Source organism: Desmodus rotundus, chromosome 1 (assembly GCF_022682495.2).
Source record: "Desmodus rotundus isolate HL8 chromosome 1, HLdesRot8A.1, whole genome shotgun sequence".
Classification (NCBI taxonomy): Eukaryota; Metazoa; Chordata; class Mammalia; order Chiroptera; family Phyllostomidae; genus Desmodus; species Desmodus rotundus.
The window spans coordinates 122,207,075-122,279,163 of NC_071387.1; the positions used below are offsets into that span (position 1 = coordinate 122,207,075).

General features: G+C 43.5%; 1 protein-coding gene across 3 annotated transcripts; it reads right to left on the minus strand.

Moving 5' to 3' along the window:
• Window positions 1-4,007: 4,007 nt before the first annotated feature.
• ZSCAN21 (zinc finger and SCAN domain containing 21) lies at window positions 4,008-48,745 on the minus strand. 3 transcript variants are annotated; one of them, XM_024571357.4, is made up of 7 exons: window positions 48,612-48,745; window positions 36,165-36,670; window positions 34,979-35,129; window positions 32,733-32,824; window positions 32,324-32,450; window positions 29,126-29,944; window positions 4,008-5,028 (listed from the first exon to the last, which is right to left on the minus strand). In XM_024571357.4, the coding sequence occupies exons 2-7, from the start codon at window positions 36,588-36,590 to the stop codon at window positions 4,421-4,423; spliced, it is 2,223 nt and encodes a 740-aa protein (XP_024427125.1). In that variant the 5' UTR covers window positions 36,591-36,670; window positions 48,612-48,745; the 3' UTR covers window positions 4,008-4,420. The 3 variants fall into 3 exon arrangements, with proteins under 3 accessions (XP_024427125.1, XP_024427123.2, XP_024427124.2); XM_024571355.4 differs by lacking the exons at window positions 29,126-29,944; window positions 32,324-32,450; window positions 32,733-32,824; ... (1 more) ...; window positions 36,165-36,670; window positions 48,612-48,745 and adding exons at window positions 6,707-6,899; window positions 7,190-7,680; window positions 15,277-15,381 and having other exon boundaries at window positions 4,008-5,259; XM_024571356.4 differs by lacking the exons at window positions 29,126-29,944; window positions 32,324-32,450; window positions 32,733-32,824; ... (1 more) ...; window positions 36,165-36,670; window positions 48,612-48,745 and adding exons at window positions 6,707-6,899; window positions 7,190-7,680; window positions 15,144-15,278 and having other exon boundaries at window positions 4,008-5,259.
• Window positions 48,746-72,089: the final 23,344 nt, after the last annotated feature.

Genomic DNA, 72,089 nt, shown 5'->3' on the forward strand with positions numbered 1-72,089 from the left:
TTGATGTCTGGCCGAAACTTTTCCCACAGTGAATCTCTGTGTGAGGTTTCTGCCCAGTGTGCACCCTTTGACGTGTGATCAGACGTGATTTCTGATGGTTTTCCCATGCTTGTTGCATTGATGAGGTTTCTCTCCAGTGTGGGACCTCTGATATTTGCTGAGATCTGTGCTAAAAGGTTTTCTCACACCATAGACAGGAATATGGTTTCTTTCCAGTTTGTTTCTTATGTCGAGAAGGCCACGAGCAATTCCTGAAGGCTTCTCCACACTCAGAACATTTACTGGCATATGGTTTCTCTCTAGAAGGAATTCTCTGATGTATGATGAGGTAAGAGTTCTGCCTTAAGGGTTTTCCACAGTTACTGCACTGAAATGGCTTCTCCCCAGCATGGATTTTACAATTCTGAGTAAGGGCGGCGCTCCCAGTGCGTGCGTTCCCCCGTTCGTCACACACGGATTTTTCTCTCAAATGCATTACAAGGTGGCACTTCTGATGGCAGCTTTTCTCCCAGTCACTACACTCGTAAGATTTCTTTACTCTGGGGACTTTCTGATGACTACCACTGGCTGAGCAACCCAAGATCTTACATTTTCTTGTAAGACAGATCTTATAAGATCTGTCTTCTTGTAGAAAGTTGACAGAAATGTCAACATAAGCTATAGGCTTTTTCCCCAATGCGGGGGTGGGGTGGGGGTTTGGGGGGTGACTGCTGCCCTGCTAGACAGAACCTGCAAGATGGGATACCTTTTCTTTCTTATGAAACTTTGCTGCATTTTTTCTTAACAGCTCCTAGATTTGTAAGACTCATCAAATCTTCCAGTCATGTCTGCTGCTTCGCAGTCACCCCACTGTGGGACACTCAGCTCGTTTTGGGTGTCCACTTTTGGTCTAAGACAATAAATAGAAAAGGCAAATATTCATCTCTGTGGTCAAGAGAAGAAATATTCTACAAAATGTCTAGAATATGATCTACACAACTCTTAGGTAGATGAGCAGGCAGCCTGGGTGTTGGAGGCAGGCAGAGCTTCAGTGAGAATTCTAGTCCCACCACTTAATTGCTGGGGGGTCCTGAGTCTGTTTCCTCATATTTAAAGTAGGGATATAAAAAAACAGGGATATGGTCGATTTTATGTTATATATATTTTACAATTTAAAAAATAATTGAAATGTAAGAATATATTGGTTCTGATATTACTTGAAATGTAACATTAGGAGTCAAATTGGTTCATTCATCTAGAATCTTTGGAATCATATATTGAACTATATTTTAGGTAATTGTGAATAGACTGTGAATTTAAGCCATTATATAGAACTGAGACAGCTGTTTGAATTCTTTATCATCTCAAGATAGGTCAGACCCTTCTCTCCGAGAAGCTGACAATCTCCACCAGAAAGAATTCTGGAGGTGGGCTGCAAGGAAACAGCTCCTGCCCTCCTTAGCTCACATTTCCGGGCTAGCACTTTGAGGTTAATCTAGAACTTATGAAGTCACGATGTATTTCCTGAGATGCACAAAGCTGCCACCTCATCAGCAACTACACATTTTACTGGAGTAACTGAGTTTCCTCAATTTATCAGATAGCCACGTTTGTTTCCAAAGGAGTGGGGGTACTGCTGCCCACTCATGTTGGGGGTGGGACTGCCAGATAAGGTACAGGATGCCCAGTTAAATTTGCATTTCAGATAAACATTGAATAATTATCTGGAATCCAAATGTAAGTCTTGTGCTCTACTTACTAAGCCTGGCTGCCCTAGCCAAGGTACAGTGTACATGTGTGTGTGAACATGTGTGTCTGTATGTTATATGTGGGGGATGCTCAGTCATCTTCAGACCAAGCCAACCTCAAAGCTCCCTGGGGACAATGTCATTTCCAGTCCACCAGGGATCCTCATTCAGTCTCTTGGAGCCAAGCAGGCACTGGCTTCCTAACCATGGAAGGTGGGATTGGAGCGGCGCTTGGTGTACCACTTGCCCCACTTGTTACATTTCTCTGAAGGTCCCCAACAGAACTGAGCACTAGTTGCCTACAGAAGTCACTAGTTCAATAATGCACCGTTATTGCCTTTCCCTCCTCCTCCTCTCCCCCAGTTCTCCCTCACTCCTGCTTCAAGTCACCTCCCTAAATAAACTATCTGCCCCCATGCCCTTGTCCCAGGCTATTTTGGGGGAAATCCAAGCCATGACAGTTGGTATTGGATGTGGCCCTAGAAATCCAGCTTTCAGGATCAGATTCTGGAACAGGTCATTGGCAGGCCAGATTTAGAAAGGAGCCTGGTAATAGGTGCAGTGATAACTTCTGGCTTGCTGTAGTATGGCAATTACTAAGCTTCTCACTAGTTATGGCAAGAGATGAAGCACACAGAAAGGGAAGCATCAGCTTACTCAATAATGGTTATGTAACTTGACCACCACTGAACTTCGCAGTATCTGTGCTCTCATTAGTACCCCTTATTGTCCAGAAGTCACAGGTTATGTAAGCTCACACTCCTGTCACCTGCCTTTGCTGAGCTGACACCTCTCTCAGCTCGTACCATGGACCCATGGAAGGCTCCCTTAGACTTGTTGGTGGGAGAAACTGCAGTGTTTTGCAGAGGTCAGCTAATGTTAGTGCAAATCAAGAAGGCATTGCTGATTTGTTGTCTTTCCTCAGGAATGGCCCTAGGGCCAGTGTGAGAATGCCAGTGGGCAGAGCTGCAAGCTGTTTCTGGCACCAACTTTGTATGGAGGGAGAAGTGGCCTGAAGTAAAGATTTCATGGTCTCCTAGGCTGTGGCAAACAGCTTAGGTGAGGGGCCTGCAAAGAATGAGGTTGAGTCTGAAGACAAGATCTGAGGAAGACTTCAACTTACAGAGGGACCCATGGGAGCTGAAATGAGGTATGTAGACCATTGTGTCATACATCAATGCCCCCTAGAAAGCACCCACTGCACGGGTGTCAGGAAAATGAGGGGTGGGACAGACATGGGACCCAGTCACCGCACCAAAGTAGGATGAGAAGCAGGCCTTCAGGCTTAGCGGGCTCTTCCTTCATTTCCCTCATGCGGAGCAGCTCCAGGGGCCCTACAGATACCAGCGGCTATCTACTGGTAATCAAGAAATTCTCTGTGCGCCTCCGTCATGGTTAACACATAAACAGGAGAGCTTACATAAAAGGTACCGAGTTAAAGTGCTGACAGGACACCCAGAAGGTCATCAGCAAGCTACTGGAACCGTAAGAATATTTCAGATTTCAAGGACAACTGATTTTTTTTTTTTTGCAGTAATGACTCCCTCCCTAATACATCTGGCTGTTGCATAAAGACCTGTCACCTGTAGTTTAATCTGATCCCAAGATGACATACAGGCAACTTCCAGAGATCAGAGCTGGAACTAGACATGACACTTTCTTGCTGCCCCTAATGCTGGTATATCAGGTCTGCCTGACCACTGTGGCTACAGCAGTAGACAAAATGGTATTTTAGTGACTACTACTGAGAGGTGAAAACAACTCAAAATACCATGATAAGCAAGTGACAGGAGGAAGGAGTGAAGCAGCTGGGTTTCTAGGTAACAGGAGGACCTACTGGCCAAAATACTTTTTTATAAGGTATAGAGAAGAATCTTAAAGAGACTGCAGTCAGAAGGAAAAGACGGGATGGACTTAAGGTAATCAAATTGTGTATTATTGACTTCTGGAGTTCAGAAGAAGGAAGCTGCTCAGGGAGTGTCAGATTTTCAGACTTTGGCAGAGAAAGAATATACGCAACCAAAATGCACAGAGGCTGACAAGATGTTCCCAATGACGACATGTTCTCAGTAGGTAGGAAAGACAGCACAACGTACTCCAAGATGCAGCTACTCTACACTCTACTGCAATTTCCTAACACACATATTCACTCACAAGTCCTAAAGGTTCTGTTTATCTCAAATCCAAATTTTCCAAAAGCTAAACCAGTAGGAACAGTTTTTTCTCTCTTGAATAGTGTTTGCTAAACATACCATTTATTGTAACAACAGTCCTGAAGCATTACAAGACATTATACATTTATTCTGAATTAGATTAGATTGTGTTCAAATGGCTCAATTCTTTACAAATCACAAATTTTGAACGCATGTTGAAACAGTTATGTTTTTCCATAATTATACTCGGTATACACCATTTTAACTATACACAAGGCAATGCTGGCATGGTTAATGGGCCCCGAAGCATGGTGAGGGGATCCTGGACCAGTTAAGCTGGCGAGTGCGGAGTCCACCACCCCCTCCAGGGCCTCCCCCCTACAGCGCCACCACCCTCACTCCTCCAGCGTCCCTTGATGTTGAGTGAAACAAAATCTACCACTGAAGTTTTTATTACAATCACTTGGCTTCTCCCTAGCATTCTTGTTCTAAAGTTAAGAAAACAAAAACAAAAAATCACCAAGAGAGCATACTTGATGGTTAAAGCACTTCTCCCTCTCCAGTGTGGACTCTCTGGTGTTTGGAAAGATTTGACTTACTACAGAAGGTTTTCCCACAATTATCACACCAATAGGGCTTTTCCCCGGTATGGATTCTATGATGTTTATTAAAATTGGAGCTGTGGTTGAAGGCTTTTCCACACTCCTTACATTTATACGGCTTCTCTCCAGTGTGGAGCCTCTGATGAGAACTAAGACCTGCATGCTGGCTAAAGCTCTTCCCACATTCGTTACACTGGTAAGGTTTCTCCCCAGTATGTATTCGATAGTGCCGAATGAGGCTGCCTTTACCACTGAAAGCTTTCCCACAATCTTTGCACTGATATGGTGCCTCCTCAGTGTGTATTCGCTGATGTTTAAGGAGATCTGAGCTCTGACCAAAGGCTTTCCCACACTTACAGTCATAGGGCCGGTCCACCAAGTGTGTTCTGTAGTGAAGGGTAAGGTTTGAGCTGTGGCTAAAGGCTTTCCCACATTTGGTGCACACGTAGGGTTTCTCCCCAGTGTGTGTCCTCCGGTGTTTAGTAAGATTTGAGCTATTACTAAAGGCTTTCCCACACTCAGCACATATGTAACGTCTCTCTCCTGGGGCAGGTTTAGTGGGCATTAGTTCTCTACCTTTCTTGGAACCTTTGCCTAGGAGAGGGGTTTTTGTTCCTCTTTCTTTCTCAAGATTCACCCACTGCCTTTCTGACCTGGCCTCACATTTATTGGCAATAACCATGGGAATAATATCCTTTTTGAATTCTTCTGCATGAGACTCTTCAGAATTTTTCTGCTTATCTGTTGATTCCTCATTCTGGGTGTTCGACTTACAATCTGAAACAATAAACAAAATAAGGATGTGAGTTTTTTCCTGTTCTGAGAAGAAACCGTTAGAAGACAAAGAGAATCATCAGGTGATATTGATGAGTCTTGAAGGGTGACCAAATACTGCTCTGAGAGGTCACAATACCACAATGATACAAATGAGCCATCATCAAATCCAGTTTACAATACCAGACTGTCACACAAGCCCCCTACTAGAAACTATTATGGCCTAAAGAGTACCTGGTTTTTTCTGCTAGGAGAAAAACTTCATATACAGAGGGCAATAAGGCAAAACCAAGCATACTGGGATAGCAGCAAAGGAAATGCGTAATGCTCAGGCAGAATGAAACAAGAAAGATTGCTGAAGGGTCAAATTTGATTAAGGAAAATAAAAAGGATAATTAAGGGAAAAGAGGCTAGTAGCAAACTCAGAAAAATTCATATGCTTCACAGAAGCTGAATACAAAAGCAATAAAAGAGAACGTTCAGTTCATTTATAATCATTCTAGTCCCGGATCCTTATTAATTTGAATGAAAGTAAGTACTTAACTCCTACCACAGTTCAACTCTTACCATTTAATCTATTATACATTGGCTATGTCTTGTAATTCTTTTCATTATAAAGTAACACTGCTGAAATCAGATCGAAGTAGTACATCTTTTCAGAGCACTTCACTAAGCAGTCACACCACTAGAACTCCATTTAACTGTTCGTGCACATGGAAAAGGGGAGTCAGAGAAGCTTCCTCTGAAAAATGGGCTCCTCTTGAACACGGTGAGCCCTCCACAGGTACAGAAGCCCCAACTGACAAAGGCACCTTCTTCGAACCCCCTCTTCTCTTACCCTTCCATCTGTCTCCACCTGACCATCTATTTCCCTCCTCTACCAGCATAACACTCAGCTGCTTCCAGGCTCGCCCCACCTCACTGTCTGCTGATGACTGTGGCAGCAGGAGCTAAAATCTTTCAGTCTCCATGATGAGCAATCACTTGGCTACTCATACAGGTTTCCCTTCAAGTTGCCATGAACTATGTGTGGGAAATAAGTAACTTAAAAGTTAAAAATTTTAAATAGTCTAACGAGGCAGAAGTTGAAAAAGACTTTACCAGGGACCATTTCCACATAATCCAAAGCTAATTATAACAGGTTCAGTAAATCATTAACAAACTAACAACACCATCTCTTAATTTATTCACTCACCCTGTCCACACCTCCTTTATAAACAGTCCCTTCATTAAACTCACTTCAGTCGAACTTATTAGACAGGGACATCTTTTCCCATGCTAGCCCCTGACTGAACGCACCTGAGGGAGGAGAGGGACCTCATTCTGCCCACTCAGCCAAACCTGTCAGCTCGATCCAGGCAATCACCTCACAATCCGTGATTAGAATTAGTCTGTTCCTTCGATCACAAAGGCCTGGGGCACTGAGGCGGACTCGACAGGCAGTTCCTACCTTGGTTCTGTCTCAGCTCTGGAGTGAATTCCTGCTCTTCACCAGTCTCTTGGATGTACAGGGGTCCCCAAGACTCATATTTGGGACTTGTCTCCACAGACCATGTGTGTGCGCTGCTCAGGGATTCCTTTGCTGTTCCTGAAGACGACATCTTCTCCCACACCTGTTTCTGTTCACTTGGAGGAGGTGAAACCTAGAGACAATTAGGAATAGCTAGGTTTATGCAAAGCTTACTTTAACTAGAATGAAAGAAAATCTAAGGAGAGCTATGTAGAATCTCTAGGAAAGAGAAAAGAAAAACACCCTCCCATTCAACTCACAAGGCTAAAGCTAGTATAGGGTAGTAGGGAAAAAAGGAGGACATGTGCTCTAACTCAGCAGAAACTTTCATTTACTTCTTTGTATTGTAGGGACAAACCCATTCCTGCCTGGAATTCTATGCTCCCAATCTCAGAGGATAAAAAAAGATTGTGCCCAGCCTACCTGCTGTCCCGGTTCATCCAGTTCTCGCTCCAGATCCTCCAGGAGACTGACGGCCTCTTCAGCGCTCTCTGGACAGTGCTCCTGCACCCAGGCCTGCAGCTCCCGGGGCAGGATGGTCAGGAACTGCTCAAGCACCAGCAGCTCCAGGATCTGCTCCTTAGTGTGGATCTCTGGCCTCAGCCACTCACAGCAGAGCACCCGGAGCTGGCTCAGGGCCTCGCGGGGTCCAGGTGTGTCATGGTACCCAAACTGCCTGAAGCGTTGACGGAACATCTCCAGGCTAGGAAAGCACTTCCCTTTCTCCTCCTCCTTGACTTTCACAATCACAGGCCCCACCTGCTCCTGTGGAGGCCTAGGGCCCACACCTGTGGCCATGCCCGGTACTTTGGTCATCATATGGACTCCGGAAATTGCTTCACTAAAGATAGGCCTCTGTGTAGCAGGAGTACTACTTCCTTTAGATTCCTGGTTCTTTAGGGCTACAGAGTCAACTTAAGAAAATGTACAAGTAAACAGACAACAAAATCAGTCTATTATAATTGGCACTCATTAAATATATTTTGAAAGAAAACTACATAAATTAGTGAATCTTATATGTTGTGACTGGGCTTCCTAACCATGTTTTCAACAAAGCTCAATTTTCACAGGTGTTTCCGTCCTGGATTTGGATATCTACAGCAGGAAAACTCCAGCCGCCTCAATAAAGGGCCAACCAGATAAAAATATAGGTGGGTGTTTGTTACATGAAATTATATTGATAATAAAGGTAGAGACCATAGAAAGGGTGTATGAAAAGCTTATTCAAGCTGAAGATGACCTCATCTTATACTTCTCTCTCTCTGCTCACTCTAACCAGCCACACTGTTCCCTAGATATGTGAGGCACCCTCCCCCCTCAGAACCTTGTCCACGCTGCTCCCACTAACACTCCCTGCAGATTACACACTTCTTCCAGATCACGCATGCCCGGCCCCCTCACCTCCTCCAGGTCTGTACTCAGATGCCACCTTCTGGCTGAGGCACCCCGACCACCGTGTCTTAAACTGCACACGGCCCTCCCTTACATGGAACTCCTTATCCTCCTACTCTGTTCCTTCAAATCACTCACCACCACACAAATACTATATATTTTATCTTTTTAAAAATTTAGCTGATCGATGTTACTCTGTCACATTGATGTTTCTACCCTCCTCTTTCCCCCTCCCTTCCTCTCTTTCTAAAAATAACAAAATCTTTGAAAAATAGGGCAGTATGAACTTATGTTCAGTGTAATACAGAGGTTGATACAGAATTAGATAAGTGTGTGAGCCCAATGTCTTGGTTTCTAAACATCATTCTCCATTAAAAGGAACCAGAGATGCAGAAATGCCTAATTCTAGGTCGGGGAATACTGAAGGTGAACCTGGAGCATCATGTAATGCCAGTAAGTGTTAAAGAAAACATCAACAACAGTGAGGCATGTCAGAGGAACAGAGGCCTGAGTTCCAAAACACGTAATGTAGTACTGGCTTGTAACCTTAAGTATAAAATAAATATCCAGAAGCCCATACTGATGTGAAAAAAGGTGACTAAATAAATAAATAGGGGAGAAAAGACAAATCCCCCACACAGAATTATTCCAAACAATTTATGTAGATAGTCCCCTCAAGAAGGTGGAGCTTAACTCTCCATTCCTTGAGTGTAGGCTATACTTACAAGCTTGCTTCCAAAGAGAGTATAGAAAGGGACTGGGGAAATCACACAGTCATACCAATAGATGCAGAAAAAGCATTTGATAAAATCCAGGACCATTTATGATAAAAACACTCAGCAAAGTGGGAATAGAGGGAGTATACCTCAAAATGATAAAGGCCATATATGAGAAACCTACTGCCAATATCATACTCAATGGGGAAAAATTAAAAGTACTTCCCTTAAGATCAGGAACAAAACAAGGGAAGGGTGTCCACTTCCACCACTTTTATTCAACATAGTACTGGAGGTCCTAGCCACAGTGATCAGAGAAGAAGAAATAAAAGGCATCCAAACTGGAAGGGAGTCGGTAAAACTGTCATTATTCGCAGGCGACATGACTGTACATGGAAGACCTATAGGCTCCACCAAAAAACTACCCGACCTAATAAATAAATTTGGCAGAGTGCCAGGACACAAAGTCAATATTCAGAAATCCATGGCATTTTTGTACACCTGCAATGAACTACCAGAAAGAGAAACTAAGAAAAACTCCCATTTACTATTACAACATCAAAAAATAAAGTACCTAAGAATAAATTTAACCAAGGAGGTAAAAGATCTGTACTCAGAAAACCAAAAGAACACTGAAGAAAGAAACTGAGAAAGATACAAATAAATGGAAGCAAATACTATGCTCATGGATTGGAAGAATTAACATCATTAAAACGTCTGTATAACCCAAAGCAATCTATGGATTCAACACAATTCCTATTAAAATACCAGTGGTATATTTTACAGATCTAGAACAAATACTCCAAAAATTTATACGGAACCAAAAAGACCCTGAATAGCCTCAGCAATCTTGAGAAAGAAGGACAAAGTTGGAGGGATCACAATACCTGATATCAAACTATACTACAAGGCCACTGTAATCAAAACACTCTGGTACTGGCATAAGACGAGACAAGACACACAGATCAATGGAACAGAATAGAGCCCAGAATAAACCCATGTCTCTATGGTCAATTAATACTTGACAAAGGGGGCACAAGCATACAATGGAGTAAAGACAGTCTCTTCAATAACTGGTGTTGGGAGATCTGAACTGGTACATGCAAAATAATGAAACTAGAACACCAACTTATACCACACATCAGAATAAACTCAAAATGGATAAAAGACTTAAATATTAACTTGTGATACCATAGAAATTCTAGCAGAAAGCACAAGCAGTAAAATTTCACATAACTCACATAGCAGAATTTTTGTTGATACATCTCCCAGGGCAAGGGAAACAAAGGAAAAAATAAACAAAAAGGACTATATCAAATTAAAAATCTTCTGCACGGCTAATAAACCATCAGCAAAATAAAAGGGGACCTGACTATATGGGAGAACATATCTGCCAATGATACATTGGACAAGGGTTTGATCTCCAAAATATATAAAGATCTCATAGGACTCAACACCAGGAAGACACACAATCCAATTAAAAAATGGGCAAAGGACCTGAACAGACAGTTCTCCAAGGAGGACATACAGAGGGCCCATAGGCACATGAAAGAATGCTCAAAATCACTAGCGCTCTGAGAGACGCAAATTAAAACCTCAATGAGATACCACCTCAAACATGCCAAAATGGCCATCATTAATACATCAACAAACAAGTGCTGGAGAGATGTGGAGAAAAGGGAACCCTAGTGTTCTGCTGGTGGGAATGCAGACTGGTACAGCCTCTGTGGAAGACAGTATGGAATTTCCTCAAAAAATTAAAAATGGAACTGCTTTTTGTCCCAGCAATTTCACTGCTGGAAATATACCCTAATAATCCCAAAACACCAATTCAAAAGAATTTATGCACCCCTATGTCCACAGCAGCGCTATTTACAAAAGCCAAGACTTGGAAACAGCCTAAGTGCCCACCAATAGATGAGTGGATCAAAAAATGGTGGTATATTTATATAATGGAACACTGTACGGCAGAAAAAAAAGAAGGAATTCCTACCTTTTGTGACAGCATGGATGGAACTAGACATTATGCTAAGTGAAATAAGCCAGTCAATGAAAGACAAATACCATATGATCTCATTTATAAGAGGAACCTAGTGAACAAAATAAACTAATGAGCAAAACAGAACCAGAGGCAGAGAATCATGTAACGGACTGATGGCTTTAAGAGGGGAGGAGTCAGGTGGGAACTATTTGAAAGAAGGTGAAGGGATCAGTCGAAAAACATATGAAGGACCTATGGACACAGACAATGGTGTGAGGGTAGATTATGGAAGTGGGGGGTGGGCTGGGTGGAGGGGAACAAGGGAGGAAAAATTGGGACAACTATAATAGCATAATAAAACATTGAGAAATAAAAAATTTAAAAATTAAAAGGGGCTGGGGGAAGGTAACGACAGTGGAAAAACATGACAAACACCACCTCACCCACGAGATCAAACTTAACATCATTATGGAACCCACTCTGCCATAAAAGGTGAAACACTGCCATCTGCGACAACATGGTCAGTTCTTGAGGGTAAGTGAGATAGATAGGTCAGCCAGAAAAGGAAAAGAACCATGTAACTTCAGTCACAGGTGGAGTACAAAACAAAAAAAATTACAAGTGAACAAACTAAACAGAGTCATAGATGTAAGCATCATAATGGTAGTTACCAGAGGGGGAAGGGCAAGATTGGTAAAGGGGTCAAAATATATGGTGATGAATGTAACTAGATTTTTGGTGTGAGGAGCATGAAATAGAGTGTACAGATATCGAACTATAATGTCGTACACCTGAAATTTATATAATGATATTACCAATGCTACCTTAATAAAAACAATTTTTAAAAATATTTTGGTCCTTTTCAATGAACATCTGAGCAAATAATGAAACAGTGTAACAACTTCAGCTCAATGTGTTTCTGAATAATTCTATTACTGTTATTAATGCATAATAATTTTTTTTGCTGTTAAAGGGAAGAATTAGTATTTAGTATTTCATAGTTCAGAACTTAAAGGAAAGGATCTGGAAGAGACAGGTCTGCTCTATAATTTTTAGAAAAGATTAATATCATCAGTGATAAGTTATGTGTCTTGATATGGAAAGATTACTTCGCCCTGGCAGGGTAGGTCAGTCGGCTAGAGCGTCATCCCAATACACCAAGGTTGTGGGTTCAACCCCTGGGCAGGGCACGTACGAGACTCCACCAATGAGTGCATAAATAAGTGAAACAACAAATCAATGTTTCCCTCTCCCTCTCTCCCTTCCTCTCTCCAATCAATTAAAAAAAACAATCAGAGAGAAGAGCACTTCACTTCTGTGGTCTTCCTCCTCAAAACCCACAGCCCAGTCTAATCATGAGAAAAACATCAATCATTTAGGAACATTCTACAAAAATAACTAACCAGTAGTCCTCAAGTAACTGTCAACTTCACCAAAAACCAGGATAAACTGAGAAACTGTCCTGACCAAAGTACACTAAGTAGACATGAAGATTATTAATGCCATGTGGTATCCTCGATGGGATCAGGGAACAGACAAGGACATTAGGGAAAAACCAACAAAATCTGAATAAACAGTGGAGCTCAGTTAACTGTAATGTACCAATGTTGGTTCCTTAGTTGTGACAGATGTACACAGAAATGTAAGATGTTAACAAGGGAAACTGGGTGAGAAACAGGGACTCACTGTATTATCTTTGAGCTTCTCTAAAATTATTCTAAAATGTTTATTTAAATTAAAAATATAGGGTTGGGGATAAAGAGCAGCTTTAGTAAATGCTGTTCTATTATGGAAGGGTGGTAAAGAGAAATGTGACTGTTAACTTCAACACTTATGATATTGAAGTGGGCCATTCTTAGAATTCATTATACATTTTAAAAAGTTGTGAAGCCATTTTCTTTTAGCATTATTATTATTATTATTGTCCTCATTCAAGGACATTTTTTCATTGCTTTTAGAGAGAGGGGGAAGGAGAGAGGCAGAGAAACATCGATGAGAGAGAGAAGTTATCAATTGGTTTGCTTCTGTATGTGCCTGGAGCGGGGATCAAACCTGAAGCCTAGGTATGTGTCCTCACCAAGAATCAAACCTAAAACCTTTCAGTAACGGGACAATGTTCCAATCAACTCAGCCACACCAGCCAGGGCTAGGATTATTTTTTTTAAAAAGGAACGTGCCTTGTCACTAGGAACAATAGTAGTTAATTCTTGACTTTCTTCCAATAATTGTCAGAATATTGGCCTAATGAAATAGTTTCTAGCAGATCTATTTCAAACATAGCACAAAGCCTATTTTTTAATTTTATCGAATACTTTTAGCTTTGAACTACTTGGTAACAATATAATGGCCCTTTGTCCTTTGAAATCACTAGGCCATTTTCCAGTTTGGCAATTCTATCTCCACAGGCTCAAAGGCTATCTGCAGAGGTTTAAAACACAATCTGCTGGCCCTAGCTGGGTAGGTCAATTGGTTACAGTGTGGTCCTGATATGCCAAGGTTGCAGGTTCGATCCCTGGTCAGAGGACATACAAGAAGCAACCAAGAATGCATAAATAAGTGGAACAACAAATGTATGTTTCTCTCTCTCTAAAATCAATACAAATGAAAACAATTTTAAAAATATTTTAAAAAACACATAAATTTGCTCAAGTCACCTAGCTGTTGACAATTACTTAACCTTTCTGCATGGCAAACAAACCCCAATCTGGCATCCGCCTCCCTTGTCAGTCACCATTCCCTGTGCTCACTCAATGCCCAGTTCTCATAAGGCTTCTACTCACCTTTCAGACGAGATTGGCCGTGATCAGCGCGGTATGGCCGTAGACTCTACTTACCTTTCAAGTCTCAGCTCAACAATTAACCCATGCAAATATGCTCAACTTTAGTTACAATAAAAGAAATCCTCCTACTCCTCCAACTGGCAAATATTAAAAAAACAAATCTGATAATGCTCTGGGTTTTTTTTTTTTCCACCTGAAGAAGGCCAGTAATTTCACATTTGTTCACATTGAGTTTGTCTAAAGGTCCATTTAGGGGAGCCCTCCAGGTCTTGGCTTCTGAATTTTTCTTTCTTTAAAATATTTTGTTTGTTTATTTTTAGAGAGGGGAAGGGAAGGGAAGGGGAGAGGGAGAGAAACATGGATGTGTGGATCACTGATCGGTTGCCTCTTGTACGCCCCTAACGAGGACCTGCCCTGCAACCCAGGCACGTGCCCTGACCAGGAATCAAACTGGCGACCCTTCAGTCTGTAGGACAGCGCCCAACCCACTGAGCCACACCAGTCAGGGCCGAATATTTCTTAATAAAGTGCTCATAAAATCAAAAAGCATGTAGACAGAAAATGGCGGCTTCGTTACCAACTCAGATTGTCTTCAACCACTGCTACAAGGTCAGGCTAAAGACATCCACGAAGCAAAAGTTTGAGGTCCATAAAAAGAAAGCTTTTGTTCTGTTCCCAAGTTTCCCCGCCCCTCCCTTTACGCCAGTTTCCCAAAGCGTGTGTATTCTTATAAAAGTGCCCCAAATCCATTTGGAAAGAGGCATAAATAAATCAAATGATCATAGATTCTAACAATGTAATGCTAGAATGCCTTTAGTATACTCAAAGTCTGTACCTGAAAACTCCCAGGCAGGCAAATTTGATCATTTTTGAGGCCCAGAATTCTATGAGACAGTTCCAATTTTTCTTTAAATCAAATCAAATTGTGCATAATCTTTTTAACTTCTATCTTCACACTTCCTTTACACTTCAGCCCCAGACCAACACTTATTTTCTCCATAGTAACCTTATAATGCCTGAAAACAATCTTCTTAACTCTTTTCTTATCCACAGTTGTTTCAACTGTTCCTTAAATAGCACAGGTTTCCAAGTACCTCACCAGCCAGATCACCTTTCTCTGGACAAACTCTGTTAACAAATGGTTCCCAAATACCGTGTTTCCGAACCTGAGCAGATTCCTGTTAATGGCACCTTTCTAACCTAAACAAAGACCAAGGGGACTACTCATTCCCTTGGATCGGACTCTACCCCGGCCTTCTAAAAAGGTTCGGTTTCTGAGAGGAGGTCCCCAAAGCCCTCCGGCGTGTTCCATCAATTAGCCCAGCGTTCGGACTCCCACTGAGAGTCAGGGGAAAAGAAATGGCAGCCCCTGCTCGGCTCAAGAAGCGCATAAAAAAGCTGCTTTGAAACTGCGAAACAAAGTTTCATTTGTTAAAGCCCCGGGAGGAGGAAAAGGCTTTCCAAGGAGCAAGCGCCTCTGGGGCTGGGCAGGGGTACAGGGCTCCTACCTATAACTCTTCCAAGACCGGTCTGGTGGGGTCCTCGGGGTCCACAGCGGTACAGCCACTCCTTCCTCTCCCAACCTTTTCACCTAGGCTCCCTCTTCCGCCCGCCAAGCTAACCGAGGATGAGGAGGCTCACCGTGAGTCAGAGTCACTCCTGGCGCGGGGACACCAAGACGCGGACCGCGGCAGGCGCAGCCGGAAGTACGTCATAGCACCGCCCCGCACAGTAGTGCGCGGCCGCAGAGACCCCTCTAGGAATTCGGGAGATATCGGCATCTCGGTGTCTTGGTGCACGCGGGAGAGTGAGGCTTCTCCGGGGCGAACGGAGTTGCCACCGACGTAAGCCCGCACGGATCTTGTCGCCCCGCCCCTTTTAGGTTTTTACTAAGTAAGGTCCCACGTGAGGAAGGCAGCTTTGGCCAGAAATGAGCAAATCGGGAGGGGTGAGGTCTGAACACGGTGACATTGCAGCTGAGAGAATCTGGAGCATTGGTTCTTACCTTAGGTAGAAGAAGGGGAGAATGAGGGACAAAGCTGTCTTAGTTTTCTGATATGCAAAGTGTCATTTGAAAAAGTTTATGTTATAGGAACCAACGAACTGCTTTTAGAAGTACAATACAAGGAAGACTTTATCAAAGAGTTACTCAAAAATGGCCACTTCCTGCATCATCTTGTGTTGTTTTGAAGAAGTGGAAGAGCCCTAGGAATGGGAAGAATGAATTTTGGGGGGTTAGATGATCTTTAACATCTTCCTACAGCTTGCCCCAGACTCCTATTAGTTTTCCCCTTAATAGGGGGAAGGAAACTAAAAAACATTATTTTAGAGAGAAGGAAAGGGAGGTAGAAGGAGAGGGAGGGAAACATCAACATGAGAAACACAGGTCGGTTGCTTCTCACATGCACCCCAGCTGGGGACTGGGCATAACCCAAGCGGGTGCTCTAACTGGGAATCAAACCCATGAAATTTTGCTTTGTGGAATCACGCCCAACTGCCTGGGCCATGGCAGCTAGGGCAAGGAGGAAGAAACTTTTTACAACACTTTCACCATTACCACTCCCTCTGCACACCTCCCTTGAGTACTTACTATGGGCCAGGTACTGTGTTAAGTGCTTGGTTTCAGTTCTTTATTGCTGCAGGAAACACCACCCCCAAACTTAGTGCCTTAACACAACGATTATCGTTTCTCACGTGACCTCACAAATCTGTGGATTGGCTGGCTTGTTCTGCTTCCTGTGGTATCAGCCAAGGAGCTGGGATGGCTGGTAGTTGGTGTTGGCCCACAGACCGAAGTTCAGCTGCGATGTTGGCCTGGGGCCTCCGTGCCCTTCCATGTGTGTCCATCAGCATGGTTGCCAGGGCTGTCGCCACATTATGACTGGGTTCCCCAAGAGAAGCATTTGAAGAGGTCAAGGTGGAACTTGTAGATGTGTAGGGCCCAACCTTGGAAGTTATATAGCATCATTTTCACCACATTCTGTTGTTAAAATAGGGCTCTGGGCCAGATTCAAGTGGAAGAAAAACATTTTATCTTTTAGTCACATTGCAAAAGAGTATGTGGGCTGGGAGATGATGTTTCTGTCTTTGGAAACAATCTACTACACACATTTATCTTCATTATATCAATCCTATGAAATATTATAATCCTGAGGATACTTTCCCCAGTGAAATAGTGAAATCTTTATTTTATAGATCAGGAAACAGCTCAGAAAAGAAAGTAATTTTTCCAGTGTCATACAACTGGTAAGTGAGAAAGTTAAGATTCAAACTTGACTTTCATTCTCCAAAGCCTATGCTTTTAAGCTCTGTATTTCTTCTGCATAGGCTGGAGAAAGACTAAATGGTTAAAGGGAACAGAATCACTAGGACTGAGGGAGGAAACCAGGAAACCTGCATCTGTTCAATTAGCCACACATGTGTTGATGCTTTGGCGCTGCTCTATCCAGCCACTTAGTCAAAGGATCTTTGATCTTCATCTAGTCGTGCAGCCAGTGAGTTGTGGTGCTGGGCCTTAAGGAATCCTTCCAATTCTGAGCAGAGGGACATAGCCGCATAATACTAGTGCCAAGAGAAGCCTAAGGACAATCTGGGTAAGCTCTTGTTTTTAGATGAAGAAACCAATGCCTGGAGAAGTCAACACAGGCACACTAGTAGCAGAGCTTAGGGCTGAATCTAAATTTTTGAATTCAATCCTGTGTCATTACTAGGTCTCAACAGATTCTAAAAGATATCATTAGAGATACCAAGATGCTGTCCATCCAAATCATATGGTATTAAAGCAAGTTAACTTAGGGTGATATATTATTTTCTGCCATTAATATAACCACGGCCATATGACAAGAGCACAACAAAACAGACCAAGGAAAAGTCAGCCAGTGTGCTGGTGACTCACTGTGCGTATCACCAGAATTTCCTTTTCAGAACAGTTTTGGTTTCTAGGGACCTCATACACTCTTCCAATGAATTCATTCACCAAGAACCTACAATGTGCCAGGCATTGTGTTAAGGCACCAGGGAAAGTGAAAAATACATGCAGTTCTTAGCAGACATGTAATCAAGTAATTACAGATATGGTCAACAATAGAGATGAGACCAGTAAGTGGTGACTGAATGAATGTATCGTCTTCGGGATCTGTAGTCTAACCCATTATAACATGAAAACTTCCTTTTTGGGACAGTCCTGTTTTTTTTTGTTGTTTGTTTTTGTTTTATCCTCACCTGAGGACATTTTTTCATTGCTTTCAGAGAAAGAGAGAGAGGAAGAAAGAGAGAGAGAGGGAGAGAGAAATATTGATACAAGAGAGGAACATCAATCGGTTGCTTCCTGTACGTGCCCTGACCGGGGATCAAACCCACGACCTTTCAGTGTAGGGAATGAAGCTCCAATCAACCAAACCACACTGGCCAGGACAGTCCTGTTTCTAATCATTTCCGTCGCAGGGAGCTTACTACTTTAGAGGACAGTTCCTTCTTTCAGGAGAGTTCTAATTGGTAAAAATTCTTTAAATTAAAGCAAAAATCTGCATTCCCATAATTTCAACTCATTGATCCTAGTCTTGATAAATCCTTTTCCTCACTAAATGCATGTAGATGTTCTTCTTATCCCTTTAAATTATCACACATGATTGTCCCAAAGATCACCTATAGCAGTTCCACAATCGTGTCTGAGTTGCTTCTGAATCTTGGAATGTCAAATGTCTGAACTGCCCTTGGGCAATCTGAGGGTCCACAGTCCCTCTTTCTCATTTAAACGACCTCCATACTCTCCCACTTTTACATTACTTGACTCTCTTTTGTCTTGAAAAATTATTTGGCTTGAAAAAGAAAAAGGATTCCTCTCCACTTTGTAGCAGAAATCTGGAAGGGAAAAAGCTACCAGTGTAGGCCTGGCTTCCTCCCTCCTTTTCCCTCAGGGTAGCCATAGTTCTCTCTAAAACCGTTGCTGTCTGGATCTTCCCTGCATCTGCCGTTACCTGTTTTTGCTGCCATCGCTGTCCTTGGCCGGCAGAGGGTGATGAAACCTTGATTTCTCTTAGAACAAGGCCGGGGCAGTTTCTTGTCCATTACAGCTCTGTAAACTTTCCTGTTTTATTTCCGGAAGGAGTCTGCACATACAGCATGTTGGGAAGCAGTGAATGAAAAATGAGAAAATGAGAATAGAAATGGAGTGGTATAGTTAGACAACCCCGCGGCTTAGCACTGAAGGTCTGCTGCTAATGAGCTTTGGGAGATTTGGATATGTGACCTGATTATCTGAAAATGGTATAATATCATCTGCTCTGACAACTTTGAAGTGTTTGGACCATGTGAGAGTGAACTAGCTCTGCAACTAGCTATACCAATAGTAAGGGATTTTTAATCTTCAAAACTCGGAATAGTATTATTTCTGATCTCCTCTTTGTTTTAATGTCTGCCCCCACCAAGGGATAGATATGGCTCCACCTATCACAGATCTTTTCTTCCATCCTGTCCACTCTGGGGGTTGGGCCACCTACTTTCTCGTTAGTGAGAGAGGGTAGTTTCCTGCCAAGACGTTCACAAGAGCACATTGCTGGCTTGTTCCCTGAGGGTTTGTGGAAGAACCACCCCCCCAAATTTGCATAATCTCAGAGTAGAAGGAGATTACAAAGGGTATCTGGCCTATCTCCCCCTCCCCCCATGCAAAATCCCTTCCTGCTCAGGACCCCTGAGTATCCCCTCCTCCCCACCCTTCCTGAATGAACTGATGCAGCCACCTGCTCTGGCTGGCTCTGCAACAGGTTTCTTTCTAATCCCAGTGGCTTCTGCTAGGGTCACTCCTGGTTGTGCAACTAGTGCCCTGCACAACCTCAGGGACCCCCATTCATTTTATCAGGGGATTGTACAGTTATCTCAATTTGCCAGAAGGCAGTCAAGTTTACTGAGGAAGGGGTGCCTTTTTCTAATTTGCCCAAAATCCTGGTAGCAGCTAGGCAGAGCTGCCTTTACTTATCTGCCTTACTATTGCTGTATCTCTTTCCTTTTATTATTCCTAACACCCAGCATATGGCTTGATAGTACTATTTGTTGAAAGGGATTTAATTCTATTTCTTGGAGTCAAGTAGAACAAACTGAAATCCTCTTCTAAGATGTGGGCCAAGTTTCCAGTGAGGTTTCTCCTCATCAAAGTTGGTTGCACACAAGGTCATTTTGCTTTTGCCATCCTGCAGTTAGCCTGTCTCTCTCTTAAAATGTGGAATCCAGAAAACACGGTGCAGGGCACACGGTGACAGGTAACCCTAGAGTCGACTTGGCACATCTTTAAGAATCTGGAGTGGAAGACGTCTAAGACTTGGAGGCAGTGGTAGTAACTACTGGCAAAGGGACATGAGTAGTTTGGGACGAGAAAGGCCGCTTAAACCTGCGCAGCAATTTTCATCCTTCCAGGGGAAATTTGATTCCTCAGAGGACTTGCTTGGGACTGCAAAAGGAGTTGCATCAGCTGAAGAAGGATTGGGACACGGGAAAGAATTAAGCAAGGACTGGGGTGATTTGAGAGAATCACAGAGGCCATGTGAGACCTGCCCAGAGCCTGGGCCCTCAATTTTCACAAATATCAGATTTAAGGTTACACGTTTTAGGGACTAATGAGATAGAGTACGAGGCCAGCCTGTTTCACCTTAAAAAAGGAGACTTCAGTGAGGGGTAAATGAATATTCAAAAGAAAAGAGCTAGTGGCCCATGGAGGAAATAATAATAGCTAACGTTTCGGAATACTTAGGGTAGGCTCTGTTGTAGGTGCTTTACATGTAATGGCTTATTTAATGCTTATAACTATGCCTATTTTGCAGATGAGGAAACTAAGACAGCATGTAAGTGGTAGATAAAGAATTCATTCTTGCTTCATACATAGGTGATGTATGAAAGTGGGAGAATTGAGTTCGTAAAGAACACGGGACGATGAAGTAGTGGAAAGAACTTGGTTGCTGGAGTCCGACACACCTGGTTTTAAAATCTAGCTCTGCCACTTAATGGGTTAAGCCACTTCTATCTGTCTTCGCAGAGTTCATATGTGGATTAGAGGAAATTCACGGTTATTATTCATGAGTGCAAGAGGAGTTGAAAGACAGAGTAATACAAACTGACAGGGTTTCAAGGAAAACGGTCAAATACTGTAGAAACGTAAGAATGCAGATGAGGGAAAAAATGCCCAGTCAGAGCACTGGTGGCCACTGGAGTGGTTACGACATCAGGCACGGGGGCTTGAAGAGGGGGATAGCAGCAGTGAAGAGATGAAAACTGGTTATGGCCCAACTCGTAATTTGGGAGCTAAAAAGGGCAAGGTCAAATAAAAGATATTTAAAATTTGGTTTTGCTCCCCAAAGCTACAGGTTTGTGCTAATTTATATGAGGAACAGATTGTTGAGGGGTGAGGAGGAGCCTGGAGGCACCAGAGCGAGTCCACATCCCTTGGCAGGTGGCTAGGAAAGGGCCCCCAGGGAGCAGGGAGGACCAGAAAGTGAAGAATACACCTGATGGCCTGAGGCCCTTGGGAAAGAACACTGAGGATATCTGCTGAGAAAGGATGAGGTGAGGCTGTGGTAGGCATGGGAGTTTGGGAAGCAGTAGAAACCCAGACTCTGGATCCAAGACTAAGGCGAAGAATGATTGTCTAGCTGGGGCAACGGTGAGAACGAAGGTGGCCGTGTCTGAGTATTTTCTTCCTGCAGCTTTCCGTAACCAAGGCTCGGGAATGGAGGAAATGGAGGAAACCAGTCCAGAGCTTCAACTGGACTGGACAGAGAGAGGCTAAAAGCAGCTCTTGGTAGGTGTAAACCTGGACCATTGTGACTCCTGGGACTCTCTCGTCTACACTGGGGGCACTGTAAGGCTCTGGTCCTCTCAACACCCGGGCCTTCAAACTTGGGACCAGAATCTCTCACAGGGCCCCTTGTCCACAGCGGTGACTACATTCAATGATATACCAGATTCACTCTGGCTAGGTGGCTCAGTTGGTTGAAGTGTCGTCCCACTCACCAAAAGGTTGTGAGTTTGACCCCCAGTCAGGGTGCATGTGGGAGGCAACTGAATGATCTCTGTCTCCCCCTACCTCTCCCTAATATCAATAAACATACCCTCAGGTAAAGACTTTAAAGAGTACTGCATTTCTTCCCTTTTCTGTCCACCCTGTCCCTCTCTGTTCTCTGGAACCATTTTTCAAAATAAATCACTTGCACTGAAGTCCCCACCTCAGGGTCTGCTCTCTGGAGGCTGCAGGTGAACATAGTTAGGATAGGGTGCAGTTCACCTGAACCAGGATTTGGTTGTGAAGCTACCTGGGTAAAAATGTAGTTTATTCACATGTGTTTTATTTACTTACAAGAATCACACTCACTTGTTTCAACATATTATGCAATAACAAAACAAGATTATTAGGTTGGAGGTCAGTTTAAAAGTCTAAACCAGCAATTTTCAACCTTTTTCACCTCATGGTACACATAAACCAATTACTAAAATTCTGCAACACACCAAAAAATATTTGCTGATCTGACAAAAAATAGGTATAATTTTGACTCATTCACACAAGACGGCTACTGTTGTGTTGGCTAGTGTCATTTTTTAAAATTTGACAATCTAGGGAAAAAGATATCCATGCCCGAGTAGTCAGGTATTGCATGTTTTAAAAATTCTTGCTGCACACCATTGAAAATCACTGGCTTAAACGATCAGATTACATGCCACACTCACTATTACGATGTTCAATTTTCTTATTTTTTTTGACTGGGCTAAGTGGCTTTATTACAAAGGACTTAAGAATGCTGGTTGTACTGCTTCCACCACTTGGCCCGACCAGTCTTTTTCTGTTTGGCCACCTTGGGGGTCCGACCTCTTACTTTCCCAGCTCGGGCCAGGGAACCATGGACTTTACCTCCCAGCCTGTGGCTGGCTACTTCCAGAGTGGTCAGAACCTCCACCCCACAATGGCCCAGGGAAGCTTCATCTTCTAGGGGCGTGCCTGCCAGGAGCACCACTTGATCTTCTGCAGCGATGCCCTCCAGCGAGGCTACATGAGCCCTAATCTGGGCAACAGTCTCCTAGCCCCTCACCTCAAGGGTGTGTAGCTCCTGGGCGAGGACAAAAAGCTGCCAGTTTTCAACTGAACTGTGGCTTCCGCCAGGATGTTCCATTTTTTAAGACATGAATTAGTCAAAGGTTATTTTAATGGTTCCATCTTGTAAGAAAATTGCGTCGTCATTAAAAAGCTACTTTATTCTATGTTTTTTCATCTTGTTCCCCTTTTGAAGAACCTACCTAAAGCTCTGAGGTGGCGTTTCATAGGGAGCTCTTGTGAAAGTACTTAAAACTTCATTTGGATTGCTTGTGGGTCGCAGTTCGTTTTTAACTTAGAAAGTGTATTTCCTTTACCTCAAATATGTATGAACCAATGACGACAAAAAAGAAAACCCCCACAAACACTGTCATCCAGAGATAATTTATTGTTTTACCATGACCCAGAAGAGAAATAACATAAAGAGAATATGTATTACGAATCCCCACAATTTCCTTCCCCAACTTCACTATACTAATTTGTCAGATACCACCAGCCTCCTAAAATGGACCATTGACTACAAATGTGTATACATTTTACTTTGCTGCCATTTCTCATGATTTCAACTTCAGTAAATTAAGGCTTAAAATTATTTTCAGTGGAGTTCCCTACCTTAAAAAAAAAAAACCAAAAAACCTTTCTTCTAAGATTTCATTATTTACTGAAAGAAGTCTTTCTAGAACTGTTAATATTTTAAAAGAACAAATTCATTTCTAAAATAATTTATTGAACATCTACCAAGCATCTGAACTCTCCAGACTGCGCCAGGTTTTAACAGCAATAACTTAATTCGGCAGGTATACAGAAACAGGTGTCTCCTTTTTGTCTAATTTATTCTAAACTATAAAACCAAGGACAAAACAGGAAAGGTTTGTTCCATCCAAGAGAGTGTTTGTTCTTGTTTTAAACAAGACAATGTCTGACTTAGCTCTCTATATGGATTTAGGCTTATCATTTTGAGCTGGTTGTGATAATCTATATTTAACTAAAAGTTAATATTTTTAGAACAAGATTTTCCTGCATACTCATTATCCACTTCTTCCCACCCCACACCCCTCGTGTGTCTTCCTGTAAGAACCCCTGCCATTTGCAGAAGCATCTCTGAAGTCTAGCATGCTTTGTTCTTCCTGGGGCAGACTAAAACCTTAAACTGTTAACTAGCTGAGGTGAGGGAAGGCAAGCAAGCATTGACCTCAACCCACTCCCAGTTCTTTTCCCCTTCCACCAGGCTGCCTCATTGCTCTTCTGTAGCTCCTTCCCAGCATATCCGTCAGGAGACAAAACAATAGCAGCTGCCTAGTTCCTTCTCTGGATCAAAGGAATTTAAAACCCAAATCTGAAACCAGAATTAAATCCAAGTTTCAAAACCACCTTTCACTCACTCACAGATCGCATTCTACGTATCTTAAAACACTTGTCCTCACTGCTTAATGAGTGCTTTCTGAAGGGAGGAGAAAATATTTTATGACCAATTAACTTTGCTGATTAACTTTGTGTAATTTGAAGTCATGGTTTAGTAAATGGAGATGAGAATCCTAAGAGATTTAAAAGATTTGTTAAAGTAACAGTAGACCATTGTTTAGAAAACTTAATGCCCACTCTTTACCTTCCACTGTTTTAGGAGAAAAGAAAACCGTGAGGTTCTGGTGTCCACTAGTGTATAGAACCGGACCATCTGAAACTAAGTTCTTACGTTAAGATAGTCTGTATTATGAGATGACCGAAGTACTCCCCAAACGTTTGTTCTATCTGCAGAATCGGAGATGGCTTATCTCCCTATAACTTCAAGTTTGTTTTACAAAGCTTTGAAAACAGGTAATTTTTCAGATATAATAAAAAATTAATTTTAATAGCAAAATAAGTAACTACTTTTAATGTACAGTAGTGTGTCCATTCTAAAAATGAAACCTAAATCTATGTTAGGAAAACTTTTCAAATAATGCTTTTTATTAAATTCTCCAGTAGCAGTTGAAATAAAAAGTCTATTCTAATTTTAAGAAAAGATCTATTTATACCACTTAATTTCCTTCTCTCTGATTCTACATTTCACTTTGCAATCTGTAGACCTTCATTTAGTTTCCCAGGTGGGGAACCCCAGCCCCCCTATTTTTGAGAAGTTGCTCAGAGAGGGACACACAAAAATACGGCTCCTCTGGCAAGTATGGCTGCCACTGCTTGACGACACTGTAATAATTCCTCCAATTCACACAATGCAGCTTCCATGAGGATGGTAGGATGAACCTGGTTGGCTTTAGATGAGTACATCAGTATGACCAGACTCTGGAACAAAAAGTAATCAAATCCAGGATAAAAACTAGGAAAAAATTCTTCCACAGCTATGAATTGTCACGAGCCCTCTCCTAATAACCATAAACCAGGGAGAGTGGGAGCAGGGAAGGTACACAGCATAGCCAACAGGAACACCGCAACATGCTACCGGAAAAACTTCCTGCAGTGCCAGGAACTGGAGGCATCTGTTTTTTCCAGGAAAGAGCCCATCTTGGTGTTTTCCTATCCCAAATTTTCCAAGTATAAACATTTAAGAGTTACTGGGGGAAGAAGGACTATGGTTTATAGAATCCAGTCAACTTAAAGGGTCCTACTGGCCTTCCCAGTACTCTCCCTATTCTCAATTCACGGACAAGACCCTCTTACTTTCCCTGCTGAGCTCAGACGACCCATTCTCTTTGCTTAAAATGGTGACCTGGCAGCTAAGAAGTCAAGTTTCTGGTTTGAAAACTCCCAAGAAGCTGCAGATGTTTATAGGAATTATTCCATTTTAGCACCCGATTAACCTGTCTTTCTTAACCCATCTACTAACCTTGCCTTCTGATTTGATAAGCATCAGACTATGAGGTTTTTTTTCTCAGATTCCCCTCCTCAGTTCTGTGAACTGATTTTTTTTTTGTCTATAATCACATCAACTTTACTACTCACTCCAAAACTCTGCTCTTTTAAGTGATGTGTTCTGTCAAATAGATTAAAATAAAATACATTATCTGTTTACAGAGAATATACAGAATAGCAACAGGGGCTAAAGGTACAAAACACAGACACTGACATTAAGGTCATACAAAATATATATAGAAGTACCCAACATTGACAATTTTTGTAAGAAGTTGTACATTTTGCTATTTCCCCACATTTTTTCCCTCTGTGGATCCTCTGGAGTTGACTGAGTGTCCTTTGCAGTGTTTCTGAAATTCAGTACCATTGGAACATACTGATGGAATTTATTTTCTGTCCAAAGCAACAAGTGCTATACATGAAAGGTTTCCTCACCTATAATATTAATAAAGTTTATTTACAGTGTAAGCTTTCTGATGCTAAGGGCTGAGATGTGATTAAAGGCTTTGCCACATTATCACATTCAAGAGGTTCCCTTCTGGAATGAATTCACTGATGTACATAAGATGTAAATTGTGTCACATAACAAACATATCGACCTCTCTGTACATATTCAGCATAGTTTCACTTTTATGCCTTTAATAAAATACTAAGTGCCTTACATGTTAAGAAGACTCATAGATCTCTATTCTCAGGCCTTTGCATTGCCTGCCAGGCCAGAGTAGAAACAAATAACCCACAGCTTGAAGAACTTTGCTTCTCTTCCTGGCAAGGTTAAGGTATTGTTTTAAAAAGACCTTCAAAAATTTCCATTAGGTGGAGTAACATGCTACAGCTTAACTATTGAGTAAACTGTTAACAGACTCCAGCCAGTCAAGAACTTCTGAGTGACTATCCTGAGCACTTACTAGATGTCGGAAGCCTTTTTGACCATAACCCAATTATACTTTGCATTGAGCAGCTGATAAAAGCAATGTAAATGGTTTAAATCAACATCTGTAGCCTGTTTTTTTCCAGAAAATGTATCTTCAAGTAGCTGCTTCAAGGAGTGCACCTGCTGAAGATCTGAAGCAACTGCAGTGGCTACCCCACACGGTATGATACCCCAGAAAAATGGCAACTGAACGAGGGGGCGCAGGTTATACTTTCATTAAAAAAAAAATGGCTGAATTACGTCAGCATGTAGTTCTGGTTAAAAAAAAAAAAAAAAAAAGCCAATGTGGAACCACCGGAAGTTCCTTCCCTCCTAAGAGCAGCCAGCGCTTTGATCAGTGCCTGGAGTTAAAGCAGCTCACTGCTTTCCGTTGCTTCCCAGCAGCAAAAGTCTTTTCTCAAAAGCACCAGCAGTTTTCCCTGCAGCCATCATGTGGCTCACTCTGAAGAAAATCCTAAAAGCATTTCTTTAACTGCACTTTACTTTAACACACTACTCAGGTATACTCTTCTGGAGTATCTTTTTTATTTTTCTTAAATCGAATGGATAGAAATATTCTGGCCACCAGCTGACTGCTTAGAAACTACGGAAGCTGTGGTTGGTCCAAGTAATAGAGGCCAAAGAATGACTGCTGTGCAGTTTTAGTTTGGTCTGGAACCAAGGTCACGGTTACACCTACCTCACTGGCTCCCCACAAAGACATGCTGTCTCATGGGCTTGAGTCGTCGGTTAGCAAACAAAATGAGTATTAGTTCTGTTTCTTGATGGAAAATTTCAGTCTCTGTGCGGGGTTCTTCTGTTATGGGGATAGTCCTCAGATGTGTTCTAATCCTATGGTCTAAGTTCCCGCAGGGCTGTCCACAGTCATTTGCATGCTCTCATGAGCTGAGTCATCTCTACCCGAATCCCTTATGACTACTTATGTAGCCCCCTGATATGTGGGTCTCTTGTATGTGTATCTGAAAATTCTGTCTTAACTTCCAGACAGCCAAGTGCCGCCTCCTGCACAGATGAAAAGGATCCAAGTTTTGTAACCTCACCTCAGTCTTTAGTGATGAGAAGTCACTGTGCAGTATGACTCTGATACAACCAACCACATCTCAGCAAGTCAGTGAACTTCTCAGAGCAACTAACACATTTAGTAATGGCCAGGTAACATCAAATGCTTTAGCGAAGTTTTTGGAAAGTGTGGGGAAAAAATGCTCCCTACACTTTCCTTTTTCTGAAAAGCAACAAAAATTACATTGTCTGAACTGTATCATTTCAAGTTACAAATGATTCAGAAATTGTCCAAATCTTCACATTGTTCAGTAGCTGACTGAAGAAAATTCTGGCTAACATCTTTGCTATAGAAAGATGTCAAAAAATGGCCTTAGTATGTTTTTGTATTTTTCTTAAGAATTTTGACAATGGAGTCATTTCTGATATTTCATGGTACTCACTGATCCATGCTTAGAAAGAGTTTATGCAGGCAGCCGGTGCCTTTCTCTTATAAGTAGTGTAAGAATAGCATAAGACCCCGGAGCTTTAGCATGCCTCAGGCTCCGAATGTCCTCTTCAAAGGCTGGGTCAGGCTACCATATTTCGGGTACTCATGATTCACAGGGCTTCAGAAGTGCAAAAGTCCTGTTAGAAGTCAGGCACAACGAGTGCCTCTTACGTGTTCAGCACTGTGTCCAGTGCTGTCAGAGATATAAACATATCCCTTGTTAATCAAAGCATCTCTTTTGGGGGGTAATGATAACTTTCATATATGAAACAATGAAGGATTAAAAGACGTATACAATCAAGTGCTAACACGTGGAGAAATGGCATTTCAGAGTACGACTAGTGCTTTAGGGATTTCTTCCAGGAGGGAGAGAAATGTTTTGCATCATTGTTGCCATTTCAGTAGAACTGATCTCAGCGATGAGGATAAAACCATCTACATTTGTGGCAGTCCTTTGGAACTATAGACTGGTGCACATACCCTCTTTCAGGAAGAGATAGAAATCTTTGGTTTGATACTTATCAGCACAGTCCTAGATTTCTATAGCTTTGGTAGGCTACCAGTGATCATATATATAACTTATCTTATATATAACTAGTTTGAGCAGCATGTCCCAATGTAGTTTTTGTTTTAATTGTCTCTCTTTTTTGAGATAAGGTATAGCGAGATGTTGGCCAATCAGGGCTTGTTTGCAGCAAGCAGCTTTTAACCGCAGTATCATTTTTACAGAGCCAGTCTCAATCTTTCAATTCTATATTGTGGCTGTTGAGAATAAAACAGCACCTCAAAGATATCCTCATTACTGAAAAGCTTGACATTTTATTGTGTGTGCTTTTATCTCATATGGAAAAATGTGGCTTATCCACACGACTAGCTTTTCCCTGCAGGGGCTATGTGGAAGAATATGCCTACAGACTATGCAAAGGCAGAACACTCCTAATCTAACTATAAGGATCCTTAAATGTGATTAAAAAAAAAAAAATCTGTTGAGGATGTCTTTTCCCTTCCATGAGCACACATCGCTGAAATAATTTTAGAGACAAAAGGGGGAAATGGCTTGTTGACAAATTCTCACTTTACACACAACTTTTCAGGAATGCTCCGAATGCATCAAGGGAGGCTGGGCTGTACTCGGAGGCTCGCTCTCTGGTGTGGATTCTGTGATGCAGAGTGAGGGTAGAGCTCCGAGTGAAGGCCTTGCCGCACTTCGTGCACTTATAGGGCTTTTCTCGGGTGTGGATTCGCCGATGCAAAATAAGGTATGAGTTTCGGTTGAAAGCTTTTCCACATTCACTACATTCATAGGGTTTCTCCCCCGTGTGGATTCTCTGATGTTTTGTAAGGTCTGAGCTCTGGCTGAAGGCTTTCCCACACTCATTACATTCATAAGGTTTCTCTCCAGAGTGGATTCGCTGATGCAGAATGAGATTTGAACTATGACTGAAGGCTTTGCCACACTCATTACATTCATGAGGTTTCTCTCCCGTGTGGATTCTCTGATGCAAGACAAGGTTTGAGTTCAGACTGAAGGCTTTCCCACACTCACTACATTCATAGGGCTTTTCTCCAGTGTGAATGATTTTATGGCGGATAAGGCTTGAACTCCTTGTGAAGCATTTACCACATTCATCACATCTATGAGACTTTGTTCCTGTCGGAACTTCTTCAGGGGTGTTAAAGTTTGAACTCAGACTGAAGCTTCTTCCCAATCCTTTACCCTTCTCCCTGGGACCTCTCTCTCCTGTGTTTGTTTTTTTTTCCTTGACCACAGCTGGCCCTGAATCTTTCTTTTCTTTTCCAGTTTTCTCCTCAAGATTCCTTTGCTGCCTTTCTGCTGTTCTGCCCTGCTGTTCACGTTTTTCTCCAAAATCTTTCTGGGTTCTTCCTCTTGTCTCCCCACGTGATGCTGAGTCTTCTGCGATTTCAGCCTTGGAGGTTGACTGCTCATTCTCATTCCTGCTTTCACAACCTGACACAATAAATAGAAAATACATATGGCACCTTTTTCTTTTTAATCTATAGGTAAACTGAGTGACACTGTTTTCTAGGAAGTTCCTACACGCCTGCAAAACGACCTCACAATGTTAATCAAAGATAACATAGGAGAAAAATAAGATAAAAAAAAATAGAGTAAACAGGGAATGGAGTTGAGAAACGAGAGGGCAGGAAGAGTGCAGAGGACAACAGAAGGAGTGTGCAGAGAGGGCGGGAATGAACGGACCTACTGGGGAATGAGCAGGGGAAACGAACCAGTTGAGGAAGATGAGGAATTAAGGAAGGTAACAGGTAACAATTCACAGTTCTACTTGGTTAACTGATAATTAATTTGAAGAAACAAATATATATTAAAAAATCATGTTCTGTTTTTAATATAAGAATCTGAGCTTAAAAAGAGAACTGACAGGTCCTTCCTAGAAAATGATAAGTGATATTAACAGAAATAAAGGGATAACATTAGTAAAAGAAAAGAAAAAACTCCATTCTGTGAAATTTTTAATCAACAAGGAGATGGTTAATGGCAAAACAAGGAGCTCTGAACTTGGCAGGCTACATGGACCTTTAGACATAGGAAATAATTGCTCTTCACCAGGGAGAGCAGCATAGAGCTAACAGCGCTCAAGTAATAGAAACGAGACTGAAGAAGTTGGTTGGGGCATTAGTAAACATAATCAAAACCTTCACCGAGAGACAATTGAGAATAGAAAGAAAATGAAAACAATTCCAGAGATAGCATATTAAAACACTGGAATGTTTTTTATTGTAGAGTGATATATTCACTTTGTTTTAAGGTAAGATTAAAAACTGTTCAAGAAACATACATTATTTTACATATGTTTATCACACCTAGAACCCCACCCCCCGCAAAAATATCCCAACTCTATTCTTTATTTGGCCTTAAGAAACTTGTCCCATAATTGAACAATAAAAAAAAAAGTTAAAGAAAAAAAAAGAAACCTGTCCCAGAGGATCTGCGCTATCCCAGGCAGGCCCTCGAATGCATGTAACTCCTGAGGGAGCCGGATATTTAACCTCTGCCTTCAGTGATGAAATTGCCATAAATACTAAACCAGCTGTAAGGGAGAAGTTAGTCTACTTCTGAATTCCAAGCCAAGGTCCTTGACTATATGGGTATTTCCCAGATTGAACCCAATTTTTAAAAAAAATTTTCTTAGAGTAGGTTATACCCAGCTCATAAACATGGATCAGTTCTTTGGCTTAATCTTCAACTAATCCAAAGAGTTTAGTACCAAGCAACCATAAATCCCAGTTATCCCTATGGTCTGAAGCAAAATTTGAGGCTTCTTTAGTAACATCCATTCTTTATGAAATCTCCCTTCATTTACCCTCCCTGTCTTCCCCAGGCAGAAGCCTCACTGTGGACTTCCCTATGACAGGACTTATTTGAGAAGCTCCTTTGTAGTACTGTCTCTCAGGGGATGACACCTAGCAGAGACAAACGGGAATGTTTGTCAACTGTGTCTCTGTCTTATCTGGTTGAGGCTGCTTAGAACTTCTTTGTTCTTACTATACACCTTGGAGCCAGAGCTCTTCATAGATTACTATTAGGTCTAAAAACTGGGGATCCTAATCACAAGGCAGGTATAGGTGAAAGTTTATAGAATTATGCAAAGCTGTCATAGAGAACCACCCACAAGATGAAAGGCGACAGAAAAAGCCCATATAAGGATGTTTGCTTGCTTTGGTAGGTTTAGGAACATGGTCCCAAGTTAGGAGTAGAACCAATGATTAATTCTCACTTGCCCCTCTACACTAGGAAATACAGATACTCCTGGAATAGAGGCATCTAAATTTTAACTCATGGGGAGCAGAGCATGAATCCTCCCAGGTAACAGAGTGGTGAAGAGGTAAGGAATCAGAATATGAGAGTATTTCTGATTTCAAACAGTGAAAACTACCTAGAGGTGGTTTAAAAAAAAAAAAATCTTCCCTGGCTGATGTGACTCAGTAGATTGAGTGCCAGCCTGCAAACTGAAAGGTCACCATTTCATTTCCTGGTGAAGGCACATGCCTGGGTTGTGGGCTGGGTCCCCAGCTGGGGGCATAGGAGAGAGAACTAATCAATGCACATCGGTGTTTCTCTCTCTCTTTTTCCCTTCTCTCTCTAAAAATAAATAAGATCTTAAAAAAAGATCCACTTATAATCAGGGAGTCACAGTACCAGGCTTTTGGGAGTTAAATGAACTTAAATGTTCTCATTCTCTATTTGGTCTAAAGCAAGGGGCTCGGTCTCTAAATCCTTGTCAACACTCAATTGAACACACCAGAGACCCACAACTAACAAAAAGCAGCAAAGCGGTCTTGTAAGACAATAATCCTGCAGTCTTACCCTGGGAAAACACGTTCCCATAAGTCTCCTGCCGGTTGTCCCTATTGAGATTCCTCCGAGCCAGGTTCTGACAACCCCATTCCTCCAGGATAAGGGACACAGCCATGTCCTCGATCTTCACCATCGCCTGAAATATGAGATCCCCACATTCAGTTCCCCCAAAGCTCAGGAACAAACCCATGGCCCAAACTTGTGGAGTTAGGGACAGAGATGATTTACAAACCTACAGGGTGCTGGGGAAAAAAAAGGTAACCATGCCAGGGTCTGGTGGATCGAGGGGTGGGTGGGTGCAGCTACTCTGTGGGCAGGGACATCAAGAGTTGAGTGTCCTGGGTGGAGACTGTTAAAAGACCTCCAGGAAAAGAGGCAGATATGAGGGACTCAGGAGGCAGAGGGGCCCACAGCTCACCTGGGAATCTGCTGTGAATAGTGCAGATGCCATCGCCTGGTCTCTGGGACTCTCCTCGTGATGAGAGGCAGGAACATGGGTGGCAGGAAGAGCTGAGGGAGAAGAGAGAACTGAGTAAAATCAAGCTGCTCTTGGCCTCTCCTCTAAGAAGGGCCCAGAGGCACTCTTTTTTTCCTGTATCAGAATGTTCAATGTTCAACTATAGAATAGGTAACTAGAGAGAATTAAAAAAGAAAAAGCATGACCTCTGTTTTCTCACTATTTCTATTCTTAGGTAGGACAAGGAGTCATATAAAAGGATCCGTAAAATGACCTGATCCAACCCCTGTGTTTTAAAGAATGGGTGACTGAGGACTTAAGAGGGTAAATAACTTGTCTAAAGTTATACATTTAAGAATGGCTGAGTCACATCTAGAACCCAGGTTCTTACTCTCAGCTACATAAGCAGTAACATTCAGCCCATGATTCAAGCCTGGCTCAACATTTAATTTTCTCCAGTCTAAAGAACAAGTAATAACAGGTCATCAGAATCCCATTTAGGCTCTGGCCAGGTAGCTCAGCTGGTTAAGGCATCCCAATATGCCAAGGTTGCGGGTTTGATCCCTGGTCAGAGCACATATAAGGCTCAACTAGCTAATGCATAAATAAGTGGAACAACACATCGATGTTTCTCTCTCTCCCCCACTCTCTCTAAAATCAATAAATAAAAATTTTAAAATAATCTCATTTGTTAAAAATGCAACATACCCTTACAAATCTTTAGTAGTAACCTTGAAACAAAGGTAGGAAGGGGGTCTTCCTACTTCTAAGTTAAGTTTTGTCATTTTTTTGTCCCTCTACTTTTCTCCCTCACATACCCAGTTTTTTTTATTACTTTTTAAGATTTTATTTATTTATTTTTAGAGAGGGGAATGGAAGGAGAAAGACAGGGAGAGAAACATCAATGTGTGGTTGTCTCTCACATGCTCCCCACTGGGGACCTGGCCCACAACCCAGGAGTGTGCCTTGACTGGGAATCGAACCAGTGACCCTTTGGTTCATAGGCCTGTGCTCAATCCACTGAGCTAAACCAGCCAGGGCCACATCCAGTTTTTTTATGAAATGTATATACATGGTTCAAATGTTAATGAGACATTTATAAATGTATAAAGGTATATGGCAGTCATCTAATAAAAAATATCTATAATATATCGTATAATCACGCTAACTGCAATGGGAAAAGAACAATTAGAAAAATTTTTTAAGTGCAAAATTAAAATCCTCCCTTGCCAAGTAATATTAGAGAAATGAATTTAAACTGAATTACTAAACTTGTAACTATTTCAGACAGTACAATAATAAAATAAGCTAAACCAAAATGTATGGAAAAATCAAGTACCTAGCACTTTAACCTTCTGGGAGTTAGGAAACACTCTAGATGGTGTATAGCACAAGGAAGAAATTGAGAATAAATGCACATGCCTCAATTCATTACAGCACTATTTACTAAGTAACAACTGTATATGCCAGGGTGTCTTAAAACTGGTATTCCGGTAACCTGAAGCTCTAATCCGGCACTTAAAACCATGAATACCCTCTTCGATTTCCTGACTTCACCCCTCGTGGAGTGTGGAGACCTTATACACCCCAGAAGGTCACGAATGGGACTGTGTGGACCATGGTGGGCTAACCATCACAATGTACTGATTTATACGGATCTCTGCAGCATGAATGCTGGCTATCCTCCAGAATGCATAGAAGAGAACACTTCCTTAAGTTATAATAATTAAACTGATATTTATTTCTATGACCCTGAAATAATGCTTTTCCTCATGTTCCTCCACCAAAACCAAAATTTTTCCTTTTCCATTGTTTTTAAATAAAGTAAATTTTACAACTGACTCTATAAAGTAATTTAGGATGCACCGTAGTGTTTCAAAACCTAGGCTGAAAGTATATTATCTCTTCCAAGCACTTTTCTATTAAAAAAAAAAAAAAATCTGTTAGACATCCAGAATGCTAACAAGTCAATAAACAATGTAATGTCCATCTAAGTTCATTATGCACTTTCATTTACTTCCTTTAGTAACATTTAACTCCTGAGATTGGTCTGTAAATTATATTTCCCCTAATAGTTAGCAATGGCAATAATGTATAATTATAAAAATAAGCATGCTTCTTAATTACAGGTACTTAGCAACACAGAGAGGGCACACCCATTCTGGAATAGTTTGCTTCTTTCCCCCACAACAAACATTGCTTCTTACCCCGTGATTGTAAGAGGCGGGGTTTCCGAGATGAATGCTTGAAATGGGACTGGGTGGTCTCATGATGGTCAAAGCTTGGGGACTCCTGTATAGGATCCAGAGGCACCATCCCCCTTGCGAGCATCTCAGGTCCATGAACTTGACCTGGGACCTGAGGACAAACAGGCTGGGCTTGTGAGTACGTTACTTTTTAATGAGGACTTTAAATAAAAAGAAAAGAACAAAACTATACAAGGATGCAGGGCAGAGAAGGCCAGAATACTTTTTAATTTCCAAGCAAAGCAGGGAGAATAACCACTACAGACTACTAATAACTAACTTATATTAGATAACATTATACGAGGTCTGCGCCAAAGGTATCCAGCTGTGTACTATGAAAAAGACATTTATTGAAGATACAAGAAACATTGTACATAGGACAATGACACCCCAGTCCCCTTCAAAGTAGGTATCTTGGGGCCTCACACAGTTCTCCCAATCGTCCTCAGCTGCCCCCATCGTATTTTCCTGAATCTCATTGATGGTCTGAAATCTCTTCCCTTTCAAAGGTGATTTTAATTTTGGGAAAAGCCAGAAGTCGCAGGGCACCAAATCTGGGCTGTAAGGGGGCTGAGTCACCTGGGTGATTTGATGTTTCACCAAAAAACTCTGCCTGAGACGTGATGCATGAGCAGGCATGTTGTCATGGTGAAGCTGCCAATCACCAGTTGCCCATAGCCGTGGCCTTGTGGATCACCCTAAGTTTCCATGGAGGAATGTTCATGCTTACCACAAAATCTGATGCAGACTTGTCGCTCTACTCACTCAGTCATTTTGAATGCGATGGCCACACAGTACACATGCTCACTCAATGGGATCCACCACCCCCACTGACTAGTACAGTGAAGTTGTCATTTTTCACACATGCGCATTCCAGTCCACTCTCCTTGGCTGCTAGGTTACATCCATGTTGTGCAAACCATTCTCATTATATTAACAATGGCTGGACTTTTTCCAGACAAACCTCATATATGCATATATAACATATGAATAGATATAGCTATTACATATAAGTAGTAGCTTATATATTAACACTTATAACTAGTCTAATACTAAGACTACTAATACTAATTTTAAATCAGTAAGTTTCTTTGTTCCAGATTCAAACTCTGCGTGCTGCTCACACATAAATTTCACCCCTTCTCACCTGCTGTCCTGATAAATCAAGCTCCAAATCTTCCAGAAGGGTCACAGCCTCCTCCCCACTATCAGGACGGTATTCCTGCAGCCAGACTTGAAGCTCCTTAGGCAGGATGGAAAGGAACTGCTCCAGCACCAGCAGCTCCAGGATCTGCTCCTTGGTGTTTATCTCTGGTCGCAGCCACTGATGACAAAGTTCCTTCAGTCGACTCAGAGCCTCTCGAGGGCCAAACGTGTTCTGATAACAGAAGTGCCTGAAACGTTGGCGGAAGATCTCTGGGTCAGGAGGAGGAGTCTCCTGCAGGCTGGAATCCTGCCCCCACATGTGGTCTTCCTCATCTTCCTCTTCTACCTTCACTATTACGATACCATCCTTCTCCTGGGCAGCCTGGGGGGACAGACCAGTGGCTTCCCTTGATTCAGCAGTCATCATTCAGGGTCAGGAAACTGACTTGATCCAAACAGGGTCTGTGCGTTCCCTTCTGTCCTAGGAGGTGTTTCTGATATCTGTTTCTGTAGTATTAAAAAAAGTAATTAGTACCTTTATGAAAAGTGACCTGTGCTGTCAACACTTCATACAAGACTATACATCAAGGCACTAAGAATGTCTCTGAACAGTAAGGGGAAAAAAAAATCCTCCAGAGTCACAATGTTTTCACTGTCACTTTATACATTAAGGTTTGCCTCGAATGGGCAAATTCCACCCTCAGCATGTCTGTCTGAATCTGAGCACCTTACCTCCAGGAGGACCGCAGGTTATGACATCATGCCTTTATAGTGCTTAACCTGGCGAGAGCTGAATGTCAGCAGGGTGCAGGCAGAGACTTCAAGCAGTGCACAAAGAACATTATTTCATCCCACAACCCTAGCAGGTGGGCACAAATGCGAGTACCACCTTCCAAATAACATGACTGAGGGTTAGATAATTTAGGTACTTTGCTCAGCAGCAGATGGCTACCTACTCAGTAGAATCAATGTTCATACCACATATGAAGCCCTGGGAGTGCTAATCTACCATGTAGCTATTTCTATTATTTTTATGGGTACTGTGGTCAGTCTAAAGGGAAATGTGGGAGTCGCCTCTCCCTCCACACAGAGGGCTGCCAGGCTGCCTTCATTCACAAGTTCACTTTAGGTATCGTGATGTTTCTTGCTTTAACTGAGACCAGTTTATGGAATAAAGGATTAATTTATCTAGTGTATAAGAGATAAGCATGGAGAGGACTTCCAGTCAAGATGGTGGCATAGGCAGCCATGGCTCACCTCTTTCATATCACATCAAATTTATAACTAAGAACAACCATCACTCAGAACTGTCAGAAATCAAGTTGGATGAAGTCTGACAACTATGGAATTAAAAAATCCACACCTGTCCAGACTGGTAGGAGGGGCACAGACACAGAATGGGCTGATCCGAAATCACGGGTAGTGGATAGATTTGGGAGGGATATATCGGGAACAAGGAGTCCCAGCCCTACACCAGGTACCCCAGCCCAGGGTTCCAGTGCCAAGAAGATATGTTCCTACAACTTTTGGCTGCAAAAACCAGAGGGGATTGAGTTGGTGGAAGAGACTTTTGGAGCCCCAAGTAGTTCCTCTTAAAGAACACACACATGGACTCACCTACTCAGACTCACTCCCTCTCTGAGTTCCAGCACTGGGATAGCAGCTTGAAAGGAACCAGTGGCACACGGGGAGGAACTGAGGTGCCTGGCATCGAGGTGAGCAGAAGCCATTGCCCCATTTCTAAACCCTTCCTCCACAGAGCCAGAAAGCTATCAGAGCCCTATCTGATACTCCATCAACCTGGCTAACACTGCCATGGAGATCTGCCCCACCCAGCTTATGGGCCCACCCAAGCTGCTTTTCCACATTGAATGGCTGGTCTTTGCTTGTGCTGTAAACCTTCCTAAAACCTCTCAAACAAGAAACAGCTGGCTTCAGTGAGCCCCAGGCCTGGCACTAGCAGCAGCCAGCCTAGATCCACAGGTTGGCTTCACCTGGGAATCTCCAAGCCCAGCATAAGTACCAGCCATCTCAGATTGCTTTATAGCTCAAGCAGGGTGGCCCCAGGAAAAACATTGGTGGGCGGATGACCTTGGCCTGCACCACCCAGGAAACCCCAGGGACAATGCACCCAGTGGACATCTACAGGCCACACTGGAGTACCACTATGCTGCCCCTGCACAGCTAATCCTTTACAGAGGGCAGAGGTTGGTGGTAAGTGGTCACAGCCAATCCTTACAGCTGACTGACCTGGGTAAATCCCTCCCACTGATCTGCCAACAGCAACCCAAGCTCAACTACAAGAAGTCGGTATTCTCAGCCCACACAAAGGGTGCAACTTGAGTACCCAGCATGGGTGATAGGGCAGGCTATGCCACTGGATCCTACAGGACACCTACTACATTAGGCTATACTACCAAGACACAGAGTCAGAGCAGCTCTACCCAGTACACAGAAACAAACACAGGGAGGCCGCCAAAATGAGGACACGAAGAAACATGGCCCAAATGAAAAGAACAGAGCAAACTCCAGAAAAAGCTAAATGAAATGGAGATAAGCAATCTACCTGATACAGAGTTCAAAACACTGGCTATAAGGATGCTCAAGGACTTTAGTGAGGACCTCAGTAGCATAAAAAAGATCCAGTCAGAAACGAAGGATACGCTAACTGAAATAAAGAACCATTTAATAGACATGCAGTCCAGGAAGCACAGAGTCCCAAACAAGATGGGTGCAAAGAGCCCCACTCCAAGACACAGCATAATTAAAATCCCAAAGGTTGACTCTTAAAAGCAGCAAGAAAAAATAAGTTACTTATCTACAGGGTAGTTTCCATTAGATTTGTCAGCTGACTTCTCTAAAGAAACTTTGCAGGCTACATGGGATTGGCAAGAAATATTCAAAGTCATGAAAAGCAAGGACCTACAGTCAAGATTGCTCTACCCAGCAAAGCTATCATTTAGAATCAAAGGGCAGATAAAGAGCTTCCCAGACAAGAAAAAATTAAAGGAATTCATCAACACCAAATCATTATTATATGAAATGTTAAAGGGACTTGAAAAACATCAAAACTAGGAACAATAAAATGGCAAAAATACCTATCTATCAACAATTGAATATAAAAAACAAACTAAGCAAACAAGAACAGAGAAAGATTCATGGACATGGAGAACATTTTGATGGTTGCCAGATGGGAGGGGGCTTAGGGGAGTGGGTGAAGAGGTGAGGGGATTAAGAAGTACAACTAGGCAGTTCCAGAATAGCCATGGGGATGTAAAGTACAGTATAAGAAATGGAATAGCCAAAGAACCTATATGCATGACCCATGGACATAACAATGGTTGGGGGATTGCCTGAGGGAGTGGAGAGTGTTTGTGAAGGAAGTCAAAGGGAGAAAAAAATCAGGACAACTATTATAGCATAATCAATAAAATATAATTTACTTCTGGCCAAGATGGAGGCATAGGTAGACACACTGTGCTTCCTCGCACAACCAAAAGAAGGACAACAATTTAAAAATAAAAACAACCAGAATTGACAGAAAACTGAACTGTATGGAAGTCTGATAACCAAGGTGTTAAAGAAGAAACACTCATCCAGACCCGTAGGAGGGGCAGAGACGGCAGCTGGTGGACCCAGGGAGATGGCAGCTGGTGGAGCGGGAGGTCCCTCATTTGTGTGCGGACAAACCAGGAAGAACAACTTGGGAGCGAGACAGACCTCAAAACCCAGGGCTCCAGCGTGGGGAAATAAAGCCTCAAACCTCTGATTGGAAACACCTGTGGGGGTTGAGGCAGCAGCAGGAGAAACTCCCAGCCTCACAGGAGCATTCGTTGGAGAGACCCCACAGATCCTAGAATGCACACAAGCCCACCCACCCTGGAATCAGCACCAGAAGGGCCCAATCTGCTTGTGGTAGTGGGGGAAGTGACTGAAATCCAGCAGAGAGCAGAGCAAGTGCCACTGCTCCCTCTCCGACCCCTCCCCCACATACAGCATCACAGCGTAGGGACATGGGTTGCCCCACCCTGGTGAACACCTAAGGCTCCGCCCCTTATTACGCAACAGGCACACTGAGACCCCCCCCAAAAAGGCCCAAATGAAAGATCAGAACAAAGCTCCAGAAAAAATGCAACTAAGCGACAAAGAGATGGCCAACCTATCAGATGCATAGTTCAAAACACTGGTAATCAGGAAGCTCACAGAATTGGTTGAATCTGGTCGCAAATTAGATGAAAAAATGAAGGCTATGCTAAGTGAAATAAAGGAAAATGTCCAGGGAACCAATAGTGATGAGAAGGAAACTGAGACTCAAATCAACAGTGTGGACCAGAAGGAAGAAAGAAACATTCGACCAGAAAAGAATGAAGAAACAAGAATTCAAAAAAAATGAGGAGAGGCTTAGGAACCTCCAGGACATCTTTAAATGTTCCAACATCTGAATCATAGGGGTGCCAGAAGGAAAAGAGGAAGAGCAAGAAATTGAAAACTTATTTGAACAAATAATGAAGAACTTCCCCAATCTGGCAAAGGAAATAAGACTTCCAGGAAGTCCAGGAAGCCCAGAGACTCCCAAAGAAGTTGGACCCAAGGAAGAACCAAGGCACATCAGAATTACATTACCCAAGATTAAAAATAAGGAGAGAATCTTAGAAGCAGCAAGAGAAAAGGAGACAATTACCTACAAAGGAGTTCCTGTAAGACAAACAGCTGATTTCTCAAAAGAGACCTTATGGCAAGAAGGGACTAGAAAGAAGTATTCCAAGTCATGAAAGGTAAGGACCTACATCCAAGATTACTCTATACAGCAAAGCTTTCATTTAGAATGGAAGGGCAGATAAAGTGCTTCTCAGATAAGATAAAGCTAAAGGAGTTCATCATCAACAAGCCCTTATTATATGAAATGTTAAATGGATTTATCTAAGAAAAAGATAAAAAATATGAACAGTAAAATGACAGCAAACTCACAGTTATTAACAACCACACCTAAAACAAAAACAAAAGCAAACTAAGCAAACAACTAGAACAGGAACAGAACCACAGAAATGGAGATCACATGGAGGGTTACAACAGGGGAGTGGGAGGGGAAGCGAGGGGGAAAAGGTACAGAGAGTAAGTAGCATAAAATGGTAGGTAGAAAATAGACAGGGGGAGGGTAAGAATAGTATAGGAAATGTAGTAGCCAAAGAACTTAAATGTATGACCCATGGACATGAGCTAAAGGGGGGGGGGGATGCAGGTGGGAGGGGGTGTGCAGGGTGGAGGGGAATAAAGGGGGGAAAATGGGACAAGTGTAATAGCATAATAAATAAAATATATTTAAAATTTTTTAAAGTAAAAAATATATAATTTAAAAATAAATAAAAGTTAAGGAGGTAAAAAAAAAGAGAAGAGTATGGGGTTGGGGACTGGGTAAAGGGGTCAAATGGTACAAACTTCTGTTTATAAATTAAGTCCTGGGCTGTAATATACAGCAGGGAGACTATAGTTAGTAATACTGTATTGCACATTTGAAATTGCTGACAGTAGATCTTAAAAGATTCTCATCACAAGAAAAATTTTCTTTAACTACGGAGACTGAAGTTAACTAGACTTATTGTGGTGCAATATTGAATCATTATGTTGTACATCTGAAACTAGTATGTTACATGTCAATTATATCTAAAAAAAAGTGGCTTTAGAAATTCTTACAGAGAAACTACGGTTACAGGAAATACTAATGACGTAAACACACACAAACAAGAAAACGGCACAACTGAAGTTTCTATCTAGAGCAAGGTTTTGCTCAGCCAGCTTAGGAGGTGAAAACCAAAGTCAATCTAAATCAAACGAGGAGTCAAACAGTGGGAAAGTAGGTGCTTTAAAAAAAAGGGTATGAGGAAAGAACTATTGTACAGATGTATGCTGGGACACATGCATTGTTACGTACATTAAACTGTCAAAAATGACTAATTATCCTTATTATCTACACATTTTAAAAACTTCAAACTATTTTCTAACCCGTTTAAAAATGTCCCAGATGAACAATTTTAGTAGGTTGTAAGCCTGTTTGTTAAACATGTTAAAAACCTTTTGATTAGTTTGTAAGAACAGGTGATTGATTTAGGGTCATGGAAATAGAAAGGTACTAGCTGAACTTCAACAAAAATTTACCATGGGTGGTTGGCGAATTACTAAACAGAGCCAGCTGACAATGTGTTTCTTCTGTCTGATTTGACAAATCTTCGTGGTTTCTTTTTCACCTTTACATCCATCAAAATTAAGCATCCAATTGCTGTATCACAGTGAGTTAAGCCAAGAGTTTGAAACTAGTGAAGCATTTTTAATTAAATGGCTCTCACAAAAAATTATTAGTAATTTTGGTGGCAAAGGGATTGTGTAAATTTAAAGCACAAAAGTTATTTTCAAGTAGCACAATTTAATGTATTCTTATTTTGTTATACAAAATAGAACAGTACATGTATGTAATTTTTAGTTTTTAATCGATAGGAATGTGTGACCATAAAAGTTTGGAGATGACTGATTTAACCACAAAGAATATGATTTTCATCTACCTCATTTTTTTGTCCTTAATGAAAAACAGAAATCCTTATTAAACTAGTAGTCTATAATAACAATAAAGAACACTACATTCAAAAGAGCTTTCTTCTTAAATGTAAAGGAATAGGGTAATTAAGCCATTTCTACAATGACATTAAACTGGCAAAAAGTCCTACTGCAAACCATAGTCTAGCCTTTCCTTTTGATTCCTTCAGACCTATTTTGTACCTACCCCGCCTCCTCGCTGAGGTAAATATTGTTTTTCCAACCTCAGAGTAGCTTTCCCAATAAAGTCCTTAGAGCTACAATTATTCAATTTCCTAAATGTTTCTGCATATCCACAATATGCAAGGTGTCCTGCTAGACTGAGGGGAATAAATAGATGAGAAGCACGATTTCTATTTTTATACCAATAATTTCAGTACAAAGTAGAATGTGCCAACTGTTCTAAGGTTTCAACAGGAGTGCTAGAGGAGCCCTGAGAAGTAACTTAACTGATGTATTAACAAGGCAGCTTCTAGGAAGAGGATCCCTGGAGCTGGGGCATCAGAATAGCCAGGATCTCTACAGGAAGAGGCCCTGAGTGAGTGGACAGTCCAGGAGATTACCCCTTTGGCTAGCTTAATCCAAGTAGAGGTTAACTAAGTCCTATAAGCCTTAGTTTCTTTGTTGTGAAAAGTCAAAAGAAAGATGATCTTTTCCTGCTACATGTCCCACAATTACTTTCCACTACCAAAATTAGCTCCACACCTCCTGCCTAGGCTAGTGTCACCACCCCACACAGTTCCTCTAGCTTCAATTTCTCCCTGTTCTGATATGAACAACAGGCCAAGACCAACACAGTGTTGCCAAAGTGCGCTTCTGGTCATTCCCTCCTTCCCCTCAATCACTGTCACAGAATCCTCGTTATCTACCAACTTAACGTCCGAACAATATACCACACTGTACTTTTCCATTCTCACCTCCTACTACTTTTCTTAGTAGTGACCCCCTATAATTCAGCCTTTCTGGCCCATTAATGCTCTGAAATGGTCAGATTTTTACTCATTTTTCAAGATGTATAATAATGTTCCTGACATTTCAAAGTATTAAGGTTATCTTATTCCTCTGAACATGCTTAGTACTCTCTTTGTCCCTAAATTAAGGCACTTGTATTCTCCTTGTATTATCATTATTTGGGTTGCAGTTCCTATCTCCACCTCCCAACTAAATTTGAAGACCGTCAAAAACAGAGACTGTTGTATTATTTGCATTTACCTCCTAGAGTACCTGTAGTTTAATTCTGTTAAAATGAATAGAATAAGAACTACTCAAACTATTACAGCGCCCCTCCCCACCATCTTCTAGTTGCCTTTAGTGTCAATTAGTGATCAGATATTCTATTAATAATACCTTAATCACTCAGGCTCAGAATCTAACCTTTCTTGACTCCTCTCTTAAATACCTTCAGTCTCCCAGCACCAGGGAGAAGCAATTCTTTGTTCATACTTATTTTTTCTATCTAGTTCCATGAAGTCCAGCTTCCTCTCTTTGGTTCTCTGCGTTCATTTTCTTCCCGCGCTCTCCACCCCGCACCTTATTGTCAGATTATTTTCCCTAGAACTCTATAGCCTTGCAGTCAACAACTCCAGTGCCTGGTCCCAGTTTCCCCTTAAGCTTCATTTCCCCACAATTTCTCCTCCTCCCTCGCATGAATCTTTGCTGTCCAGCAAAATGAGTTTATTCAGCATTTCCTAAATATACCTTGCCTTCTTATTGCCATGATCTCATATCATATTCAATGCCTACTTACCCTTCAGAACCAAGCTAAAATGCCACTTGTCCCTCATCAGTATTCAAGAAGCCTCTAGTAGGTATCACAGTAAGAACCAATGTTTATTGAGTGCCTTCTACGTACCAGGTATTATATTAAGCATTTCACACAATCTTAGGAGGTAGGTACAATTATCATCTCACTTTACAATGACACAACTAAGGTTCACTGATGTTAAATATACCCAAGGTCACAGAGCAATTAAAGGGTTGAGCCAGGATTTGAAATTAGGTCTGTAGGACTCCTCAGTTCAAGCTCTAACTATCATATCAACTCACCCTGTCCCAACATGCGGGGTAAGGAAGAGCTTCTGCGCACATGCAGATTCTAAGAGGAAGGCCTATGAAGGATGACCACTCAGGAATGAGCCTCATCTGACATTCACCGTTTTCACTAGAGAGCTGTGCAAGTAAGGAGACACAGCAGAAGATGCAAGTGGGAATCATCTACTGTAAAATCAACCAGGTAGGGCATTCAAACAGGATGAGCAGAACTAGCACTGTAACTAGGCTAGCATCAGAAACCTTTTTCATGAAAATTCTATCCTGTATTAGCTTTATTAAGGAGAATGAAGGAATGGAATCTTGATTTGTACCCACACCCAGTCTAGAGTTTTAAGAGCAGGACACTCTTTGGGTCAGTGGAACTTAAGAGGAAGTGAGACCTAAAGAAAAAGACATGTATAGGCACACTCCCTGTGCCCCCAATTCAACAGTCCCTCTTCCCCTCCCCCCATTTCTCTACTCCTACTCCGGGCAAGAGAAAAGTCACAACAGGAGTGAAAGGCCTGGGTTTTCTTTGTTTTCCCAGATAATGGGAGCACACAGCCTTCCCCCTATTTCTAACCTCCTGGCTCCAATGGTCTGCACACACGTGCTATGAAGTTCTTACACTCTTTCTTTTTCTGTAATTTTTCATGCCTTCCCTCCTCAATTGGACTATTGTTAAGGGTATGAATCTTTGTACTTACTGGACCACTTAGTACGATTCCTCACAAGCATTAGTTTCTAAAAAAATACTTGATGTTACTATTTTTTGCCCATTCATACAGCATTCAATATTGCCTTCAAATTGGCTACTTGGAAGAGTTTCATGAAGCTGCTCTACCACTTACAAGATGATTTTAAGCAAATTAATCTCTATGCATGTTTCCTTACCTATATAGTGAAAATAAAAAACTGTATTTGCCTCAGAGTTGTTGTAAGAATTAAATGAGTTAACACATGTACAGCACTTAAGAGCGTCTGACATTTAATTTAGTAGACACTAGAGAGGCATTTTAATTTTTTAATTAAAAAAAAAAACCTTAAGAGGCGTAATTGTACTTTTCAGTTTTCAGCCTCCTTAAAAGATAAAGCAATGGGAGAAATCCTGCCATAATGAAAGCAGCACAGGTTAGAACTCTTGAATTGTAGTGTCTCACGAGTAAGTCACACATTGCTGAGTTACCAAGGATGCGATGGTAACTCATCCTTGGTATGAGGACCCCAAAAAACCAGAATCATCTTCTGAAGGGCAGGTTCCTCGTAGTACAGGCTTTCCCTGCTACCTGAGTATTCTAGGAACCCGTCTGTGTCAGTGTACCAGCTGGCATTGTGAGAGGCTGCGATCGGTTTCAGTGAATTTTTTTTCTCTTTCAACGCCTTTGCCCATTTCATGGTGGGTGATTTATGTGCACACCCGCCCACACCGCACTGAGTGTTCGGCAGTTTCTGACCTTGACCAGAACACGGCATGACCCCCATGCCCCACCTTCCTTATTCACCTGATCTCACCCAGAGTGATTTCTTTTTTGTTTCTCCAATGAAAAAAGTCCTCAATGGAAAAGTCTGCCATTGTGGAAGAGGTGAAACAAACAGCAGAAGCACTAAAACGGATCAAAAGTGAGGAGTTCAAAAACTGTGTTGAGTAGTGGAAAAAACGTCTCCATAGTTTATTATATCAAACGGAGAGTACTTTGAAGTTGACTTAAGTTTAAACATGTAAGAATACACAATTTTTTATAAATAAATTCCATTTTGGGGGGGCAGGGGTCCTCCCTCGTGGTATTTAACCTCCCTGGCACTCAGTATCCTTATCTGCCAAATTGGGGGAAGGAAGGAACTGGGAGGAGAATACTACCTCTGGGGTCCCTCTGAGCTGAAAAACATTCTGACATTCTATCCGATTTAGATAAGATTACCCCCAGCAACCAGTTCTCACCAAGGATAAATACAAGCCATTTTCTTACAAACAGGGCTTGGAGTTACAAGCTCACTTTATTCCAAAGGCTATTTTCTAAACAGACCATTATTTTTTTTCCAGGGTGTAGTCTTCAAAGTTTAAACAAACTGCCCACCTCCTATTTTTTAACAGAGCTATAAACTGCTTTAAAATATCTAAAAAAGGTACCTTTAAAAGACAGCTAGCTACGCAAAGAGTATCAATACTACCCCAGAAAAGAAACATTAAGATATCACCCTGTGCATTTTGATGCAATATAAAGTTAGAAAAAATGTAAATGCTTAGATCAAGTGGAAAATAAGCAAAACACTATGGCATTAATTACCTAGCTTCCCTGTTTGTATTTTAAGATTGGTGGAGCCCTGGCTGGTGTGGCTCAGTGGATTGAGTGCCCGCCTGCAAACCAAAAGGTCGCTGGTTGGATTCCCAGTCGGGGCACATGCCTGGGTTGCAGACCAGGTCCCCAGGTGGGGGCACTCGAGAAGCAATCAATCGATGCATCTCACACATGGATGTTTCTCTCCCTCCCTTCCCCTCTAAAAATAAACAAATAAAACGTTAAAAAAAAAATTGGTGGAAACTGCCTGAAATGATGAACAAGAATACCGCACAGTAATTCAGAGGCAATACAGCTTGGAGAAACATTCTGGGGCAAGCTGTCCTTACGGTTCCCTCTGTAACAAAGCTATTCATTTGTCCAGCACATATAGTAGGACTGCTCTGTTGATCCGGTTACATGAATTCTCCACGATTCAATTCAACACATATTTACTGACCACCTCCAGATCCACGGAGCCCTGGCCTGTACAATAAATGCTTTCTTTGGTCCCAGGCCACGTAACAGCCACTCTCTATAAAGAAAGTATCTTATTGTGTACTGGAGGCACTGCGGGGAGGGGAGGGGGCACTGTCAGAGCAAACTGTAGCTGAATTTTTCAATTATTCAATACAGCGACTAAATCGAATTTCACAATTAGAAGGGCCTTTGGAGAAAACCTAGTTAATATTATTAATGACAAAATTGACAGCTGACAAAATGTCTTAATTCAAGGTCACTCAGGAAATCATTCCCCTAATGACACTGTAATTTCCACAAATTCTCTTCACTCTCACCCACGCCAGGTCAAGAAGAGTAGTTACCCGAAAAAAATAGTAGTTAGGCGAAAAAAATCCACCTAATCTTCCTGACAGATCAGGTGGATTTCTAAAGCGTTCAGAATATCCCACCAAGCACAGAGTGGGATGTATATAATCTCTACTAGATCCTAATCGCTTCTTGATTCACTCTAAGCTTCAACTCCTCGTTAATCCCCGTTCAGGGCTGGGGTGGAGTGAGGAGAAGCAATGATCTGAAAATATGTATACGCTGCGCTTCAAAACGTTCCCATTTCTCGGCCCTCCACATTTTCCACCTCAAGGTCCTGAAGGACCCCGAAAAAAAAAATCTCACTGGAATCAAAGCAAATGGCGACAAAGGGAAAGCAGAAAAACGACCACAACCCAGAGGCTGGGGTCGTGGGCTCGCTCGCGACCCTGTTGTCAGAAACGTCACACGACGACGTCGACACTGTGGGCGAGGGGCCCGGAAAGGGCAGCCTGCTTCTCCCCAGTCCTCGAGCACCCCTGGTCACTAGACCCTCGCCCCCTTCCCGCCAGGACCCGGGGGTGGGGGGGAGGGGGACATCTCCCAAGGGGACGGCCCTTCCTACAGCCGAGCCTGGGGAAGGGCACGGCTGCAGGCACTCTTCACATCCAGCCAGGCGGCCTGAAAGGGGACCCCGGGACCGCAGCTACAGATCCCACCCTCACACACACCCCTCCTGCGGCCCCGCCCGCCCGCCCGCTCCCCACAGAGGCCGGCCCAAGTCTCACCGTGAGCCCCGGAAGCGGCCTTGGGGCGCTGGGAAAGAAAGGGGAGCTGACCCTAGGGCTCACACCGGCCGAAAAGCGCTGCACAAGGACCTAGGCCCTGCCGACGCCTCGACACAGACACAATGAGTCACAAAGGCCGGAAGTGTGTCAGCACCTCGCCTTCCGGGGCTGTGCTGCGCTTCCGGGTTCTCTCTAGGAACGCCGGAGGCTTTTGCTACTCGGTTCCCGAGTCTTTGGACTGGGCTCCGGTTCTTGGGTGGGTGATCAAGCCTCCAGCTTTGACTTTCCTGACCCCAGCTCGTGCGCCCCCGAGTTAAGGCTGGCGCTTCAAATTTTATGAGATACAGACTGTTCAGCCCAGGCACCAACTCATTTGAAAATTCAGTTTCTCCTCTCTTCCATCTTGGGTAGTCCTTGCAATAATTGTAGTTATTATCAAGCAATAATATTTAGTAATTGTATGTCTGTGTCAGAGGAACAGAAACATAGGTGTTGAGAGAGGAGGATCAAAGTGAAGCCAGGGGTGGCCGGTTTCACAAAATTGCCCTGGTAGTTTCTCTTGGGCCCTGGACATGTCTGCCAATTGAGTGGGTGGTATTTTCAAATACTTGGGAACAGGTGGGGGGTTGGACCAAGGGCGTCTTTCCATAACCAGGTTAGTTATAAGGTTCTGTGTTTTGCTTATGTGGCATATGCTATTATAGCAGTTTAAAAGGAGTTTTCATAGTAATAGACACTTTCACCTTCAAGGAGCTTTTACAACCTTCTATTATGACCTTCACCTTCACCTGGCAAGTTGCTCCACCCTGTGTGCAGGGGTGATCACGACCTTTAATGGTCGTGACTTTGCTCTACGTTCCAAGACAAGTTTATGGAGAGACTGGTGGTATGACTAAACTTGCTTGGGGGAGATTATTCTTTAAGAAAACAAAAAACGCTTGAAAACTAAAAAGCAATTACAGTATCATTAAATGAAAATTGAAAAATGGAGAAAAGTACTCATCTGTAATCCCTCCACCCTAACCTGACTGTGATGGCTTTAATTTATCCCTTTCCTGTTTTCATATATACGTTATATTTTTTTAATTTATTATTTTAAACACAGTTCAAAGCTACAGTTATATAGGTGGCTGGTATGCTTGAAGTACTTACCACATTCATGCTATAATGACCACTTTTTGGACCACTGATTGGATTAGGTTTGGGCACCTGATGGAAGCACAATTTACATATGCGCTGACCTTGGCAACTATAGGGGTGGCCTGGCTCGAGAGCTCTGACTAATGGAACAATAGATCCCCTTTCTTGGGGAGTTTAAATGTGAGACAAACAGTAAATGAGGGGCAAGCAGAAGCTGTTAGGTGATAGAAACCATGAAGCCACAGAAGTCGTAAGTAAGGAGAGGCTTGAGAGAAAAACAAACTGAGCCATAGAAACAAAGACAGGTGCACCATATGGCAGAGCAGGCTCACTGAAGAAGCCCAGCCGTCTAGTGCTGAAGGCCCACAGCATAACGGAGGTGACGATTTGAATAACCTTCAGGCCTCAAACAATGTTTATTCTCTGCATTGCTTGACTTCACTGCAGGTGTCAGTATGCCCTGTCTCCCTACTTCCCTGCGTGTCCTTAGAATAAGTCCCTGGCCAGCAAAAGAGTCCAACTTTGTTCCTTGCCACCTGGAAAAGCCCAATGTGATTGATGTGAAATTCATAGATACTACTTAATAAGAGTATCATATCATTAACACTTTAAATTTTGCTACACAGAATGGATAATTATCACTTTAATAGCTATATAGTACTCCATTGAGCAGCTGTACCATTAATCATTTAATAATTCTTCTATTTCTAGATATGTAGAGTACTTCCAAAGTTTGGTTAGTTTACAAAATATGAAGATTTTTGTGCAAATACCTTTTGGCTTATTTAATTAGGACAGATTCTGATAAGTGGGTTTACTGAGTTAATAGGTGTGCACTTTAAACATATATATATTACCATATTTCTTCCCCAAAGATGTTTAATTCTTATCCTCATCCTGCAGCAAAGTTACTTACACTGGAAGCGTGGCAAATACCCTTCCATTGACCTTGCTTAATTTATTGGATCACATCAGAATAATGGCAGAATTTATTTATTTATTCATAGCCATTTACCACCTATTATGTGTCATGGATTATGCTTGATTTTGGAGGATACAAAAGTGACATTGTGCTGGTCTGCAAGAAGCTTACAGTGTCCAATGCGTGGCTCACCAAAATGCACAGTGAAATGATGCATAATCCGTTACCATATAAACACACTTCTCTGGCCTGGTTGCAGGTTTCCCAGGACAGAATGAAGGGTTCTGTGTGGCCCGTCTTCTGAAGGTTACTACTCTCTGCTAGTGAAAAATACAGCTGTCTCAAGTCTGCTCTAAGGTCAACTGTGTTGCAGCTTCTCCTCCTGCTGCCCCTAAGTGCCACTGCTGGTTGCTGTCTTCTCTCGGTTCCCTGGCTTGGAAGAGCCTTTCGGACCTATGAAAGGTCCATAACACAAGACTGTTTGCATGATAGATTTAATCCTAGATTTCTGAAACAATGAGGAAAATTATAATAATGAAGACTGGAATCAACCTCAAAGAGATTATTCACATTTTTAGGTCTCTCAGCCAGCAGGATTTATCCCGCTGTCCAGCTCTCTGATGCTTAGCCCCACAGCTCCCCCCTACCCCCACTCCCAAGCCCTTTGCCTCATCCAGATCCTCCTTACTTCTTTCTTCTAGGAACCTACCAATCTCTTGGAACTTTTATTATCCTGAGAGTTAATTTCTCTTTATGTACCTCAGTTTGCCTCACCCCACCCCCCAAGTGCACATGGGCCAGGCAGCCAATGGATGGGATAGATTTAATTGTCACCTGGCTGTGAAGTGGGTCTGTGGGTACCCACTCATCTGTTGAGCACATACCCTGGCTGAGGGAGGAAGTCATCCTTCAGGCCATTGTTGCCACCTGGGGTGTGGACTCACGATTAACAGACAGGCTCATTTTCCAAGGAGAAAAGAGAAATGGGATTTTTAGGTGAAATTTCTCCAATTTTAAATGGTACCCAGCAAACGAACGAGGGGCACACTTGCACAGGGCACATGCACACACACCCGCTCCGAGACGGAAGCAGACAGGTTTGCAGGTAGGTGGTGTGTGCTACTTGTCTTGTCTTGGTTTGTGGCCAAGTAGGCCCCCCTTTCTTAAACAAAGAACCCTCAGGGGGTTGCCTAAGCAAAGGACCATCTGCCGGTGAAGTGAATGCTGATCCTTCTCCATAGTATGGAAGCACAGTTGCAATTCCTTCCTTTTCAAAAAATAGACTTTTTTTTTGCATATTGTATGAGGAAATTGTGCAGTCTGGAGTTAGGCCTGCTAGGTCCTCAGTGAGGACACTGATGGATGTGGCTGGTTGTTTTTATTTTACTTATTTATTTATTTGTTAAAATATTGTATTTATTTATTTTACAGAGAGGGGCAGGGAAGGAGAAAGAGAGGGAGAGAAACATCAGTGTGTGGTTGCCTCTCATGTGCCCCCCCCCACTGGGGACCTGGCCCACAACCCAGGCATGTGCCCCGACTGGGAATTGAACTGGCAGCCCTTTGGTTCGCAGGCCCGTGCTCAATCCACTGAGTCACACCAGCCAGGGCTGGCTGGTTGTTTTTAATTCTTAGCATCACTATCTCAAACCAGAACCAAACTTTTTCCCAATTCTTTGTGGCCCTTGGCGCCATGGGGAGTGTGATGACCACGCACAAATTCTTGAGGGGTCTGTGAGCTGCCCACTAGTCCTGCTTGCAGGAAGGTTAGTACTCCCTGGGCGAGGTGGACGGCTGGAGCAGGAGGAGGCCACAGGATGGTGAGGAGGTGCCACCTTGGTTCCAACCTGAATCCACCTTGGGAGTTCAGACGTGCCTGGGCCATTTGAACTGGAGGAATGGGTCCTCCTCAGGTGTACTTGCACGAAGGTCTGAGAAGCCGCCTGAGACATTGCCCACATCATGTGAGGGGCTGGCAGACAAGGCTTGGGACAACGCTTCAGTCATCACAGGGGCCCACACTTCTGAGCACGGCGTGAGGCTGCTGCCCCTCAGATTTTGCCCTTGAGCTGGCTCCCTGTGGCTACCTGTTCGGTCTCACAGCCCTTCGGGCGTACATGTATAAGCAAAATTCCGTAAAGCAGTTTCACTGAATGCTGGTTGCTGTCGCTGCGTTATGATTGGACTGCCAACCAACTTTTCCCTCTGCAGATTCCCACAGGTTAATTTCTAGGAGCCTTTTATCTGAGGCTAATCAGTTTCTGCATCAGTGTCCTATCGCTGCTACAACAACTGCAGATTTAGTGGTTTAAATAATACAGATTTATTCTCTTACACTTCCAAAGGTCAGAAGTCCAAAAGTAGGTCTTAAGGAGCTAAAATCAAGTTGTCAGCAGGGCTGCATTCCTTCTGGAGGTTCTAGAGAGAGTCCATTTCCGGTCTTCTCCATCTTCTCTAGGCCACTAGCATTCCTTGGCCTGTGGACCCTGCTTCCATCGTCAAACCCAGTAGTGCAGCCTCTTCAAGTCTTCAGGTCTCCCTTCCTCTCTCCGACCTCTACTTCCGTCCTTTCTTCACTCTCTGACTTTGAGCCTTCTGCCTCCTCTCCCTCCTCTAAGGCCCCCTGTGATGGCACAGACCACCCAGACCATCCAGGATAATCTCCCCAGGTTGAGACCCTTAATTTAAACACATCTGCAAAGATAACATAGTCGCAGTTTTTGGAATTAGGACACATATTTGGGGGAGAGGGAAGTCATTCTTCCACCACAATTTCCTGAGGGAAGAACCCTTCACACCCTCCTTTTTGGCTGTACATTCACCTCCAGGTCCTGGGCTCCTTTGAACCTGCACCCCCGCCACTGCTTCACCAGTAGCCGTCATCCTGCTGGCTCGCCATCACCACCATCGAGGCTGTTGCTGCTACCACCAACCCCACCAAAAATGACAGTAGAATTATCTGTTGGCAAAAGAGTCCAGAAAGTGTAACTGGCAGGTTCCTAGACTTCTTCAACACAAGGTGGAATAGGAAGGGAGAGAAATGAGCTGAGAGCAGACAAAGTCCATTACATCCACGCACACTCTTACATCCAGGTTTAACTTGCATGCAACAACAGTAACAATGACACATGTTACGCTTTCATTTAAGATGATTCAGCTCTCCCTCAGACAAAACATTTTGCCTTTTGCACAAAGTCCCATCAGTCACTGTATCTGCCATTGGGTGTTGCTGATTTCCCTTCTAGTTCAGTTCTAGTCTTTCACTTGCGTAGTCTGTAACCTAAAACTGGAACTGTAAGTTAACTACTTCTGATGGGAAGTTAATGACAATCTTTATATAAAATAATAGGAGAAAGAGAGGGGAAAAAGGAATGATTAATGAATATATGGAAATATAAATACTTATATAAAGTATAATACAAATAAGAGAGAATATGCACAGTTGCTGAGTCTTATTTCTGTAACTCATTGCATGGTTGTGTTTTGGGGGCAACTTACTAACAATCTGGAAAAAATTAGATGTGTATTTCATACTTATATCAGAATAAATTCCAGATAGGTTAAACATTTCAATGTAAAATCATATGAGTAATAGAGGGAAGGGGTGTGACTATTTGCACACTTTGGAGAATGAGGGGATTATTAAATATCACACCTGAGGTGGGCATCTATTGGCTTGTCTGCTGAGCAGCCCCCTCTTCTGAGAAACCTCCCCACCCTCCGCCTACCCTGCTGTGGACATGTGGTTTGTGCAGGAGTTGTCTTCTCCTTATGTGAATCCTTCCTGTCCATGGTGGCTGGGCTAGAGGTGAGCTCCTCATCTATACTGGGCTAATCGTTCCCCTGGCCACTAATCTGAGCCACCTTGAGATTCTTTGAACCTGTCTCTGTTCACGAAACTGAAAAGATTTGCATTCTGGCACTGCCTTTGGAAGCGAATCTAACCTTATGGATGGAGATAGCCATCATGCAGGGAAAAACTGACAAGGAGAGAGAAGCAAGGTGAGAAGCAAAGAGGCGCTGCCTAGTTTCTGCTGCCTCTAATGCTAGGTTACACACCTATCCTTCTCAGTTACATGAATTAATAAATTCTCATTTTTGCCTGAGCTTACTTTAGAACAATTTCTATCACTTACCACTCAAATTTCCGATTCAAACAATCCAGAAATAGGAACTGTAAAAATAATAGATTTTAAGTTAAAATCCTGTTAAAAGCAGTTTTAAAAAAGAAAAAAATATCTCTTGCAAGATTAAAAGACAAGTGAGAACAATTGTAACATACGGATGGTGGCTTTGGGCAGCTTCCCCTGGTGGTCCCGAGACGCCGCCAGCCCTCTCCTCCTCACACCACACCCAGAGGCTGCGAAAAGGGCTGGGCTGTCTTCTGTCTTGGGTCCCCTTTTAAGAGCGAGGGAAATCTCACTACTCTCTGCCCCACCCCCACTCCCAGTAGACTTTCACATCTTCTCAGCTGTCACATACCCATGCCAGGGACCAGCTGAACACCGAGGATGGAATTACCACAACTGGCCAAGGCTTATGAAGATTTGCTACCTGGGATATGATACCTGTGAACTGTATGGACGGTGAGACCCAAACAAAATCAGGGCTCTTATCAGCGGGGAAGAAAACAGGACAGCCGAGATCCTAAGGGTGTGGGGCAGAGATTCGAGTAGACCAACCAACAGGTTCTGTCACACTGGACAAGAAACTTAGGTTTCCATGACGCTTCTCTGAGATACTGCCTGCTCTGTGGAATGACCTACGAGCCTGGTGAACTCCTCTTAAGCTTCACCATTTATGAGGCATAGTGTATTTATTCAAAGCATAAAAATTAGAGTCAAATGAAGCTGAGTTCAGGTCTCAACTGCCCTACTAACTACATATGTGTTTGAAAGCTGTCTAATAACCTCTCTAAGCCTTAAGTTTCTCCATCTATAAAATTATGATAACTAATAATTGATAAATATTGATACTGACTAGTGATGATAATTATACTTACCTCATAAAGCCTTTGTGAGAGTTACATGATGTGATGCATAAAAAGTATGTAGCAGAATGACTGACACACGGTCAGTACTCAATGCATGTTACCTATTGTTATTGTTACTGTTATTCTTATCATCTTAACTTGAGGAGGAAATAATAGAGCTTACATCTATATAGGAAAAAGAGACAAGTAAATACTTAGATAAGACAGTTTCTATGGTGCTATGAGAATAGTAAAACATCTTTGTGCATAGCCATTAAAGAGATCTCTGATTGTTTCCTAAGAATGAATGCGATTGCTGCTCCCACAAATAGTCCGAGGGTCTATGTAAAGAGTGCTGACCCCCCACACTGTCCTAGACTTATGGCAAACCCGCTCAGCTGGTGTGGTCCTGTGGCATCTACCCAAGAGTTCTCAAGTAACTCACAGGTAAAAGTGTTGAAAGTACCACTAAATATAATGATTTACTATGACAAATAGACGCTGTGCTTAAGGACTGGCAGGCTGCCCTGAACAAATACGAGTTTCTGAAGGGCACTCCAGAAATCGGGCTCCCAAGTTTGACTTCTGTGCTGTGAAAGCTGGTGGAGTTAATGCCGAAGGGACACACCCTGAACATGACACCAACACAGGCACTGGGGCCTTGGGGTGTTTCCTCTCGAGTCTCGTGAGTTTTCATTGTGAGTTCCTCAGGGTTCTCTGTGGGAGCCAGTTAAGCCCTGGGTTTATCATGAGAATCTGTGTTTGATTCAGTTTTATACTCAGGAACATGAATAAGCCAGGGTCACTATAAACTAAATTTAGCTAGAGAGCTTTTGGGTCACTCAGATGGTATGATTTCAGGCTCCGAAACTTTGTGAGGATTGCTTTGTAGTTAGGAAATTTCCGAGGCCCAAGTTTTATAAAGGCTACATATTCCCATCACTTTCTTCCTTGGTATGAATTTTATTTTTATTCACCCTCCAGAGTGCTGTCCTTTGAGGTCCTAAGCTTTAAGCAGAGGTCTTAGCTCCCCAACTTTTACCCCTACATGTCTGTTAAAGAGCAGACACTTCAGGGAAAAGTCTCTCTAAGGTGTGCTTATTCCTCTGAATGTGTGCTTTTTTGGTCATTTCTGGCCTCCAAAGAGTTCCCTCACTTTCTTGTCAGTTCATTCATGCATTACAAAAAAAAGATGCCTTTTGCATGGAACCCATAATTTTTGAGAGTGCTACATGGGAAAGATTTCTTTAATCATCTTCTCTGCCCTATAGCCAGAAATAGAAGTCCAGGCGGAGATATATTTAAGATTTGTGAGAACCAAGATGGCGGCGTAGGTGGACACACTGCACCTCCTCGCACAACCAGAACTGACGGAAAATCGAACGGCAAGGAAGCCCGACACCAAGTAAATAAAAAATAAACATTCATCCAGACCGGTAGGAGGGGCGGAGACGGGCAGACGGGGTGGAGAGGACTCGAGTTGCCGTGGTGGGACCAAGACTGGCGGAGTGTGGGACGAATGGGGCAGGCAGTCTGACCACTGGCAGACCCTGTGGCCCCACATTCGCGCAGATAAACCGAGAGGGCCGGACTCAGAGTGGCGGAGAACGGGGCAGGCAGAGCGTGGGTAGCACACCATGGGCCCACACTAGTGCACAGATCAACGGAGGGGAGCGAAGCAGACCGAGTAACCCAGGGCTCCAGCGCGGGGGAAATAAAGCCTCAAACCTCTGATTGAAAACGCCCGTGAGGGTTGGGGTGGCAGCAGGAGAAACTCCCAGCCTCACGGGAGAGGTCGTTGGAGAGACCCACAGGGGCCTAGAGTGTGCACAAGCCCACCCACTCGGGAACCAGCACCAGAAGGGCCCAGTTTGATTGTGGGAAGCGGAGGGAGTGGCTGAAACCCGGTGGAGAGTGGAGCGGGCGCCATTGCTCCCTCTCAGCCACTCCCCCACATACAGCATCACAGTGCAGTGTCACAGCACAGCGACCAGCGTTACCCTGCCCAGGTGAACACCTAAGGCTCTGCCCCTTTAAGTAACAGATGTGCCAAGGCAAAAAAAAAAAAAGGCCCAAATGACAGAATACTTCAAAGCTCCAGAAAAAATACAACTAAGTGAGGAAGAGATGGCCAACCTATCGGATGCACAGTTCAAAACACTGGTTATTAAGACGCTCACAGAACTGGTTGAATTGGTTCAAAAACCAGATGAAAAAATGAAGCCTATGCTAAGAGAAACAAAGGAAAATGTACAGGGAACCAATAGTGATGCGAAGGAAACTGGGACTGAAATCAACGGTGTGGACCAGAAGGAAGAAAGAAACATCCAACCAGAAAAGAATGAAGAAACAAGAATTCGGAAAAATGAGGAGAGGCTTAGGAACCTCCAGGACATCTTGAAACGTTCCAACATCCGAATTATAGGGGTGCCAGTAGGAGAAGAGGAAGAACAAAAAATTGAAAACTTATTTGAACAAACAATGAAGGAAAACTTCCCTCATCTGGCAAAGGAAATAGACTTCCAGGAAGTCCAGGAAGCTCAGAGAGTCCCAAAGAAGCTGGACCCGAGGAGGAACACACCAAGGCACATCATAATTACATTACCCAAGATTACACAGAAGGAGAGAATCCTAGAAGCATCAAGAGAAAAGGACACAGTTACCTACAAAGGGGTTCCCATAAGACTGTCAGCTGATTTCTCCAAAGAGACCTTACAGGCAAGAAGGGGCTGGCAAGAAGTATTCCAAGTCATGAAAGGCAAGGGCCTACATCCAAGATTACTGTATCCAGCAAAGCTATCATTTAGAATGGAGGGGAAGATAAAGTGCTTCTCAGATAAGGTCAAGTTCAAGGAGTTCATCATCACCAAGCCATTATTATATGAAATGTTAAAGGGACTTACCTAAGAAAAAGAAGATAAAAAATATGAACAGTAAAAATGACAGCAAACTCACAGTTATAAACAACCACACCTAAAACCAAAACAAAAGCAAACTAAGCAAACAACTAGAATGGGAACAGAACCACAGAAATGGAGATCACATGGAGGGTTGTCAATAGGGGATTGGGAGGGGGAGAGAGGGGAAAGGTACAGAGAATAAATAGCATAAATGATAGGTGGAAAATAGACAGGGGAAGGGTAAGAATAGTGTAGGAAACGTAGAAGCCAAAGAACTTATACATATGACCCATGGACATGAACTATAGGGGGGAATGTGGGAGGGAGGGGGTGGGCAGGATGGAGTTGAGTGAAGGGGCAGAAAAGGGACAACTGTAATAGCATAATCAATAAATATATCAAAAAAAAAGATTTGTAAGTGTGAAAATTTATAGATGGCACAGCTGGAGTAACCCTGAATCATTAAATCTTGAAACACCAGAATGAAGAACCTCTAGTAGAATATAAAGGACAAAGACCTAGAGATACTACTTTATAGACAAGATAGTGAGTTTATGGATGTTATTACAGTGGCACAAGCTGGAGATGTGTGGCCCTCAGTGAATGCTTGCTAAATGAATGGAAGGCAGGTAAGGGCAGAGCTGGATGGACCCAACCCAAATTACATTAAAAAAAATCACATCACTCTGTATGGAGTCCCCAGAGTCAGCTACTACTGGGTCCCATTGTTTCCTGTTCAACAGGATCCTCTTATGTGTGTTTTATATGACCTGTTTCTTGTTTTATCAGTGTTATATCTGAGAATGTTCGTGACATAAAATTAGATTTGTGCACGACCTTAGGTAATGTTATTCACCAGTATGTTGAAGGTAGAAAAGCAATCCTCATTACTCCTCCCTCTTCCTTGGGGCAGGGGGCGGGGAAACACAAACAGGGAATGGATGAGTTAAAATGTAAAAAGGCCAAATGTTCTGCATGTAGGTGGAAAAGTCTACAAAATATCCCTGTGGCCGCCATCCAAGATGGAACATCAGTCTGGAAAAAATAAGTAAGAAAGTACTGCAAGTGGAAGATGTGGCTTTTTGACAGCAATTGAGACCTGGGACTCTTCATGGACTGTGAGCTCGAAGTGAGCTAAGAGTGCAATTCAATAAAGTTAAACAAATCTTAGGGTCCATGGACAGGAGTACAGAGTCCAAATGTAAAGTGAGAGGCATGCCTTCCTCTGCGTGGTCAGGCCACCTGAGTGCAGAGATTTGCCTTCTGGGCACAGAAACAAATCAGAGTTCAGGCAGAGGCGGGCTAACAACACAGGGAAGAAGAAATGGAAACTTCTCTGGAGTTCAGCAAGAAGAGCAGCATCTGCTTAGGCTGAAGAGAGGCTTGGAGGGGGCCGTGTTAGTCTTCTGAGGCTGCCATAACAAAGTACCACAGATGGGCAGCTGAAACAACAGACATTTATTGCCTTAAGTCCTGGAGGCTGGAAGTCCAAGATCAAGGTGTCAACAGGGTGAACTTCTGAGGCCTCTCTCCTTCTCCCTGTTTCTTTACATGGTCTAATCTCCTCTCTCTCTCTCTCTCTCTCTCCCCCTCTCTCTCTCGCCACCCCTCCCCCAATATTTTATTTATTTATTTTTAGAGAGAGGAGATGGGTGAGAGAAATAGTAGGAGAGAAACACTGATGTGCGATAATGGGTTGCTTTTTGCACATCTCCAACCTGGGACCTGGCCTGCAACTCCGGCATGTGCCCTGATGGGGAATTGAACTGATGACCTTTCAGTTTGTGAGATGATGCCCAGCCCACTGAGCCACACCAGTCAGGGCTCTCCTCTTCCCTTAAGGGCACCTTGGCTGATGGTCCACCTATGTGACCTCATTTTAATGATCTCTTTACAGACCCTATCTCCAAACATAGTCTTGTTTTGAGGGGGTGAGGGTTAGAACTTCAACATATGCATTTTAGGGGGGACACAACTCAGCCTGTAACAGTCCCTGAATCTTGCCTTCACGCATGGAAAAGGAAACAGATTTCTCCGTTGAGATTCCCTCAGACAATGCAGACTGCTGTGTGGGAGTAATAAGGAACACCAGTTCTGGCCCAGTATAAGGAAAAGCTCTGCCTTAGAAAGCGACGGTTTCAAAGATGGTGAAAGAGAGGGTGGATAGCCTCTTGCTGGACATGTACAGAGAAGAGGCAGACTAGATGCTCCCTTGGTATGCATCTATCCGCCTGAGGTTTTTTGATGCTGAGTGGTGCTGGGCGGGATGAAGAACATAGCTCGTAGATGTCTCCTGGATTATTTAAGACTAGTGTTTTAAAGATAATTTTTAGTCTTTTAAGAATATACATGCGCAATTATAAAAATATCTATTGTGCTCCCCTTAAATGACCTATCATTGGGCCTGGTGACCCCATGATTTGGATCAGGGAGCCATTTCTTCTGTCCTTAACTTGTAAGCAAAGGGACAAGCAGGAGTAGTGGCTGGACTGCAATGAGGTACCCCAGAAGGAGGGGGAAGCCAATCCTGCTTGGTTCTGCCCAACTGGGGCCCCTGGTGGTCTTCTCGCAGGGGAGCTGCCCCTCTGTTTGCATGTCTGTTTGCATGTCTGTTCATATCAGGGAAGGATGTAAGGGGACCAAACTGACCACTGGGTCTCAGCAGAAGGTCACCCTGGCTGTTCTTGGGCACCAGTTCTGTAACCTGAACTTCTGTTTGATTTCAAAGATCAGGTCTTCTCCCATCTTGTGTCTGAGTTCCCACGTCTGGAGTCCTGCCTTGTGCCTGCGTTTGATGTCCTGGTTCAGGACTTGCTAGTACCCCGGTCCATTTAGGACAGGCACAGGGCTTCGGCCCTGCCTCATCTAGAGACTGAATCCCCTGTCCCGCTCCTGATCACAGTGAGCAGATCCTAGACCCCTCCTGGCAAACCTCCTGGATGCTGCCTGCTGACCTGCTTCCCAGTATCACCCCTCCTGGATTCTCAGCTAGTGTTGGAGCCTCTACTTTGTATGGATTGCCAGTACCCAATCTGCCCATCTGTCCCTGACCTTTGGGACATCATTTTCACACTTGTCAGAACTTCCTCCTGGTGTTCTCAGTTGGATTTGACCTACCTTAGTGCCCTGACCCCCCAGCTAGAAAGTCTAATTCCAGATCTCAGCTCTTCATAGCAATATCCAGCTCCTCCATGGGAAAGTGGGCCATGCCTAGCCTTACCTGAAGATGTGCCATTAACCGGCTCTAGCCATCCTGGCTTCCGAGACCATAATGTTTCCCTGGAGAAAGCACTTCCCCGCTAAACTGTGAAGGCAGCTGCCACTACTGCACCCAATATTGGGCCATTACTTCCCTTGAAACTGGCATATAATGGGTTCTTCCTCGCATACAAATCTCTCTTGGTTTCTTGGTTGTTTTTAATATGCAAACTCCGTGGTTTTTCCCTAGTTTACAGGTAGGAGGTCACAGGAGGCTTAAAAAGGGATGGGGACAGGCCATGCTTATTGAATAAAGTTATTTCCACACAAAATTCTTCTTGCCATAGTGCTGATAATGAAAGGGAAACGTCCAGAATGAGTATTAGAAAGCCTCATAGGAAGGGGAAAGGACCCTTTATAGGGAACTTAGGAATATGTTCCATTTATCCTCAATAGCCAATGCCTCCAATTCCTTTCCCATATGTGAAGCATCTCCAAGGACATTGTGGGGAAAGAGTTTGACTGTGGGGTGCACCGAGTTGCCTAACAGCCATTATAAAAGGTCAGACATAGATAAGATTCAGGGTAGGAGGAAAAATTAACGATTTCTGAGTATACACAAGCATATCTTGGAGCTCTAGATGAACTGAGAATAAAACTCTCCACCTTAATAAAACAGCCCTCAACGCTGCTCTCCCTCGAGAGGAGAGGCAAAGCAGTGTGGGAACTTTTCTGTTTGGCTGTGGAGTCAGCCTGGGCTTCAATGCTTGCTCTGCCACCTGGCAAAGTTACTTACCCTTTTGTGTATATGAGACAGAGACTGGACTTGGGAGAGTGAACCTGAGAAGATTACTTAATCTCTCTGATCCTTAATTTCCCTGTCTGTAAAATGGGGCTATCAACAGAATCTCCATTTGGTTGTTGTAAGGTTTAGATAGAAAGCTCCTAGGTTGATGTCGGCCACAGAATAATCTGGCAAAGACTAGCCATATCCACTGTGCCTGGAGCAGGTGGTATCCCTCCAGGGGAAGGTATCAGGTTGTACAGCTCATCCTTATCCAGTGAAACCCTCCCCTCAAAATGCTTCTTCCTGTCTTTGCAGGAATTACTCTGGTTACTCCGGGGCTCAGAGTCTCCATGCCTCCAGCCGCATCTTCGTATGTCATCTAACTTCTGAAATAAACATTCCCACTGCCCCGAGGATGGTGCCCACACTTGGTCCTTGGGTAGGAATAGATCTGATTACTTGACAAATATAACTAACTTTACTGAGCAGCCATAATTCAGAGAGGCACACACATGAAATAGTTTTATTTTTTATGCATTGCCATCCCCTTCTATATTGTTAAATCTCCCATCTGGGTGACAGATTTTTAAATGGCACCTGAAGGAGATTGCGTGCATCCTAGTCACTTTCACTTAAGGTTCTGCCCAGTTTAAAACCCTAGTTTCATCTCTGATTCAAAAGTTCCCTTCTTTACTGCTGCCAGGTTGTGGCTGGGAAATTGCAGGGGGGAAGGGGAGGGTGGTCTGTGTTTTACTCTATCCCTCCCTCTTCCCGGAGTGGAAGAAGTGAGTGGTCTGCCTGTAGACGACTACCCCCTCCCCCCCTTGCCTTGTCTAAAAGAGAGAGAGAGAGGAAGTGTCAAGGGTCTTTTACCTAACTTTCTCCGTTGACTGTTACTGCTCCATAGGTAACACAGTACTGCAGTTACTTAGGCCGCAAAACAAATTACCCCCAAACTTAGTGGGTTGTAACAATGAGAACATTTATTTTGCTCCAAAATCCTCAATTTTTGGCAGGGACCAGTGTGGTTGGCTCATCTTTGTTCCACTTGGCTCAGCTGCGAAGGTTAATAGGCGGGGAGTTGGATTATCTGGAAGTTCACTCACTAACTTCTAAGTCCAGTGATTGATTCTAGTGGTCAGCTGGGGTCTCAGCTGGGGCTGTTGCTCAGATCACCTATGTGTGGCCTGTCCATGTAGCCTGAGCCGCCTCACAGGATGGCGGATCCACAACAAACCCCAGGCATACACGCATGCACAGAGAGAGAGACAGAGAGACCATGTTGCTTTTTATCACCCAGCCTCAGAAGTCACACAGCAGCAATTTCTCTGCATTCAATTCCTCAAGGTGGTTATAGAGTCATCCGCAGTTGCGAGGAAGGGGAAGCCGAAGGGCATACCATCTTCCACTACGGATGTGTCATTCATCCAAATGTTATGTCGTACAGGGACGAAATCTTCAGGGAGCCCTTAGGGGTCTGCTCACCCCCACCCCCGGTCCTAGTAGATTTGTCTCAGCAAGGCGTCAAACAACCTCTTTTTGCTGGGTCCCTTTAGTGGGGCACAGTGGGTCAACTGATGTCCAACTACCTTCCTCTGGGTCCACTTGATCTGTGGGAAATTCAGGCATCTTTGGCCACTCAAATGGCATAAACATGGGCTTTCACAATGCTCTCCCCTGGCTACCCTCTCATCTTAGACAGTGGGTTTGTTGAATCACCCTCCACCTGCCTGGGCAGGAGGAAGTCTCCTAAGATAATGACCAAGCAGAGAATGAGAAGCCAGCCTCCTCCTGTTACTGGCACTTCTCTCCACCCTGCCCCCAGTTTTTGGAGACATCCTTGCTTGGCTTCATGGAGAGTGGGAACAGGGATCACCAGGGAGGAGAGGGAAGAATTTCTAAGAGGGAGAAAGCATGCATTCAACTTCTACAAAGCCCTTATCTCTTGCCAATTTCCTCTAATTGGGGAAGCAGGGGAACTGGCCCAGCTAGCAAAGCATCTGAGCTTTTCCACCTGTCATGTAGATGGTGTCTGGAATCTTTGATGTATTGTGCTGTGGGCTGGGAGTGTTTTCCAGAAGTTTGGGCCTCTCTGTCCTTACTTTGGACTCCAGTCAGCAACAATAGATTTCAGTTCACAACCAGTCACACAAGTGCAAAAGCACCTGGGTCTGAACGAAGAGATCGATACCTCATCAAAACAAAGCAAGTAAGCCAAAAGGCACGTCCTTTCCGTCTATATTATGTTGTGTATGGGCATTGGATTCAGACAACCTTGGTTCTAATCTCATCTGGGCCTCTTATTCTTGGTGTAGTTACATTACCTCTAGGAGCCTTTCTAGCAGTAAAGCTGGGATTATAACAGCATTGGGTTGTTGTGAGGCTCTCAGTTAACCCACGTAAAACTCTGGCACACTGTGAAGCATTGTGACCAGCTAGTAATGCCGTTGCTATCATTATTAATTTTTTTATTCACTCCCATTGGACACGCAATAAGTTTAAGGCTCCGGGTTGGTGACTGACCCTTGGGCTTGAGCTGCATGTGTGGGCCCACCCAACAGCTTTTTCTGTCTGTGTGCCAGTGACAAGGCAGCCTCTGTTGGCAACACACAAAGGTGGCAGGAATATAGGAGAGCTCCGTGCAACTTCAGTGGCTCGGACAGGGACTCAACTGGGATAGGGTGGCCCTTCCTCATCCTGGAAGAACCAAAGTAAAGAAGGCAACGATGACACTGAGCCGTGTTCCTGGGTCTTGCCTTCGTTTGTCCAAACGATATTCAAATTCTGCATGGCCCTCTTTGAAATTCAGGAATTGAACTGTAGGACACAATACCAAGCCTTCTCTGATCATTGGGGTTTCAATCACAGGCAACCCAGGGGTCATGTATAGCAGTGTTTCCCCAATTTTGCCTCTGGTATAGGCCAAATGGCAGAGGAGAGAGAACATGTGGCATGGAGACACAGCCTAGAGTTGGGCTGCAACCTGGAGAGCAGCTGAACTAACCCCAGAGCTTCCTCTAAACACTGAGTAGTTTATAAAGGGAGAGGATCATCATTGCTCCAGGGAGCTTACAGTGCAAGCAAGCACACTGTGGATGTGCCAACACATCAGGCCATACGGGGTGGGGGGCTGGCCATGGGGTGAACTGTCATTCACTGGCCACATGATCCTTAAAGCTTCTGGTTCCAGGAGTCTGATTTTGACAAGAGATGACAGGCACTGATTGTTGAGTGCCTGAAGGCAGAGACTATAGAAAAATACAGGAGAGAGCTAATTAGACTTTTGGGGGAAAGGGAAGTGAGGCCTTTATATTAGGAAGAATACTTGAGGCTTATACTAGCATTTTATGAGAAAGCTAATGAAAGATCTGAATGTAGGTTGGTAAAATAATGATGGCAGGTAGAATTCAGGTGCATTCAAGGTGAAGGCAATTAAAAAAAAACTGTTTTAGTAGTTTAGGCAGAAGAAGTGGGGAGAAGGAATAACTTCTAAATGAGACTCTGTATGAATTTATGTCTCTATGCACTTACGCAGAAGTATTTTGCAAACAGAACACTGTGAGACATTAGTTTGTTGGGGGGGGCTCTGCCTGCAGGGCCCCCCCACCCCCCGGCTGCCACGGATGAGAATAAGTCTACCAAGACATGATCTGCTTGGGGAGAAAAGGTGGCCGATCTCTCAAAGAAGAAGGTCCAGGAGCCTTTTCCTCAATGGGCTTTCATTGGGTTCAATTTGCATAGGAATACAGGTAAAGCTCATCAATCATTGTCAGGCAGGAAGAATCAAATAATAGATAACATACAAAGAACTACAAGGGCTTATTCTGAGTCAGGGTCAGTTAGCTAAATGGCTATAAGATTTTGGGAAACAAACTCATTTCAGGCTTGGACCCTTATCATTTAAACTGAGGGTATAAACAAAGCAGGTTTCACAGGGTTTTATGCATTCTTTCTTAGGCCTGATTGCCTGGGGAATCTGCCCTTCCCAGCACAGGACTGCCCCTCCCTCTGTCATTGTTTCAGGCTTAAGTCAGGCAGGGGAAGTAAGGCAGCCAAGAGATTAGGAGACTTCTTGCAGACAGAATGAGGACTCAGGCTATGTCAAAGCCAAGGGGCGAGGGTCCATCACTCCCTTTTTCTATAGCCCCCTGAGTTCTTCCCTGTGGGTCTCTTCGTGACCATGCCTGTCTTAGGTCATCCCTCCCTTGAGGAATTTTACCTGTCATTGGCTAACTGGTCAGGCTCAGGGCCAAGCTGGGTAAAGTAAAGTGGGCAGAGGTGGTGCCCCTGCCAGGGAGATAAGCTTTGTCTCCTTAGTGGCTTATGGTCCCAAGGTCTCTGACTCAGCCTTAACCATGGGGGATTACAGCTTCTGAAACCAGGCAGGGCGGTTCCCAACATTAGTTGTTACAAAAAGATGGTCACTGAAAGGTAGATTGGTGAAAAGAGAGGACAAGCGGGATTTGACAGTGGTGGGAAAGAAAAGACCAGGAGGTGAGGCTGGTGGCTGAGTCAGTTGCTGGGGCTGGAGTAAGGATGGCAGAAGCAGAGCTGAGAAGTTCTAACTGATTATACAGGTCAAAGCACTTTGGATGGAACAGTGGAATTTGACTGAAAGGACACAGATGGAGAGAGAAAGGGAAGGAAGCTGGGAATGACGCCTCTTGGGTAGGTTTGGTGTTCCAGGTTATACAAAAGGATAAAGAACTGGGAAGAAGTAACTAGGACAGTAATAGAAACTCAGGTAGTGGCTTCAGGTAGACATGTGCAGGTTTGAATGCAGGGAGACGAAGCCCAAGAGGCAAGGAGGGCAAAGGAATTTGGAGGACGTGGTCAGTGATTTTGTAACATGCTCCCTCACATCCATGATTTCACTGGTGGTAAAACAGTGAATATACTACATGCAGTATCACATGGTTAGTCCACATAAGGCTTCGTTCCAGGGTACAGGGAATGCTCTGTCGGTGGTATTCATAGATAGACCTGTCTGTGGTCACGGCATAGGGCCCTTGTGGCTCACTGCCGTGGCTTCCACCATGTCCCTGAGATGCAAGGCTGTCTTGTGGGAACCACCTGCAAGGTGGTTACACGTTGGAATAAGCTCCCTGTGCACCTCACTTTTCAGCCAAATGGGGAAGCAGGGGGAGACAGCAGGAAGAGCACACAATCTACAGTCATCAGCCTCTGCTGTGAGTCCTCTTCTTGGACGTGTGGTTTCGTGCAAGCAACTTGACCTCTCTGAGTGTCAGCGCCTCTCCTGTAAAATGTATGATGATGCCACAGCTGCCTCCCCTGCTGTCTTGAGGATGCTATGAAGTGGTGGGTGCGACAATGCTTGTTAAACTGCAAAGTACTTTATAGATGCCAAACATCACATTCTTTAAATGTCAAAAGCCACATTACTCTGCACTGTGCAAAAAACAAAACAAACAAACAAACAAAAAACTGGGGGGAAGATCCTAGACGATTTATTTGGTTTTGGGAATAAATTAAAGGGAAAAAAATAGCACTGGTTTAAGAATTTTTCCCAAATTGTCCATATTCCCTCTCAAAGAAGAGATGAGCATTTCAGAAAGACTGTTTTCAGGGGGCTGCCTTCCCGTAGGCCCTGGAACGGACCGGTGCCTGACCTGCAAATGCTCCCCTGCTCAGCCAAAGAACAGCCAGATGGCCGCTGCTACCTCCCTCCCTGTGCAAACATTGCTCACCAGCCGAGCAAATAGGCCTCCCTTGGTAAAGAGGGGCCTCCGTGCTGCTTCTGTGTGGTGTAACCCAGAAACAAGCCACGGGCTCTGTACTTGGGTCATGTTTTTAGTCTGGGCCCCAAGCAACAGGGTCATCTGTCTTGGCTCCTTTTCTCTCTATGTAAACAGGGCCGGGGGCCCATGTGGTTTGAGTACAGCCAGCCCCTGCTCTCACTCTTCTTCATGTAAACACATTACAAAGAATCTTTGTGACCGTCCAGGCGGAGCCGCCCAGCCCAGAGGAAGGGAGCCAGCATCAGGAAGTGGGGAGGTGAACACTGGGGAGGTGGGGGAGGCAAAGGAAGGTGGCAAATGAAAGGTGCCCCCCACTACCCCCTGTGCCGTATGATATAGAGAGGTTAGCTTTACCCAGTGTCTGACTGTGAGAGGAGAGAGCGGCTGTCACCTGCAGCAGAAACCAAGGAAAGTGTGAGAAAGGGGAGGAACTGAGCTGGTATCCTGCAGCCCTGACACCTTCTCTACTTCAGCATTTCAGGTGTGTGATTTAAAAAAAAAAAAAAAAAAAAAACAGAAAGAAAGAACTAAGGCCTCCTCTTCAAGCAGTGCAGGGTAGAAGGAAGAATGCCAGCTGAAGAGACAAGGAAGCGAACGGTACCCCTGCCCCCACCCCTAACGAGTTGTGTGCAGTTTGGATGCTGACTTAGGCTCTAAAGAGCTTCCTGTCTACATAAATTAGAATTATATTATCTGCATTTGTTGAGCTCCCTTACTGTGACACAGACTTTAGATGGTATTTTATTAATCCACGTAACTACCCAATGAGGTAGAGATCCACATTTTAGAGATTAAAAAATCAAGGTTCAGCAAGGAGAACTGATTTGCTCCCAGAATACACATTAGTCAGTGGCAGAAGCAGCTCTTTCTTCTGCCAACCGTGACTTTGCCCCTGCAAATAAGAAAGTGGCACTTTTTTCTTTGATGATTTGAAAGCTGAGACTACACAGGTATTGGCCTACTTAGAACAACCTTTATTGCAGGAGACAGACGTTCTGACTCAGATAAACTCAAGGCCTGGGAGTCCAGGCTTCCACCGTTCCCAGAGATCTCCTCCCACTGCACACACTTATCACCTTGGTTAAAACCCGGGGAAGGAGAACAATCAACAGCTTGTTCCACCCAAGGGGAGAGCTTGGCAGCAGTTCCTGGAGTCACTGTTACCACCTTTTCCATTCTGAGGCAATCCATAAATGTCTAAATTTCCTCGGCACATCCTGGAGGTTACGCGAGGGAGACAGAACCAGCAACCCTTATCCCCGCAGACAAAAATTGGAACCAGGAGGCACTGCTAAGGGGAAGAATAAGAAAGGGTCAGAGGCCTTGAAAAACAAACTCTCAACAATGGTATTCTAATACAGGGATTAGAAACCTCTGCCACTGGGCCAAAGGCAGCTTGCTACTTGTTTGGTACAGCCAATGATCTAAGGGTTTTACGTTTTTGAATAGTTGGAAAATATATTTTAAAGACTCATTGTTCATGGCACTTGAAAATTATATTAATTTCAAATTTTGGCCTCCAGAAGTAATGTGATTTTGGAATGCAGCCACGGTCCTTCATTTACATAGAGTCTGTGGCTGCTTTTGCGCTGCAATGGCGCAATTGGGTAGCTGCGACAGCACCATGTGGACTGCAAAGCCCCAAATATTTACCATCTGTCCTTTACAGAAAAAGTTTGCCATCTCCTATTGTAGGAAACAGCACATGCCTGAGCAGGGCCTGCGGGAGGGTCTCCCTATTCCGGAAGTGGATGTTTATTGAATCCCTTGTTTTCTGTTAAGTACCCACACCTCAGCTGTGCCAGGTGTAGGGATCCAGCTGGCTGCTTGGTAGCCTGAGGGTGTGGGCTCTCAGACCCACTATGCATGATTGGTCCTCCTCTGCCACCCTTCAAGGGTCAAGTCCTTTCCTCCCCTAGCATCCAGAGTGCTGGCAGCCAGGTGTGGGCTCCTTGGGAGGGAGAATGGAGGGTTTTCCCCTGGAGAAACTAAGAGACAAAGATCTAGACACTGACAGTTAGGGTCCAGTTCCCACAAAATTGTCCATGGGTAGCTCATGGTAGACAAGGCCTGCCCACATCCGAGCCTTCCAGGGTGCTTCCCCGAGGTCCCCGCTGACTGTGTGAGTCCCACACTGATTCTGTCCACGTGAATAGACAGCCAAGATGCTTGAGGAAAGCCCTATTTTATGGGTAGGTGCGGTGAGGCTGAGGGTTCGGGGGCTGATGGAGGGAGGCAGAGACAAGACCAAAGCATGGCAGTACTGTACGATGAGCTTCATTGGGCGGATCTTGGATGGGATTGCACTAAAGGGACCTTACAGACACAGCTGCGGTGCCCAGAACGGGAGTAGGGCAAGGGAGCTCCCAGGAGAGGGGAATCCGAGAGGGGACTTGTGTGTCCAGGTGACTTCACTCGGCAACTGGGAGTTTCTGGGTCAGAGAACCGCGAAGAGCAGCAGAAATTTGGGGGTCTTTTATAGCCCCGGGGTTTGTCTTATTTTTGGCTACCTGATTGGTGCAGTTTTGCAAAGCAGGCAGCTCTACATGGCTAAAAATATGCTTGTTGGGGCTACATTTAAAGCAACTGGGTATAAGAATTTGAGTTTAGGGCTGGTGGGCTTTGAGCCTGCTGTGAAGAAATAACACAGGGCCCATCTTTAGAACAGCCCAGAAGGTTGGAATCATCACGCCTGATACCATTTTTATAACAGCAAGCTGCAACAAGAGAAAGACCAGGAGACCGTGACAATACAGGGAGCAGAAGAAAACATTTAACACAAACCCCTCCAGGTAATGTCTTCAGAGATATGAGAAAAAATTGCCGGATGCTCTATCAAAGGAACATTCAGAAACAAAAGAAATATCTTAGAAATAAATATTAACTCAAAAATGAAAAATTCAATAGAAGAGGTTAAAGAAATACACCAGGAAATAGAACAAAAAGACAAAGAGATTAAAAATATGAGAGTAGATGTATGGAAATTAGAGTATCACCCCAGAAGGCCCCACATCTGCATTTTAGGAATTTTGGAAAGATACCACAGAGAAAACGAAATGGGGGAAATTACCAACAGAATAATTTTTAAAAAACGTCTCATAAATAACACCGGTTGAATGCTCAGCACAGTGAGCGGGAAAGAATTACACAAAACTGGCTCATCAGTGTGAAGTTTTAGAGCCCAAAGATTTCCAGAAGTCTCATGTAAAGGACTAAGAATCAGAATGCTCCTTATTTCTTTTTCTTTAAAATTTTTTTTATTGTTTACGCTATTACAGTTGTCCCTGCTTTTTCTCCCTTTGCTCACTCACCTTCGCCCAGCCCCATGCTCCTGATTTCTTAACAGGAACATTGTAAGTTAGAAGACAAAATTCCAAGGGGAAATAATTTCCAAACTAGAATTTTATACCCAAACTAAAAAAGAGTTATGAGGGGAGTAAAAAGGCATTTTCAGATATGCGAGTTCTGGAAATATTTTCCCCACAGGTTTTCTATCTCAGGCAGCTTAGGGAAGGCTGTGCTTCTACCAAAAGGACGCTACTCTAGAGAAAAATGAGATCCAGAAGCAGGAGATCTTATGGGGGTGGGGCAAGGGCTCCCCAGGGTGCTGCTGAAGGGAGCCTCTGAGACGACAGCTGTGTAGGAGCTGAGGGAGCAACCAGGCCATTTGGGAGCCGGAGAATAAAGCTCCAGGATTTTTCTAGAGTAAAACATGTGGCTGTATTCAGGTTACATATCAAATTGTTCTCAAAACTTAAAGAAGACACGTGAGTCCCTACGGAAAAGGACATTTCTGCATT

Excerpts from the sequence above, each read along its gene's own strand:
- ZSCAN21 (XM_024571357.4), bottom strand. The coding sequence starts at position 36,590 with ATGATGACTGCTGAATCAAGGGAAGCCACTGGTCTGTCCCCCCAGGCT. Across the intron at positions 32,451-32,732 it reads TATTCACAGCAGATTCCCAG|GCGATGGTGAAGATCGAGGA; the intron begins GTGAGCTGTGGG and ends CTCATATTTCAG. Across the intron at positions 29,945-32,323 it reads TGGGAACGTGTTTTCCCAGG|GTTGTGAAAGCAGGAATGAG; the intron begins GTAAGACTGCAG and ends TTATTGTGTCAG.